Genomic DNA, 66,782 nt, shown 5'->3' on the forward strand with positions numbered 1-66,782 from the left:
TTCATTCTGGCGGGGCTCGATAATTGTATTTTTTCACTGCTGTTTTTTGGCAGCTTGGTTTAAGGTTTGGATCAGGGCCTGGGGATTTTCTTCAAATTTCAAACTCCAAAAAATCTTTGGCATGAGAAGGCTGTCATGTTCAATCAACAGAGGAGCAACTGAGAATGAATGCTCTGTCATTAGCAAATAAATGTACTTTGCTATTTACATTTTGAACTGAAATGAATGGAAAGTGAACCCAGGCCTGCTCTGGCATTATATTCTCCAGGTTTGACTGACTGTTTGACTTTTTTGTACAGTCAGAATTTGAAGTATTAGATGTAATGAAAGTAATGGTAGAAAATTATTATCCTCAAAAGTCACCAGAAATGAGTAATTCAACCTTACTTACTGAGGTCTTTATACAGAGTGGATGTTGGTTTATGGGGAGCTAATCTTAGCTGCATTTGTTGGAGGATGTATTCAGCTAAACTGCATTTCAGTGCCAAAATTTAATGTAACTAAGTCCAAGTTTTTAACCTTCTCCAATTGTATATAATAGCGAGTCTGGTTCATGACTTGACTGAACTCATGTTGTGCTTTGTATTGTACATGGGTATCTTTCTCTTTGAGTGCAGGGCAAGGAGTCTTCCTGCCGGGAAGGTTTATTGTTTTGTTTTCTCTGACACTCTACTGAGTTCTAACCTCATTTATTTATATTTATGGGTTCAGGTTGTGAGTTGTGTAAAATTCTTACCTTTTTTTTCTACTGTTAATTGTAGGTTTGCTTTGTGACTGATGATAAAAGATACAAGAAAGCACGCACATCCAAACTAAAACCAGGTGCTGGACAGAAAGACAGTCAGTTAATACAAGATAGAGTCTTTGTGACTGATGCCATGTAAATTCCTCTAACTCTGTTGTACTGTATTTTGTGGGTAGAGGTATTGGTATTAATGGTCATTTCCATAATAACATTATCTAGCGGCCATCTTAAAGCTGCACTAGGCTGCTGTGCACAGTGGCTCCTCCAAACGGCAGCGAGAAGTAACAGAAATCACATAACATGACATCAGTTTTGTATTTCACCCTTACCTTTTGATGTGTCACTTTCCCCCCCAGTGTCCATACCCAACGCCAAAATAATAATTTGAGCAAACAGGGTGAATCCACGGTTTCTCAGTTCAGGTGGGATGGGACAGTCTTCTCTGCTGCAGCCCCACTTTGTGATTTAGACTAATAAGAAGGTTGTATTCTTACATAAAACTCTTGCCTAGTGCAGCTTTAAAAGTCCAAAAACCTTTTTAGAAATGTCATTTTGAAATGGATTTGGGAATTCCCATTGTATCCTTTAAAGTTTTGTGGTTTGCTTATCATCACTGCAGTGTTGCTGCCGGCGTTAAACACGACCGGCTAAAGGCAACTTGATTTATTTTGCAGGCGGTGATTCCTCAGAACGAGGGACAACATGACCATCCATGTGTTGTTTCAGTTTAACGTCACAGCTGTGTTCTGCTGTCACTTTGCACCATTTTGTTTGCCACCTATTGTGTGTTTTTTTTTTTTATATATATGGAGTTGGATGTCAGATGTGGAATAGAGTGACAAATAAAAAGTAATATTAACATACAAATCATTTTATGTCATTTTTTCCATTTTATTTTGTATGTTGATATGAAAGAGTAAGAACAACAGGAAGGTCAACATTCCTAACTATCTTTAAGGCTCCACTGAATGCCAGTATGGTTGTTGTTGGTTGTTTTATTCATTATGCAGCCAATGCAGGAAAGGAAGAGGGAAGGGGAAAGCACACTGCAAAAAATGACAAGCTCTCCAGTGATTGTATCTTGTTTCCAAACCTATCAAGCTGATTTCATGATATTTTTAGTCAAATTATCTCACTGCACTGGCAGATAACCTTGCTGGTTTCAGTAAATTTCACTTGACTCACGCCAAAATGACTTCTTTCAAGAAATCATCATAAAACAATGAAGAAAATCTGGAAACAAGAAAGTTTCTCCAAGACAATTTTCACTAAATGTCCTGAAACAAGTCACATTATCCTGAAAAAAAATCGAATTTGTTGAAAGCGGTAAAATTATCTGCCAGTGCAAGATGATTTCTCTAAAAAAAATCCTAAAATAAACTTGATAAGTCTGGATACAAGATAAAATAACTTAACAGGTTTGTCAGTTTTTGCAGTGCAGCCGGCCTTTTGCACCCTGGAACAGGATGTGTCTGTACTGGTCTGGACTGCCGGGGGTGTTGTTCCGTTATATTCCCTCATCCTGTGACTCCATTCAACAGCAGATGGAGGATTTATCAATCTAGTTCATCTTGAAAAAATAGAGCACAGATGAAACATTTAAACAAGACCAGCTCCTTTAGAAAACAAAAGTATGCTGCAAGAAAACGCCCATCTTAACTTTTCACAACTTTTCCAAGTCATAGTGTCATATTTAGCCTTCAAATCTTATTTTTCTTAAACCAAGAGAAAAATGCTGCCAGTGAGGTGAGATAACTCCACTTGTTTCCAATGCAGCTTCACTTGTTTCAGGAATTTTCTAGAAAGCGTGTCAATATCTTGAAACAAGTCAGAACAAGGCAGATCACTGCACTACTGTCAAGAAAATGACACTTGACTCTACAAAATTCTTGATTTGCATTGGAAACAAGTGACTTGGGACTTGACTTTGACTTGTACTTTGATGACTTGAAAAGGTTTCTAAAGTCTTGACTTGAGATCTTGTGTTTGTGTAAATGACTTAGATTGAAAGTGATGAGATTTGTTCCAGCAGAGGACTGAAATTAAATTCTGTTTTCTGAATTTGTATGGAATGATTGAATTTATTGAAGTTGAAACTGATTATAGAAATCAAACTCATGATGCTCTTACCAAGTTTTTATCCTATTAAAACCATATTGCATTGAAAAGTCCTAGATATTTAGTTTTCTTTAAGATATTAAATTGATACTGGACTCTTGATTTGTTCTGACTTGACTTGGTGTTCTACATTTAGACTTGAGATTTGACATTAACGACATGGACTTGACTCGGACTTGACTTGGAAATCTACATTCAGACTTGGGACTTGACTTGAGACTTGTGCCTCAAGACTTGAGACTGACTTGGGCCTCGAGCAAAGTTGACTTGGCCACACCTCTGTGATCCAAGTCCATAAATTACTGAACCTTGTAGCCTATGAGAGGTTTGGCGTTACCTTGCAGGATTTGCAGAGAAACTCTTGACATCTAATTATATCATCAAATTACATCTTATTTCTCAGTCCAGCCAAATTACAAAATACTCACTCATGCCTAATTCAAATACATCATAGTGGCGTTGTACTATTTTTCTTTTCCTCCAGGGGGAGTATGACACCTACTATAGTCAAATACCTCCTCTCTATAGGTTTAAAATACTGTTAATGGCCCAATGGTGTCTATACAGCAGAGTGGCGCAGCGGAAGCGTGCTGGGCCCATAACCCAGAGGTCGATGGATCGAAACCATCCTCTGCTATCTGTTTTAAACACCGAGACTAAAGGTATAAAACTGATATTGTCGTGTCTCTGATGTTAAATACATAAAATATGACTGCTGCAATACAGGAGGAATGAAAATACTACGTCTGTCAGCAACAACTCTATTCTTAAATGCGAAGTCATCGCTAATTTGCCACCATAAAGCAACAAGTCATGTTGATAATTCATACAGGATTGATTCGCTGTAAAGGACTAATGAATGGGTCCGTTGCGTCATCTTTTCTGCAGGAAGGTGTATTTCTCGTGGATGTATTATAGGTATTTCTAGGTGGATTTCACAAAGTTCTCCACCACCCTCTCATGGCTGAGGAAAGTACAACCCGCCCCTCTCTCGGACACTAATACTTGTTGATATGGACATGAATCCCATTAAACTATCATGATATTACCCTAAAAACAGGTATAGAGTAGGCTACCCCACAGTAAATGCAGTATAAAATGCAACCATCCGTTTAGATTAAATGGATCGTTTTGTCTTGAAACCATCCTTGTGTTTTCAGTCTATGCTTCTCAGGGTGACTACGTTAAGTTTTTGTTGGACAGCAACATTTGGAGATCGACAGTGAGCTATAAATGAAATTATTGTATAACGAGGGAGAAGAAAATCAAGTTAGCCGTCAAACCAATGTGGATAGCACAGTGAGGAACAAAGGAATCATACAAAGGAACAAAGATATCGTGGAAAAATATTTTTGGTAGGTGTTGCCACAGTCGCCACAGATGCCCATTCAAGTCACTTAAATGTTGTCTGTTTATCAAATCACCCAGCTTTTTTGTTTGAGAGGGTCTTGTGATAAACATTGTCAAAAGTTAAACGACTTCTTGATGTTGAGCCAGTATTGTATTAGAACTGACTCGTTCACACACACACACACACACACACACACACACACACACACACACACACACACACACACACACACACACAGAGAGAGAGAGAGGGGAGTTGTTGTCTGTGTATTATGTTTCCATTTCTGTCACCACTGGCAACGGAGTTCCCACCCTAACTAATATCCAATCACAACTACGCGTGAAGTTTCATTGACCAATGAAATACATGGCTCACATGACTGACATTTAGTTGAACCAATTGTATTTATTGGCCGCCTCGGGTTTGCAGGCTTCTACCGTTTCAGGTTAGTCCGTTGCAGGAGTTTTGGGAAGGGAGTACCGTTGTCTTGTTCACTCGTTCAGAAGTTATTCAGTTCGACCAAAAATGAGGGAAATCGTGCATCTGCAGGCGGGCCAGTGTGGCAACCAGATTGGAGCCAAGGTTAAGATAATTTTGTGGTTTAAACGTTGTACCTAATTCATGATAGACACGTTGAATTGGTTTGGGCGGGTAGGTAAATTAGCTAACTTTAACTTAGTGACAGAGCTAATGTTAGCTTTGGTGCCCATAGCTACCGTTGTGTTTGCGTTGCCAAGGTAAGCCAAGCTAGTTAGCCAGCTAACTTAACACCTGTCTTTCCTTGGTTTCCCTGCTTCTAGTTTTGGGAGGTGATAAGCGATGAACATGGCATCGACCCCACCGGGACATACCACGGTGACAGCGACCTGCAGTTGGAGAGAATCAACGTCTATTACAACGAGGCAACAGGTTACTAACGTTTATTAACATTAGCGTTAGTTGGATTAACGTTATCTAATGTCCTTTGGAACCGAATTAACTGTACTACAGGGAATGGTTGGTAATTACACAATCTTCCAGCAGGAGGCGTGCTTAATTCACTAGAAACTACTAGACTAACGTTACTACTCAGAATTACGTTACTCTCGAAGTCAGTGGCTCCTTGCTAGTTTTGAATATATACCGAGTTACAGTCATCCCGTTTCCCTGATACGACAAATCAACAACCCTTTATATTAATTATATTTTCTGGGACGAACATGACAATTTTGAGTCAGTTTTAATATAATAATTGCAGAATAATATAAGTGACGGACTTCGGCCGATGCATTTTTGATGTAACACCAAAAAAATGAAGTAACGTTATATAATCAGCAACCGAATGATAAGTAGCGCAGGAAAAAAAGAAGCGGGAAAAAGTTGGGAATACAATAGCAGGATGTGTAATAAGACTCCTATTCAAACCACGTATTTTCTGTCGTCCGTTAACCAAATTTACACATTTATTATGTACGTATTAATAGCGTGTCATGATCTCATGTCTGCGCTATCACATTTGGCTGTCTTACTGTCAACATACATTATAATCGTATGAATTTATAACTTTGTAATATCAACAGGTATTAAGGAACCCTGGGAGCGCGCGTTTACCTACAGAGAGCGTCTCCTACGTAATTTGAGCTTGACGCCGTACGTAAACGTTACATGAAACCGTTGCCACCATCTTGCCAAATGAAACGATCGCTGATTGACTTAACTTTTGACATTTTACATTATGTCACCACCGAGGTCCATGCCTTGTGAATAGATTAATGTTATATCATTACACTGGGCCAGGCTGTTGTAATTTTATCACTTCCCAGACAGAAACCATAATGTAAATATCATAGGCAGTGCGGCTGATTCCCCCCCCCCCCCCCCCCCTTCCCTTTATTTCTGTCTTAAGCTGAGCCTGTAAATCCTGATCTTTAATGTCCCCTCTGAGATTGTTATTGTTTGTGTAAATTATTTTGTATATCCTTCCTCAAATAATTCTTAACCCTGTGTTTGCATCACTAGGTGGCAAGCATGTTCCTCGTGCTGTGCTGGTGGACTTGGAGCCGGGCACCATGGACTCTGTGAGGTCTGGTCCCTTTGGCCAGGTCTTCAGACCGGACAACTTTGTCTTTGGTGAGATTTTTAATGTGGTCATTCATTTTTAAATAAGCCTGTCTCAGCTTACCCATACAATCTTCATTGTTGGCAAATATATATTTTAATTCGTAGGAGGCAACATAATAGGCATATTTCAAGAAATATATGAGTTGGGAGGTTTTCACATGATGGCAGTGATATATATTATATTTCTGTGTATATGTGATCCACAGGTCAGAGTGGAGCAGGTAACAACTGGGCTAAGGGCCACTACACCGAGGGAGCCGAGCTGGTGGACTCGGTCCTGGATGTGGTGAGGAAGGAGGCAGAGAGCTGCGACTGCCTGCAGGGCTTCCAGCTCACCCACTCCCTGGGAGGAGGCACCGGCTCCGGCATGGGCACCCTGCTCATCAGCAAGATCCGAGAGGAGTATCCAGACCGGATCATGAACACTTTCAGTGTGGTGCCTTCACCTAAGGTACAGGAACACGTAATGCATGCAAATGTTACAAGCCTGTATGTCTGAGGCTAGTATTTTTCAGTCAGTGTTAGTCCAGAATTGCCCTGTAAAGAATATGGATTGAGGCTAACAGAACACACATCGACATGACCGTCATGCTGGGCGATTGCCTAGAATCTGAAATTCTTGCATAATATGTCATCTGATGCTGCATTTTGAATCATGTTCTGATCTTTGTTGTATACCTTTCATCTGTCTTCTCCCTCTCCACCCTCCTTCCTCTGCTTTTCTCTGCCCCCATTCATTCCCTCTGTCTCCTCTTTCTCTCTCTCTCCCACTCCAGGTGTCGGACACAGTAGTGGAGCCCTACAACGCCACGCTGTCCGTCCACCAGCTGGTTGAGAACACGGACGAGACCTACTGCATTGACAATGAGGCCCTGTATGACATCTGCTTCCGCACGCTGAAACTCACCACGCCCACCTACGGGGACCTCAACCACCTGGTGTCGGCCACCATGAGCGGGGTGACCACCTGCCTGCGCTTCCCCGGCCAGCTCAACGCAGATCTGAGGAAGCTGGCAGTCAACATGGTGCCCTTCCCCAGGCTGCACTTCTTCATGCCAGGCTTCGCCCCCCTGACAAGCCGGGGCAGCCAACAGTACAGGTACGGAGCCCCGGTTTTCAGAGACCGGATCGGGACCTTAATGTGCATTTTAATAGCTTGAAGCCTGTGTGTGCAAAAAAAAAAAAAAAATTTCCATTCCACAGAGTAAATCTTCTCTCCATTCTCTTCCAGAGCGCTGACAGTTCCCGAACTCACGCAGCAGATGTTCGATGCCAAGAACATGATGGCGGCGTGCGACCCGCGCCACGGCCGCTACCTCACCGTCGCCGCCATCTTCCGCGGCCGCATGTCCATGAAGGAGGTGGACGAGCAGATGCTGAACGTGCAGAACAAGAACAGCAGCTACTTTGTGGAGTGGATCCCCAACAACGTCAAGACGGCCGTCTGCGACATCCCGCCCCGCGGCCTCAAGATGGCCGCCACCTTCATCGGCAACAGCACGGCCATCCAGGAGCTGTTCAAGCGCATCTCCGAGCAGTTCACCGCCATGTTCCGCCGCAAGGCCTTCCTCCACTGGTACGTAGGAACGGCTGTCGTTCACGCCAGTTAGTTAGAGCTCCCTGTGCCCAGAACTCACACTGGGAAATACCCACTAATAGTATACTGGTACTTAAAAAGCTTACCTTGCATTTATGTCATTTCATCATGCAAAATTAAATCCCTCGGTCCAGTGCATCGATGACTTTGCTGCATTCAAAAGATACAAAGAGGGTAGTGGTATTTCAACCTGAGGAGTGATATTTTTTACTACTGTTTTTCCCTCCCAAACTATAATTTTGTAACAAAATTACCGTTGTCGTCATTATTAAACCATCATCCTCGACTCGACTGTTTCAGGTACACCGGCGAGGGCATGGACGAGATGGAGTTCACCGAGGCCGAGAGCAACATGAACGACCTGGTGTCGGAGTACCAGCAGTACCAAGATGCCACCGCCGAGGAGGAGGGGGAGTTTGAGGAGGAAGGGGAGGAGGACATGGCCTAGAAACCAGGTCCTGAGTGTGTCTATGCAGGCGTCCAAAGGGTTTCTCCAGCCTTAGTTTTCACTGTTCACTGTTTTCACGGTTTCACTGTTTTCACTGTTTCTGTTTCTGTCACTGCTTCTCCTATTCTGTTTTGGGTGTGAATGTTTGTAACTCCTCCTCTTTTTCACGGTTTGTAATAGTTCTCAGGCTCTGAGGCTGCAAGTTTGAAACAAATTTCTACTAAAAGTCGATCTGCTATAATCTGTTAATGTACCAGCGGTTAATTCTGGACACCCTTTGCCAAATTCTACAACTTGCACTCTGATATGGCCTTACATTTTTTGCTTCCCAAAATGTATGACATTTAGGCACAAAACTCTTCAAGAAATTGCACTAAAAGACTGAAAGATGCAAAGAGTGTGTCCGAAATTGGCCACTGGTACATTATCAGAAATGTGCATTTTCTGCAATGTTTTAAAGTTGAAAAAATGAGATGGTTTTAATAGACTGAATGTTTTTGTTAATGGTCTTTTACTGTGTGGATTAAATCTGGAAAAAAAATTGTATCTGTAAATTTCTCTTGTTTTTTTTATATAGGTCTGGCTTAGTAGATCATCATGTGTTGCTGTTGTAACAGGTGCAGTCATTACAATTTGATGTTAAAATTTGTCTGTCTCAGATGGAGAAGTCATGTATCCAGTCAAACTTTACAGGAACTGACAAAACTAGCTGGTGGACAGCCATCAATTTACATCCTAAAAGTATATTATCACTGGTTTGGTTTGATCTTAGTGGCATACATAATATATATATATATATAGTATATATATATATATTTCTTAAATGGAGGATCCAGTCTGCAAAAGTATTTCTAATTTGATCAGCAATGGACTTGGTTATGCACTGTTCTTTAAAATTTACTGTCATTTGTTTTATTTTTCTGTCACTCATTTCAAATGGTGGATGTCTCATTTTAGAATGAAACTATATCCGAGTCCACTAGAATCCCATTGTGTGAAAAGATTGGACATTTCCTATAACATCATTGCTGCCAAGATGAAGATGATCATAATCATGTGGTAATGGAAAATATCTTGGAGTAGGGTTCAGTTCATGGGCTGAGAACATGGCAGTAGCTGCTGAACTCAAGGCTTTCTGAGTGTCATGAAATGTCCACACATGGAACAAAGCTTATTTTAATGTTAACGTCAAAATCCAGAGGCAGTAGATGAACACACTCCATGAGGAAGAGGCTTGTCTTGTGTACGGACTGTTGTGAGTTGTGGAGGCAGGTTGTGTGAGGTTACTGAAGAAGCCATCTGGCAGAACAAGCTACAACTCTGATATGTCCAACATGCTGATCCACCCACTCCACCCTCTACTGACTGGACAGATAGGCTTTCCCTTAACCCATATCTAACCAGGCAAGTTGACTAGGATGCTACACAGGAACATTCAGGCTGCAGAAATCACCTAAATTATTGGTATATACCATAGCAAGTAGTGTCAGACTACAGGCTAAGTAACACCAGAATAGGAAGAGAAAGTGAAATCTGACTTTTTTTTGTTTGTTTTTATTGGGGTTGGTATGTTCAACAGTAGCTCATATAGTTTACCCACCTTTTTATTTACCACTACATTACTCGTAGTAACATATACAACAATAAGCAAGTGGAGGGAGGGTTACATAGGCCTACTACTATAAATATAATACTATACAATTAACACAAAAATGTTCCTGTAATTACTTATAGGAGTGTTATAAGGGTCTTAGAATGATACCACAGGAGGTTAAAAAAGCATTAAGCATGATATGATCACAATAAAATCATTGTTGAGTATCACAGACACTAAAGGAATATCATAAGAGATAAGAAATGCCATAAAATAAGATAAGATCACTATAAACTCACTACTGAGGGCCATAGACACATTGTAAGTCCCTATAGGAATATTATAGGGACATTAGGGATTTTTCACCGGTATTTTACACTCCGTATTCCTGTGTGTGTGTGTGTGTGTGTTCTCCCGTTATTCTGTGCCACCCTTTTAAAAAGAACCAATATATCTTTGCTACACAAATATCACAACAAAACTATAAGTCATCAAATGAATATTACAGGGATATTCTAGTAATACCATATGAGAAAAACAATACCATAAAGTGGTCATATATAAAATATAAACTCGCTACTGAAGTCTCTACAGGAATATAATAGAAATATTACAGTTATTTTTCTTTAGGGAGATCATTGTTGTTCCCCAGACCAGACTAAGACCTTTTTTTTTTCTCTTGTTCCACATCTGGAAACATTGCATCACTGCTAAAGCCCCGGATAAGAGATCCAGCAGGCGCAGCTGCATTAGTCCAGGCCAGAGCCGCACAGACACACAGTTGGGCCATAACTGTAGTCAGTGAGTCAGGCGATCAGATAGCATGTTGATGTGAGAAGACCTGATTATTTGCAGCTAACACCGTGCCGCATCTTCAATTATGAATGTTTTAAAATAAACCATGACATGTGCATTTATACACAAATACAGCCCACACCAAAATATCCATAGTTAAGCAGTAAGAACAGGTAAGAGGCGCTTAGGCTCGCAAAGTGCAATTTATTTTATAAAACATAACATACCATAGTAAAATTACATAATATATTAGAAAGAACTCAAATGTTCAATACAAGTTTTACTTGATGATAGTAATTAAATATTCTTCCGCGAAGCAATATAGTTCTTGAGCAGCTAAACATAATGGTTGCTGAGCAACCAACCTTAATGAGTGGTGATTTTCGGTTAGCGCATTAATATTTAAATTATGCGGTCACAGGTGCGTTTTCTTTGGGTATTTTACAACACTTCAAACAACTGAGGACCGGAGCTATCTGTTGTTGTGGGTTTTTTTTTTTCGAAAATGTGCCTATAAGCCATTTTAGTAGGTTATTTTAACATAATGATCATTTTAGTAAACATATTGGTTTGATAAATATGAATATATAAATGCAATGTTTACAAAAGTTTCACCAAGGCCTATTGTTACTCATGATAGGGAAACACAAGCTATAACTAAATATATTCTTTAACTAGATAAAAAATATTCACATATGCTGAATATATTGAAAAATATCCATAACCAATACTTTTTTCTAGACAAAAATCACCATAATATTTCTAATAGCTACTCCTGCAGTGTGTCAGTGGTAGACAACTAAAGTTATAAATAAACTTCGTAGCCTACTTCATGGTATTTTTAAAATCTCTTGTAGTGTCACTATGGTTTTTACACGGGACATACTGTATTTCCGTATGAGGTCTTTGCCCAACCCTCTGTGTGTGCGGCTCTAACCGGGGCCAGCTCAGTTTGTCCGCCTGCCTGCCTGCCAGTCCTGCAGACCTGAGGACTGCCTGCACACAAGTCCTGCTCAACACCGACGACACTGACGGTCGATGGATGGAAGATTATTAACCGTGCAAAGTATTTCACACTCTCACAGGTAGGTTCGGCAAACATTTATTTAAGTTTGACTCGGTTTTTTGCGGGGAAAATAGCTTTGGTGGAGCGGAAACCGTGAGACCGGAGTTCGGTTTACAACCACAGAAGAAGTTGTCATCTTCTTGAAAGGAGTTGGGAGTGATTTCAGCAGTGATAACCGTATGATTTAAGGTGAATTATTTCCCTAACCATCTGGATCGACATTTACTCGGCTGCAAACGTGTTGCAAAGCCGTATCAGGCTCTGGCAGGGGGTTTGGCAACAGGCCAAAGCTTGTCTTTTCTTCCACCCACAAGTGATGGTCATATGGGTCTGGTTTTAGGTCGCTTTAAAAAAAAAAAATCTACTGTTTTTATTTACTTCTCTGCCTGTGATGATATGACACGTCTCATATAGTCTACAGGAAAGAATGCATGTGTGTTTTTTTTCTGGGAGAGCTGCAGAGAGAGAGAGAGGAATGAACTACCAAAGTTTTCACATATCTGGGTTTTAATTTCAAAGAGCTTTGTGGACACACACACACACACACACACACACACACACACACACACACACACACGTGTATGTCAAGGAAAACAGTCCTGACTGCAGATAGACATACCATCCACATCATTAAATATAAAGTCTGAAGGTTGAGTAAGACAAGGAATTTGTGTGTGTCTGTATAAGTGCATGCACTGCTTACAGCCAAAAGGCATTCTGTCAAACTGGTTACACACACACACACACACACACACACACACAAACACGTATACACCGGCTCTGAGGCTGAGCGATGCTGTAAACATTTAGCTTATGGAGAACTGCTTGTTTTGAATACAGGAATTCAGAGTAAACAGCAGTCAGTGTGACACTAATCTGATGGGCAGCAGAGCAATGAAGCTGGGAACACTCAGAGGGCCGCGAGTCCCATTCACACAGCACCGGTTCGTCTGTTATGCTTCATTTTAATAGTTTAACATGAATACTCTTGGCTTTATTTGGATTGACTTGAAAGAACAAGACTTCTTCAGAACTTGCTACCTGTTTGTGTCGTTAGAGCGGTTTGGCCTGAGACCCTGTAAGCAAAAATCTCTTCCTTGTGTGGGAGAGCAGTTCTCCTTTGGCTGACTGGGTGGTGTTTGGACGCAGGTTTGAATCCCACCTGTTGTACAAGTACTGTATATTACTGGATATTAAGTGGTGCCAAAGTTCATCCTGCATGTTTACACTCTCAACAGGGGGTCCCGACTAAGCCCCACTTTGTTTTGGATGGTCGAGAGCCAACAGTATCCGATCCAGGGACCAGTTTTCCTTAAGCAGCATAAGGTCATCTCTGTATCACGCTGCCTTATGCTCATAGTGATAGAATGCTACAGGTATAGATGTAGACATGTAGAGTGAAATGTGTACTATCTATTGTACGTCTAACACCATCCGCAAGTGTTTTTTAGCCAAACAATTCAACTTTGAGTCCAGAAGTCCAATATTTACCTCATTATCTCTTATATTTTCCTCAGTAGCAAGTACAGTCTTCTGCTAGAGCACTGTAGGCCAGAGCATTGTCAATGAGGAAAATATAGGCGATAATGAGATAAATATTGGACTTTTTGACTCAAAGTAGAATTGTTAGGCTACAAAATAAGTGGATTATGCTGCATGAGCTGTTTGGAGAAATTTGATGGACATTTGATGCTGTTTTTGGAGCTGTAAAAAGATGGCCCCATTCGTTTCTATAACTTTCTGGTCCTACCAGCTTCAATCGAGTTTCGACTTGACATGTGGGTGAGTAGATAATGACCGAATATTCATTTTGGGGTGAACTATTCCTTTAAGTCACTACATGAGTTGTCAGTATGTTTCCGCACTAGTGTCACCCAGACAAATCCCTGTACATTTATCATACTTACACACGAATAAAGAGACTCTGATTCTGATTTATCCATTAAAATGGAACAAAAATTGTTTTCAAAACTGACCCAGAGCCATAGATACATTGAGGGACTCACTGAACTTTGATGAGGAACCCTAATATACCCTCAGTGAGTGGACCTGATGAATTGCAATGTGAAACTTCCCTGTATTAAAAGGCAATATTTCTTTGATATAATAAAAGAGTCTACAGACTTCTAATGTGCGCCGGGTTATTCATATTTTGGACTACATTGGTTCCTGTGCTGGCCGGCAGCCAGGAGAAGTAGCACTGCTCTGCACAGGGCGTTCACTAATTCTCGGATACCCTCATTGTATGTTGAGGTCTACATTTAAACATTTAAACATTTACACTGAGGGTATTTTAGGGTCTCGTCAAAGCTTAAAATGTGTTCAATTTGCGGTCGATTGAGAGCAAGTGGAGAGCCATGTGCTGCACTGCAGAGAAGCCAGGGCCTCGCTCATGTGCTCATGTGCTGTCTCTCATTATGTTTGTCAGAGTGTCTCCTATAGGTGCTTTGTCACAGAACTAGTTTTCGTTCATTCTAGTTGTGAGTTCTTGGCATTCCTCAGCGGCTCGCAGCGGCACAGCGGGACAAACCCAGCGCTGGTTAGGAAGTAGCAGGGGGGCTGGGCGAGTCTCCACGGTGTCTCCCCGCTCTTCCATTTATTCAAATTTATCTAGCCTCCTTCCTTGAAATGCATTCAGCAAGGATCTACAGAACCTCTTATCCGTTCCTACAGTGTGGTCAGAGATGAAGATGAGAAAGGACGTGAAGAGAATTGAGGCTCTGTTTTAGAGTTGACTCATGTTTGTGATGTGAGGATTGCTCTCAATACCCGTGTGTATGAATTAGAACAACATATTCTGTCTCTCTCTCTCTCTCTCTCTCTCTCTCTCTCTCTGCCCCCATCTCTGTTTCCTGTATGACGCATGTGATCCAGGCAGCTCTCTATCCATGTAACATCTAACACACAACTCATGACCGTGTCCCTCATGTGTTGTTAGTGGGGGTAGGCCGAAACTATCTAAAGTCAGATTCAAACTATCTAAATTCAGATTCAAATGTAAACAAAAGGGATTCATATGGGCAACAGATCCCAGCATTAGATCTTCTAGAGTGGTAGAAGTGCTGCACTACACTAAAACAGTGCAAGATAAAGGCTCAAAGCAGAGGAGAGTGTGGCGGTGGTATTTATATTTCCACAGTTGTTTCCTGGTAAAGAGAGAGAGAGAGAGAGAGAGAGACACGCACATACACAGAAACACAGAAATTAGAAATCCACATATAGGTTCATATTGTATGGCTTACGTATTTGACAAAACCACAATCGGCGGTGAAAAGGGCTTGCTGCTAAAAAGGCTGTATGATGAACATTTAGGCCTATCAGTCTTGTCTTATCTTTTGAATGATGACAGCTGCCTGTTTTGCTTGGCTGATAAATTTGAAGCAAAGAAAACCATGTTTGATGGGCTTGATTGTTGCTGGGATGCTTGTTGCGGGAAGGCTAATTTGCAGCCTGAGATGCGCAGGCCAAAGGCTGTTCTCTTGGGTGACTGAGGTGGTCGCATAACAAAAGCGCATTTGAATGATATTTTGTGCGTCGTAGATGTCAGAATTCGCACAGCGTCTGCGTCTGAATGGGATTTTGCGGCGTCTCTGCCCGTCCTACAGTATGTGAGTCATGTATGGTGTGATGTGTGAACACAAAGCTTCTAAAGTGACTGACTTGCCTGCAGGCGAGCTGCGCTAACGCTCATGTGACTGTGAGATACAGGACAGAGGGTGAGGGGGGCATGTCAGTACACTCTGTCACTTCTCTTCTCTTCTTCTCTTCTCTTCTTCTCTTGTCTTATCTACTCTTTTCTACTCTTCTATTCTCTTCTCTACGCTACTCTTCCCTACTCCTCTTCTCTACTCTTCTCTTCTTCTCTTCTCTACTCTTCTCTACACTACTCTTCTCTACTCCTCTCCCCTCTACTCTTCTCTTCTTCTCTACACTACTCTACTCTTCTCTTCTTCTCTTCTCTTCTCTTCTCTTCTTCTCTCTACTCTTCTTCTCTCCTCTACTCTTCTTCTCTCTTATCTTTTCTCTACTCTTCTGTTCTCGTTTTCTCTTCTCTTCTTCCTTCTCTTATTTCTTCTTTCTTCCCTACCACTCCATTGTTTTCTGTTCTCCTTTCCCCTCCTCTTTTCCTCCTCTCTCCCTCTCCTCCTCTCCTCCATTTCTTCCTTAGGCTGATTGTAATGCTTGTGTTTGCCTACTTTGGGTCTGTGTAAGTCAGTGGTGCTGACTGGTCTTAAACACGAGGAGGAGACACGGAGACAGTGTTGAGACTCGTCCCAGGCTCTGTGGTTGGCTGATTTCACACAGAGAAAACATCAAGGGACTGTTGAAACTGTTGACACTCCCTCAAGGGAAACTATTAGAGACTATTGAGACGTATATGCTGACGGCAAGAGGCAGCAACCGAGGAAATATTGAGAGAATTGAGACGCAGCCCAACTCCTGTTGCACCACCAGCCTGTGGAGTTGATTGGGTTGAAACGGAGGAAACAGTCAGAGAGGATTGAGATGCAGCGACGATTAAAATTAGCCTAAATATTGGCAGTATTTTGGTCCTGAGGAATATGGCTGACTGGGCTGAGAAGGGGAGACTAAATTAAAAACTATTAAGGGACATTCCAGCATTGGGGAGGCAGAGGTAAGTTTGGTTTTGGGACTAGAGTTTTGTTTTCGATCCTATTACCAGTATCAGTTCCAGTTCCTTCTGTGATTATTTCTATACTTACAGCATTATATACAGACCCAGTGTAAAGTTCCTGCTACATATTTGTTTTGGATAAATAAGGCTAGGTGCTGAATTTTCCTTTGTCATGACATTTTTTAACAGTGGAAGCATTGTTTTCCAGCAGCAGTTGCCCATTGCAGTGGCTTCTGTGGGGAATTCTGGACTTTCTCATGGTAAACTGAAGTGCCAGCTCAGACACTTTTTCCCCCCACATTGGTGACTAGTGCCTGATAAAGAAAACCGACTGACTAAATGCCAAGGCTTCTCTTAAAGATGCAGCTCCGGGGCGGCAGTGGGCTGGGAAGAGGAGGCCAGATGAGAGTATTGAAGTGCAGCCGGCTGCTGACTGTGTTGCGAGGCAGGAAGTGTGACACGGAGAGCACAGGAAGTGGCTGCTGTGGAGTTAACCCTTTCTCTTCCGACAGGAGACCCATAGCAGCAGGGCTGGGAATAATAAACGCTCTCAGTTCAGTCGGTTAAATAGAGGCTGTGATTAGGATAAAGCCTTCATTTTCAGTTATTTCTCAATAGCTTGGATGTACGACAAGCTTCTCGTATCAGATGTTTTTAAGTGTGCATTTTGAAGAAAATCCACTTTCTGAATTAAATGAATTCAAAAAAGAACCCAGCTATTTTCAACATAGGAAAAATAATGCAGCACAACAATTTTTTTTAGCCTCATCCCTAATTTCTTCAGGATTTGCAGGGTGCATGTGACAAAAATACATAAGAACAAACACACATATAGAGAAACATATATAGAAAATTATATGGTATAGTAAAATTGTAACAGCAGCATTCACCCATTTTGCTCCTTTTATTTTGCCTAATCTTCCTCTAATCTCTCTCCTATATTTTCTCCTCTTTTGTTTCCTTAATTTTTCCTCCCCTCTCCTGCAGTATATTTGCTGCTTCTTCTTCCTATTTTTCTATTCTTCTTCTACTTCTCCTTTGTGGTCATCAGTGTCAAAACCATGCATCGTATATGCAGTTACGCAGTGAGAAAATGATAACTGAGTTGATCAGTGTTTCTCATAGTGTAACATGCCACTGAACATTCATTCCACTAGTCCAGTGTCTCATCCTTTTGACATCATTGGCTCATCCTTCTCTTCTCCCAGGCGACAGAAGGGAAGTCCAGTTTGCTGTTTATAGTGACTTGTTTCTTGACCTTATCCCATGTATAGACTTTTGATAACACCCCATCACCTTTCCCCCTGTTACTATAAAGTTAGTTTATATTTCCACTATGCTAGTTTAGAACATTATTGTCTCCCATGCAATTAAATTGTATGGGGCTATGGATTGGGCTGTCTGTCAAACATGATATCTCAGACACCACTGGTCTGATTTTGCCGAAACTTGGCAGGTTGATGCATCTTTGCGCCGTGTCCCAGTTTTTTTTTTTTAAATGACACCGATTGGCCTAATGGAGGCGCTATAATTAAAGGTCAAAATTTTGAACTCAAATGTGATATCTCAAACACCACTGGTCTGATTTTGGAAGATGCATTTCGGCCCTGTGTTCTGGCTTTCAACATTTTACACTGATTTTATTATTAAAGGTCCAAATTTCAAAGTTTGAAACACCACTGGTCCAATTTTGACCGAACTTGGAGGGATGTAGGATCTTGTTACTGATTGGCCCAAGGGGTGCGACATGTTTACTTGTCTGTCATTAATTTGACAGAAAAAAATATCAACGGTGGAACCTGTATAATGTATAGCAGATAGTATGGAGTATGAGCTTTACGATGCTCCAAATCTCTCCTCCTCTTACCCCAGTGGTTCTTCATGTTTTTGGTTTGCAATCCCCAAAAAATGAGGTGATACCTACTCATGACGATGTGAACTCACAGAACGGTGAACTCTGAAACCAACTGATGCTTTTAATTTTCTCCATTCGTCACCAATATGACCATATAAAAAAATGGATTGGATGTCAGAAATTTGCATTCAGAATGTATAACCTGGTTACCTCCAAGTTTCATTTTAAAATCCCCTGTGGGATCCCACCCTGCCCCCCAGGAGAACCGCTGTTCACTGACAAAGAGGAAGTGGCGTGTGCCGTATATGAGGTGTGTGTGTGTGTGTGTGTGTGGATGTAGAAGTGTGACTTCTCTGAATGTGTATTGAGTTTAGAGGAAGAGGAATCAAGAAGTTCGACTTGCTGCTGAACGTTTTTAAAGATTCTAAGCTGCTAATCTTCCTCTTTTTCTTTGGTCTGTTTTTAGCTGTATGTGGCTGCCGCCGTTCGCCTGTTGTGTTTTTGTGAAGAATGAACTGAGGTGCTTCTTCTACTTTCTTCTCAACACACTGCTGATTCTTCTATGGGCTCGGCCTGAGTGAGTAGATGCCGTTGATTTTCCGCTGTCAAGGCTTTACACAATTCCGTGGTTTGAAGAAATAAGTTGCTGTTGTTTCCTATGGTGACACTCGGTCGGGGTGTGACTTGCGTTTTGGCACATAATCACGAAGGCTGGTCTGTAGTCTATGGATGATATTTATTGTGGTCATTTTATTCTCATTATAAATCGAAACAAATCACCCGTCAATTAGACTGCTGATAGCTGTTGCTTCAGTTTTTCTGACCAGAGAACTCCAGCCTCGTTTACAGCTACGTCTCTGTTGGAATGAACTTTTCCTGTATATTAGAAATAAAATAACAGGGTGCAAAAAATGGTAAAAAAAAATTATTTAAATATAGAATGATTGAAGAAAAAATAAATATTTGCACACCTAAAGGTCTTTGAGTGACAGGTGCATAGGACAAAAACCAAAAAGGTAGATGCTGAGAGAGGAATACAGTCCTTTGTGCAGAACTATATTCCTTTCTCAAATATAGAATTATTGAAAATATGTAAAGAGGAATATGTTTCTGGTGTAGCACGAGTATGTTTCAGTGAGTGTGAGACTAAATTTAAGCTGAAAAAGTTAAATAACGTGCGAGTTAGTCTCTCCTGTAAGGTGACTGCTGGAGGCTTTCCAGGAAGTGAACCCTTTATTATTAAAGCCCAGGGGTTTCCCTGTCTGTTAACATCTTATGTGGCCCGACAAGTTAAATGAGTACTGTGATAAATAATAATAACGTGATACTTTATTGATCCCTGAAGGGAAAGGCTCTCTTCCCTTGCCCCGCTCCTCAGGGAGGTCAGAGGTCACGGTCAGCTAAAGAACAGCAGCTGAACATGTAAGCTGGGTGGATTCTGTCATGGAGGCTTGAACCCGGTTCGTCCAGTCTCTCCACCCATTTATAACCTCCAAAATATACTAAATATATTCTATTTGTTCCTTTTTTATAGAGTTTCTGAGTTACTTTTAACTCTTGTGTGTGAACTAAAAACCTTACGTGATTCTCACCCATGTGCCATCGAGGCCCAACACTAGACAGATTTTCATTCCGGCCAAACGCTACAGCAGCTGATTTCACTGATTTCACTGTTCCTCCTCTCTGGTTGAAGGTTAATGAGTGAAATCAGCAGCTGGAGTGTTTGGTTGGAATGAAAACCTGCAGACTTTCGGGTCTTGACGGCACAAGGATGTGAACAAATGTTGTAAAAGTTATTCTGTGGTCTTAAGAGACATCAAACCCTCTTCTCCGTACAGAAATTGCACAATTAATCATGTAGAATAGTGTATCATGATTTTACTTCCTACAATTAGTAATTGTATAATTTGTTATAAAAAATTAAAAACCATCAGGGTACAACATTAAGATTTTTTTTTCAATTGCCCCTTCAGGCCAGTAGGTCAAAGTTAATCTTGTCCCTTTTTATATTCTCACTGGGCTAGCAGGAAAAAAAATCAAAATATCCACTTTTTCATAAATCTAAGTAATTTGTTCGTATAAAATGTATGATATTGACAGTTCAGAATATACAGCAGCTAAATGACATAAAAACAAATAAATTGGAGATTAAAAAAAAGGAGAAAATAATGTATCCTGCTGATTTAGTTTTGCTTCGATTCGGTCATAAGCACAATATTTGTCCAGTAGTGTGCTGGTAGTTAAAAGGCACTATAGGAGGTGATATTTCTTACACTGTATGTAATGCAATGCATACTGTATAAGAGAGGATGGATATACTGTGGAGGAGATGGGTATATTATGACCGATTATATCAATATAGATCAATTAGAATTAGTCTGATAGGTGGTTACATTGTGTATTGTAGTGTGCTTTATCATATAGTGTTTTAGAGAGACCTGGGATGAATAGTAGGGTTTTATTTGAGCATTTCTGGCATATTAACTTTGTTAGAGAGTGTACAGTAGAGAGAAAAATGCAATCCGCAACTTCATTGTTGTGTGTGCGGTTGATTCTGTATCAGGATACGCAAAATAAAACATGCAGAGTTAAAGGGGAGAGAACGTCAAAACCGTTCAGCCGTGAGATTTGTCCGAAAGGTTTTTGCAGTGACATCTCTGTGAAAATCTTCCAGGAAAAGTCAGTAAGAAAGTAAGAAATTCAGCTGCAGTACAGGGCAGGCAGAAAATCTTTCCACTGCAGATACATGGCAGCACCAACACCTTGCCGAGTCACACAGAGGAGAAACACCGTGGTTGTGACTTCTGTGGGAAGCGGTTTATGCTACCGAGCTTTCTAAAGAAGAGTATAAGAGGAAAAAACAAAACGACAAGAGGTGGATACGTGTCAGTCAGTGGGTAGAGTAAAACACTGACTCTGCTGGGGTTTGGGGTTTGATTCCTTCTCGAGCCATTCATACTATAGAGCTGAACCATTTTAATCGGAAGAAAATCGAAATCGCGATATGAACTAATGCAATTTCCAAATCACAGAGGCTGCAATTAATTGCTGCAGGTAATCTTTGGTCCATGATTCAAGTATAATATTGGTAAAAACCTTTCATCATACTCAAACTCAGTAAATCCTGCACACTGACATCTATTTTTTTTTTTACAAAATCACTTTTCTTTAAACAATTTTAAAGTTCTAAATACTTTATCATAAGAAAAACGTGATGTTATGAATAATCGCAATTCGATTTTTTGTTAATATCTTTCAGCCCTAATTCATACTAAAATGTATGCACTTATGGTACTGTAATGCTCTTTAAATAAAGGCATACATATATGTTAAGAGTGACTAAAGTGATCTGGTTGTTCAACCCCATATTTAAATATATTTTGGTCACATCTGGTTCCACGTATATCGAGAGAGGAAAGACACACGCACAATGCTTGCTTAGTAGAAATCCCTCAATTAATTAGATAAATACAGTAAGGACATTTCTTTGTGGTGCTTACAAAGTACAGCAGGTTCTTCTTTGAACATTTGTCCTGTCATGAAAAGCTTTCAGCAGTTAATTCTTTATTTGAAGCTTTTACTCACTTTTCAAGAGGTAAAATTACACTGCTGAGTCTAACTCTCAAACAAGAGCAATAGAACCACATCAGTAGGCAACTACAGCTGGTGTGTGTGCGTGTGTGTGTGTGTGTGTGTGTGCACACTACAGGATGTTAGCTTAGCCACTCAGCACTGTTCCTGCACTGCCGACACATTTATTACTACCTTGGGCTCCACTCAAAATGTCTAATATTACCTTTTCCCTTCACTCTTTTTCCCTTTTCCCATTAACTCAGATTTTGATCTTTTTTATGGCCAGCAGTCTTGTTATTCTTGCTAGGTGGCTTGTATGGTTTTTAGTGGAGGTGGCATGGACATAATTCAGTGAATGAGTCATTGTGATGGGAGGTGCCCACTTCATGGTATACCTGCTCTTAACCCTCCACCCACAACCTTTCCTGTTAAAACCAAGCCAGGTTTCTACATCGGCTCTCACCCTAATAAAAGCACAAGGGACAGTTGCATCAGATCCAATGTGATGATAAATCCCAAACACTTAAAGGAAAAGTTTTTGGGGAGATTGTCCCAATGTCATCCATGTGTTCCTGTAGATCATTCACTCCGGTGCTCCATGCTAACACTTTAGCATACAGTATGTTGAGTGATAGCAGGTGACTATAGCAGTATCCAAAGTAAGAAGACCGACCTTTTAGTTTTTAGTGGTTTTGATTAAACCTGCAATAAGTGATATCAGACCCTAAAACCAATCCTGAAACTAATGTGTGCTATGTGGAGATTTAACTGTGACATAATGATATAAACCAATATCCACACATTCACCTCTTTTCTAAAGCTTGTTGTCAAATTTCGCTCCGGAATGAAGCTCCCCCGTCCATTCAGTAGCTTTTCATTTTTTCTAAAACTAGCTTGGCTCCTCCCTCGCTGTTTAAAAGCAGCCATGTAGTCATGTTTATTTTTGGAAGTATTTCAAGTGAGCATGTAACATATTCATCTGCTGTGCAGTGATTTGTAATGGTATACAGTCAGGACTCCCTGTTTTTACGTCATTTCGCCCCGGGGGCGGGGCCTTACGTGTGATGTCACGCTGAGTGGCGTGTGCATGATCCGTGTCTGCTGCTCGCTCTCACACTCAGACTCCAGACTACCAGCAGAGTCCAGTTACTATGAGATTATAGTTAGGACTTTTAATAGTTACTGCTCTATTCCTATCACTGCAAATGAACAATTATTTTACTTGAAAATAGATACAAACAAAACTTAGAGCACAAAAGTCTTCGAGTGTGTATGTGTGTTCCTTTCCTTCCCTCGGTCATTCTCTGTGCCTGTAAGATTCAGCTAATGGGGTGAGGAATTACAGCAATGTCCAGATTACAGGTTCGAATCCTGTGTGTGTGTGTGTGTGTGTGTGTGTGTGTGTGTGTGTGTGTGTGAGGTGTGTGTGTGTGTGTGTGCTAACCCTAATGAGGTCGTGGAGCACAGGAGGTTCAGTGGCAAGATGAAGAAGCCATTTTATGGGCGTTTGTAAACTGAAACATATGTGGGCCCTGTTCACTGTGTGTGTGTGTGTGTCTTGTCAGTGTCTCTTCAAAGGATCCACACCCTGAAATCCCAGATACCCACAGGCCAAGATCTCGATCTCTCTCTCTCTCTCTCTCTCTCTCACTCGCTCTCTCTCTCTCTCTCTCTCTCTCTCTCTCTCTCTCTCTCTCTCTCTCTGTGTGTGTGTTTATGTGGCTATGAAAGGAGCCATTGTGGGAAGCAGTGCTTAGCTAATATTAGGCTGTGTGTATGTGTGTGTGTGTGTGAGAGAGAGAGAGAGAGAGAGGGGTAACAGCAGGACAATCAGTTGTGTAGCATGTATGAAATTTAAAAATACAGATTTGTCTTATGATGGAAATGCATGACTTTTTGCATTCACTCCTAGCTACCGTAACCTCCTTTTGAACAGCTTCTCTTATATGTAAAATTTTACAAGGCCGCAGTTACCCCAGCTAAAACACATGTGGTATAGTAAACTGTCAATCACACCATCAGAAGGTGACAGGTAGTTTTCCATCACAGCCCCCTCGGTTGCAGCAACACCCCAGTTCACTGCCCGCCTTCCCTGCTGCTCACATCTCTAAGTTTGCATCTGCAGTCAGGAGATTGTGTCAGTGTCGTTTCATCAGCGCTTCAGGAAGTGAGTCAATCTCCAAATCATGATAGAAACTGTGCAATTGACTCAGACTCAGTCCTATTTTTACCAGTTTCTTCATCGACTCAAATAGACATGACAGTCCACCAGTCCAGGCCCGCTCTTTCAGCTTCATAATCCAGTCTTCCCTCCCAGTCCAGCCCGGTCTCTTCAGATTTTGTTAAAATACAAATACGTGCTTTGTGCACAAAAAGTGAGAGGAATGCATTTCCCCACCGCAAAAGATTTACATGCAGGAGACACAACTGGAAACAAGTTTTAGTTGGCTAACCTGAACCAAAGTTTCAGTTGCCTAAACCTAATAACCTTCACCTTAATCTTACAAATTGTTTGTTGCCTAATGTTAACTGAAGTTGTTTCACCTGCCTAAATCTAACCATTAACTAGCCTCTTCACATGACAAACAGGTGAAAATCGTGTATCCAGTTCATGTTATTGTCACATAATCCCTTTGTGGAGTCTGTCAGTCTCACCGCTCCACCCTGGTCTCTGCAGCCCCGGTGGTTCCTCACCCAGTCTTCCTCCTCAGTCCCATCCCGAGCCTCCACTCCTCTGTTCCAGCTCCACATCCTGAGCCCCATCCTGGAGCCTTAAGTGAGCGGGTTTAAATGCACACTATTAACCCGGTAACTGGGAATAATCAGGTTATGGCAATAAGTCGATTGACGTGTTTACATGTACTCTAGTAATGCGATAATGGGGAAAACTCAAACTTGCTGCTGGTTGTTTTGGATTTTGAACATGGCGCCGCACGTAGCTTATTTTCATATAGTCAGGTTTGTTTTTTATTTCAGCAATCATTAAAAGAGTTTCCTCGTCAGTCCAAAAGTGAGTTTTGCCAGTCGCTGTGCTGTTAGATGTTTACTGCTTCCGGGGTTACATATCTGCGCTCATGCACAGATGTAAAAAAAAAAAGAAAGAAATCAGAGGGGGTAAAGGTGGAGAATAATTAGAAAGATTGGGCAAAAACCTAGCTGTGTTAATGAGGTTTCTCATAATGCGATAACAGCCTTTATCTGATTAAGGGAAATCACACTCTGCTGTTTACACGACCACTTGAATAATCAGGGAATTGCCTTAACGGTTTATTAGTGTGCATGTAAACGTGCTCGACCTGTCCTGTCCTTCAGCCCAAACATGCACTGAGTGACCCAGCTGCCCCGCTGCATCTCCCCTCTTCAGCCCCTGGTCCTGTAGTGCATATAGGAACCACTGATTGAATTCCCATGCACACAACTATCCTGTTATTATTATTATTATTATTTAGACTACTACTAAGTGTTCCATTTTTGGGTTGGCACATGCAAACATCATAGCCATTCACATTAACCAGATTAAAGTGTGATCCCACTTAGGAGAAATCTGGAAGAGCTACCTGGGTTTTTGCAGACATCAGCCGGGATGCTGCAGCATGTGTACATGTTGTCCGTTTACAGTTGGCTCTCACACAATGTTCAAGCTTATATATATACACAGGGATATTGGTGAGGGCTGTATAAAAGATAGGCTAAATGTAAACAGCTTATCTTTAATAAGACCTTAACCAGCCTATGAGATATTATGTGGGACACTGTGTACGAGGGTTAGATTGGATATTGAATATTGGTTTGCAGATATATCAGCCTATAAATAAAAATTAGATATCGGCCTGTCATTGTTGTCCACTGATATGACGTAAGTGAGCATGTGATTTTACTCAGCAGCTTCAGGGTTAGTGTCAGTCTATAAAATATGCGATGAAACCTGCCTCACCCTGCCTTAAAGAGCTGCTAACCATCCTAAGATTATCGTTAGTCTGGGTTTTATTGTCCCAAGGTGTACATGTTGTTTCACAGGAACTGTTGTTTCTGGGGAAAACATTGGATCCTTGTAATTTTTGTGAATTTTTTGGCATAAAAAATGGTAAAATTTAATATGAAATATTGTCTTCCGGCAGCTTGATTGATATCGACCTTCAAAATACCATATTGGTCAAACCGTACTGTGTGCATGTAAATGGAAAAATAAGAGGAGGGGAATATCCTCTATGGTTAAAACAAAAAATACTTTTTCAAGCAAATATTTGTGTACTTAGGTCTTGTAAATATGTTATATGTTATATATATATATATATAATATATATTATATACACACACACACATACTCCAAGCAACACACTGGACCAGTTCAGGTCGGGATATATTTAATCGCTTCGGGTTTGGGACGGGCCAAGCCTCAGACAGCTTCAAGATGACTGTTAGCATTTTCCTCAAAATGTCTGTTACTGAATTTCTGTTGAGTCAGTCACTCAGACATCGGTGGTGTGGCATGCAAGGACAGGTGCCAGTGTGTGGTTTGTGTTGCCAGATATGCAAGGTTTCTTCTGCTGAGATTTTGTTGTGGTTTGAAAACGGCATAACCTGCATGCTGACTACGCCCGGAGAGGTGAATACAACATACTGTCAGTGGTGGAATCTGTTAGTCAGGGTTGTGTTCACTGGTGGAGAGAGATGTGGAAAACAAAGGAGAGAGAGAATCTCAATGTCAGTGGGAGAGATGGAGAGAGAGACAGGCAGAACATGCACAGGGAAGAGAGAGGATTAAACGGTAAGAAAAAGTTAAACAGATGGAGGAAGAGAGAGGCTGAGAGGGGATACAAAGATGAACAAGACAGTTCAGTGAGAGGAGGAGGGAGAGAGAGAGAGCAGGAAGAGAGAGAGAGAAAGAGAGATATTAGAACACAGTAGAGAGAGAGAGAGAGAGAGAGAGAGGCATAGCGGAGATGGAGAGGTATCATCGCCCTAGCAACCGGATGGCTGCGGTGCTGGAGCCGTGTGGTGACTTCCTGTTTGTCAGCAGCATACAGGAAGTAAGAGGCCTCTAGAGAGAGATCTGACTGTGTGTGTGTGTGTGTAAGAGCGAGAGAGAGAGAGAGAGAGAGAGGGAGAAGAAAGAGAGAGAATGAAGTGACAGGGTAATCTGAATGTTTGTGTGGGCATTTTTTGTGAAAGAAAGAAGCTGATTTTACTGTGTGTAAGGGCAAGAGAGTGTGTGAGAATGTGTGTGTGACAGAGAGAGGGCGAGAGAGCGTGTGAGAGTGTGTGTGTGTGACAGAGAGAGAGAGAGAGTCGGTAACTGTCAGACCAAGTACAGCAAACAGTTGCATCAATATAATGGCTGCATTTCAACAGTCTTCCCAACAAACATTATAGTAGTGCTTAAACTACATTAATGGCTCATTATTGGCACTCTGATACAGCTTCAGTGTAAAATCTGATATCTTAACAAATAATAATAAACGTCATTCTATACTCTCACAGTTAAAGCATCAAAAAAAAGTCAAAATTCTGTCTAAAATGTGGCTGATAGAGCGTGGCGTTAAAGCTGCACCAGGCAACTTTGCACGCTGGCCACCCCCAAATGACCGTGAGAGGTAACAGTTTGAATTTTGAAGACTTCAATACCCAGAAATCATGTTATATGGCGTCAAAAACAAACCGCACACTCCTCGAGCCTAAATGCAGGATGAGGTTCAGCCATCACTCTCTGCTGTTCAGGACACGGTGTTTTAATTTTGCTCTTAAGTTTCAATTCCTGTGCCAGTGATCATACCTGACACCAAAATAATAAGATTAACAATTTGTGCAAATAAGGTGAATCTACAGCATCTCTATTAAGGAAGATGGGACTCTGTTCTCTGTTGTAGCCCCTCTGTGATTTAGACTGATAAGACGAGTGTGTTTTTACATTAAAAATCTTGGGCTAGTGCAGCTTTAACAGGTCAGAGGTTCGAGTCCCACTGGAACCAACGCAGAATAGAAACCTAGAGTCATTCCATGCTAATGTTGGATTCACACAGTGCTATGAAGTAGGCTTATTAAGGTGTGCATGTCACTCTGATTGTATCTGTCCTTGTAAATATAAAACATTGAAAGGCTAAAGCATTAGATGTCCTGTTTTAGGGAACTTGTCACTTAAGTTCCTGCTAGCTGAAGTATTTATTGTAGGTCTGTGATGGCCTGCAGGCTCCGTATCAGCTGAGAGGGGTTATCTGTTGTTCCTCATATGGTTGTATAACTTAAGCCTTTTCTGCTCATGTTAAATCTATCTGTAGTGTGTGTGTGTGGTAATAGTACATTTGCACTGCACACTGGCAAATAAACACTCAATTTAACTTCTTTCCCACTGCTGTAAACTGGCAACAGGCCTTACAGAAGAGGATGTTGCTGTTTTCCCCTCTTTCCCTCCAACCAGTCCATCTTCCAACCCTCCATTGTTGATTGTTGTTTTTTTTTTTTTACCATATCGGTTGTTTTATTTTTTTGTTGACACAGTGGTTTGTGTTTTGTCGGCATTTTCTCCTGCTGCTGGCTGCGTGTTGCCAACATTTTCTCCTGCTTCAGGCTGTGTACTTGCTTGTTTTCCGATCAAAAAACATTTCAAGAACACACAGGAAGTAGTCTCCCACTCGTTCGGCTCCCATGAATCCCCTACGGTAGCCCACTGGGGACAGTAGTTGCATTCAGGTGTGGATATTTGACAATGGAAAAATGGTGGCATGCCAAATAATATCGCTGGTGTTTTACGCACTTTCAGGAGCATCTTCCCCCCCCCCGAGTCCCGTTAATATCTGATGCTGATTTGCACGCTCTACCTCTTCCGCTAGTTCATGAAGTAAAATCCCCTTAAAAATCCCGCCTGCAACAGATGCTCGTGAGGAGACGTCACTTCATTTTCGGGAGTCACACACCAAAACGGTTGAGAACCACTTTTCTTAAAACAGGGGTTCTCAAACTTTGGGCACTCTAGACAGTTTAATAAAGGTTTTGATTGGGCAAGCTTGTAGTGAACGAAGTCACAGTGACACTGAACTAATCCTCAGTTTATTGGGGAGACCCTGGAACCCCCCATGAAGGTCCCCCGGGGGTCCCGAGACCCCCAGTTTGGGAACCGCTGCTCTGACGCGGCTCAACATCACCGCTCAGTACCCGTGTGTTTCATTTCGGTGAGCGCTGTTACTATCACTGCTTATTTATTTATTTATTTCATGTGTGGGTGATCTCTTCCACCAGGGTGCAGCGTCCAGTGCAGAGACATTAAAGAGGACAGAAGAAGAAAATGCCGGTCCCGCCTCCACCCCCCCCACCCCCTCCCCCTCCTCCCACCTTTTCTGTGGTGAGTCTCGTCTCTCTATCTATCTATCTGTCTATCTGTCTATCTATCTATCTATCTATCCATCTATTTATCTATCTGTCTAACTGAATATCTGTCTATCTGTGCATCTTCTTTTTTGTCCGTTTGCTGTGATTGACAGTCAAACCCTTGATAATGAATTGTTAAATATCAAAACTACATATTCGTCTATGGGGAAATCTTGACTTTTTGGTAGATGCGGAGTTGTGAATGTGTGTTAGGAGATCTGCCTCCCTGTCCTGCTGTGACCCCGCTCAGCAGAGACGCCTTGTGGTCAGATCGAGTCACTGCAGCTTGTATTCAACAGCACAATATAACAAAACTAAGCTGTATGAAAAGAAGCTGGATGAATCCCTCATTCCTGATTTAAGATTTAAATGAAAATAATACGGAAAGATGTGTTTCCATCACATAGGACTGCACCAATAGTCATTATTTATCATTAATCAATTCATCATCATTAGTCAAGTACAAACAATGGATTCATGTTCATAGAATATTAGTTTAATGGCAATAATGAAACATTCAATTTGGTTTAAAGCGCCTGCTATATATGAAAATAATATTTATATGATGTTAAGAAGCAATAAGTGCAACAAAAATAGTTCCCCAAATCATTCAAACAATCCCACTTAAGTCTGTATGATCCTGCTTTTTCTCCACTTTCTGCCTGTTTCTACTTTCATGAACTGTTTATCTGAAGTTGATTTATCATGTGAAATCAATATGGCATCATCTGAATTCACCTGGTTAGTTGATTTCATGGAATAAGCAGGTGGTCAAAATATTATACATTTCTCTTTACAGCTAATATCTGTCTCTCCTCCTTATGACTCGCTGTTTTAATTCATATGCCTGTATTATTTCTGCTCTTGTTAACTTTTTCATTTGTTATTCCTCCTACTGCTTGTTTTCTGCAGTTGCTGTCTGTTGTTTCTTATCTTGGTGACTCTTTTACCTATCTGTGTGACTGTGTGTGTGTGTGTGTGTGTGTGTGTGTGTGTGTGACTGTGTGTGTGTGTGTGTGCTTCAGGCCAACACAGAGAAGCCGTCTCTGAACCGTTCACAGCAGCAGGGGAGGAACGCTCTCTTGTCGGACATTTCGAAAGGCGCCAGGCTAAAGAAGGCCGTTACTAATGACCGCAGTGGACCCGCACTGGACAGTAAGTCAGGAACACTTCACTAATACTCAAGGGGTTAAAGGAATAGTTCACCCAAAAAATGGAAATTTATTTTTATCAGCAAACGTACGTAATCTTGCAAAACTGACTTTTCTGAATCGTTGGGGTCCGCTGGTAATCTGGGCTCAATTCGTTTCAGCATTTACAACAAGAATCATCCATCAAAATACACCATTTAAGGGTGGTATCAATTATTAAAGTTGGCATTTAATTGAAATAATTGCTGCTTGCTGGATCATATGTAATTACCAGTGGACCGTAACGGTTCATCAAAGGTCTCAAGTCATATGATGTGAGGAATGGATGTTTGCCAATACACAAAGAAACATTACCTGCCAAATTTTGCCGTTTGTCATGAAATTCTCTCCTGTACAAAGAGAGAACAGCAAATATATTTAAAGGTTTTAATCTGCTCTGATATATCTAAGCACCAGATTAAAGAAAATTGGTATGACCGTAGAGAGTTCATCCTAGGAGTCACGGCCACCACATCATGATAGTTAGGATTAAGATAGGATAATACTGATCCTCCACATTGGCCTGACCACCGACAACACACCATTATATAAATATGTAGCAAAATGGTTTACAGCGTACAGTGTGACAAGTAACACAGGAGCAATGTAAGATATTATTGAACCGTGAATGAGCGGAAACATGTATAAATGAACGAAGCAATAAAATGAATAAAGAAGAAAGACAGAGAGTTCTACAAAAATGGTGAAAAGTGTCAAAAAAAAAAAACGAAGAAGAAAGAAAAGGAGGTGCTCTTTGGTTTGGAGAGTATGTAACTGAATGAAATAAAAGCCCAAGGCACTCTTCTTTGAAAAACATTAAAAAGCCTTTATTTTATGGGCTCATCTAGGGACATTTTAAAAACACTTACAACACACGCCTTCATCAGGGAGCTTCAAAAAATTAATGTTCAAAAATGTTATTTCTCTTCTCAGAACCTAAAGGAGGCGGCGGAGGCGGTGGAGGAGGAGGAGGAGGAGGAGGAGGTGGTGGTGGTGGTGGAGGTGGAGGTGGTGGTTTTGGTGGAGGAGGTGGAGGTGGTGGTTTAGGAGGCCTGTTCCAGGGAGGGATGCCCAAACTGAGGTCTGCAGGGAGCAGAGACACCACCGGTAAAAAAAACTCCTAACATCCTTACCCCCAGGCTTGGTACATTTACTATGAAAGACAGGAAAACTCTCAGATCCAAAGCTTCTTAATACAGAATGAAGAATCCCACATGTTTCCCTTGCATTACAACATTTGCAACATTTATTTATTTCAACAAATGTGTTGGTCCAGTCGGGCCTTTGTTGGAGTATGATGTTAGTACAAAACATAGCATAAAAATGGACCAATCACTTTGGCGTGTTAACAACATTGGATTGAGGTTGTTTTCACCTCTAATATTTAATTTTCTTTGGTAAAAGAGTTAATAATGAATGTTGGTATCCACAATTCTGCTATCAGCAACTCGTTATTGGTCCATAATCCCCAATAGCCCAGAATATATTGATTTCATATATTGAAACAAAAAAATTCTGAGCAAAAAGCTGCAGAGTTAGTTTAATTTGTATTATTTCTCCAATTATGTTATTTGTTAGAATATGAGCGCTGATATGACGCCATTTTCTGTCTAATATCATGATAAAGTATGTTGACCTGTATCTCTGACCCGTGATTTTGTCATGTGGAGTCTGTGTCATTATTACCTTGATAAGAATTATTATTCCTATAAAACTCTGGAAGAGAGAGAAACGCTACTGAAATCTCAGTTGGGGGGAAAAATGTTTGAGGATAGTTTAGACTTTTCTGTCTTTGTTAAATGTAATATTCGTATGTAATATTAATATTTGTGATACAGCAACACAGGAAGAAAGCTCAGGCAGTGCCTCTATAGTTCAGTTATAACTTTGCTGTTGTTGTCCTGTCTCTCCTCCAGACTCGGGACCCAGCCGCGGCCCCATGCTCCCCCCAGGCGCCCGCTCCGCCGGCCCCAGGCCCTTCAGCGGAGGTGGAGCCTCCACCGGCCCTCCTAAACTCCCAGGAGCCCCGGCTGTTCCCCGCAGCAACGCCCCCGATCTCCCCAGGGGCCGCTCGAATTTCTCCTCCAGGCAGGACACTCCGGGAGGCCCTCCTCCTCCCGTACCCAGCACCCCTCGACCCAACCAGGGCTTCCAGTCCCGCGGCGGCCCTCCTCCTCCTGTCCCTGGAGGGCCCAGACCCGGCTCTTCTCCCGGACCTCCCCATCCCAGCCTTCCACCAGGGAGGCACGGCCCGCTCCCTCCCCCGCCAGGAGGCTCCTCAGCCACGCCACGGCTGGGCTTCTCCGCCCCGCCTCCTCCGTCCTCCAACAGCTCCCGGCCTCCCTTGCCGCCGGCTCCTGGAGGAAGGCCCCCGCCCTCCGACGACCGCCCCCCGCCGCCGCCAGCTCCTATGGGAGGCCATCGACCAGCCATGCCCCGCGACGGGCCGCCTCCTCCCCCCTCTCTCAACTCCAAACCTTCCTCCTCTCCCACCTCCTCCTCCTCTCGTTCCTCAGTTGGCGGGGGCGCGCCTCCCCTCCCGCCGGGCCGACCGGGCCCTCCTCCCCTCGTCCCCACTCCGGCTGGAGGGGACGACCACAGCACCCCCCGCCTGCCCCAGAGGAACCTCTCGCTCAACAGGTAATGTCTCAATTTTATTGATTTTCATTTTTATTTAGCCTTTTTTCCCAGGTAACTTTTTAACAAATGCTTACAAGATGCATGAATCCATATTTCTAAAGTTTTAACAGCCAAGCACTGAAGCCATTGTGCATCCGGCATTACCATCGGGCCAATTGCATAAAGACAGACATATTTATTTTATTTTAAACATAAGGATGGTTTCTCTAGGAAATCACAGTCGCTCCACTACTCCTTGTTGTAGATCTCTAATGGGTTGTTTCTGTCTCTAAAGACTTGTTCTCTTCTTAAGGCTCTTTCCAAAAACCAAAGATTTGGCATCTTGTATGAAACGGCTTCAGTATTTAAACTTCCCACTCTTTAGTTTAGTTACAGAACAGCTTGCTTGTTGCCATAGCAACAAAGTTCTTAACCCAAGCTTAGCCAGGGGGGAGGGGCTAACTTTCCTTGTCTTGATTAGACTAGTCTAACCTGAGAGTCTAAGACCAGTCTAAGGCTTAGACTAGTCTTAAACTAAGTTTATGCAAATGGCCCCAGGTATCGGCCGCTGAAAGAATGCTCCTGACAGCCGAACCTCCTTTGGTGGCTGTTTCAAAGTTTGCATAGATTCAAATCTTGATGGCTGACGCTGCCTCACCCTATCTTTTGGACTGCAGAAGAACTCCGACATTGTTGCTGTGCCTTCCCAACGGCTGTTTTGTGATGCAGCAGTTCAGACATCATGCAAAGTTCTCCATGTAGCTTCCCTCTAAGAAGAGCAGTGCCTTTTTTAAACCTGAACATGCATGCTCTTTCTCAGCACCGTCCTGCTTTACATGTCCAGTACAACCACAGTGTATCACTGTGGCCACTGAGCATCTTTACTGCAGTAGTTGCCTTGCTCAAGGGCCCCTTGACAGCAGTTGTTGAGGGAGGGGAGACGTGCCTCAGTCATTTTTCTTGCCTCAGTTTTCCCACCCCGAATTCAAACCAATGGTCACAGTTTGCCTAAATCTTTTGTGTTAGATAGAGCTGCAACGATTAATCGATTAATCGATTAGTTGTCAACTATTAAATTAATCGCCAACTATTTTGATAATCGATTAATCGGTTTGAGTAATTTTTTAAGAAAAATAAGTCAAAATTCTCTGATTCCAGCTTCTTAAATGTGAATATTTTCTGGTTTCTTTACTCCTCTATGACAGTAAACTGAATATCTTTGGGTTGTGGACAAAACAAGACATTTGAGGACGTCATCTTGGGGATGACGTTTCTTTGGGAAACACTGATCGACATTTTTCACCATTTTCTGACATTTTATAGACCAAACAACTAATCGATTAATCGAGAAAATAATCAACAGATTAATCGACAATGAAAATAATCGTTAGTTGCAGCCCTAGTGTTAGATCAACAGAGGTCCTGATGTACTGAAATACTGTATATTAATGTTCATATACACTTGCTACAAAAGCATCATGTATGCCAATTTCAAAATGTTGCATACTATTTGGTGAAAAAAAAATTACTTGAAAATTTCAGTGTTTCAAAAATCCAGATAATTTGATCTGCAAAGTATGTTAATATTACTTAATACTGCAGGCCGATCTGTACTTTTCACAGTGAGTGTTCTCTGTTAAACAGCCTTCTGCTTCACTAAAAGTACTGTAAAAGATAAATCAAATAAAATAGGTATGTGTAAGGTTTTGATTCTCCTCACCAGCCATGCTCCGGCCCCCCCGCCCGGGCGAACAGGACCCCTCCCTCCCCCGCCAAACGAGAGACCGCCCGCTCTGGCAAGGAACCAATCAGCAGGACGCACAGGTGAAGCCTTGATTGATTGATTAATTGAGCGATGGATTACTGCTGCATACACGTAATATGGGAAAGACAATAGATATGAGTTAATACTACTTGGGAACTTGGTGATGGACACTGATTTCTCCGACTTAAATCAGTTTTGACGTCACCAGCAAGGAAAGTGTGCGGATTGATAAATTCATTTCAAATAGAACAAACAAAAACCATAACCATAACCAAGTTCAGTATAAGTTCTGCCCATTCTCTGGGGGTTGTTGAAAGGCATTCTGGGAAATGTTGAGGGAAAGTGGGTACACCAACAAAGTAAATTACAACACTTCATTACAAAATAATACCTGGAATGCATTGAACATCATAAATTAACAGTATAAGAGTATCCAAGTGTGGATTTTCCGTAAAACATGCTTGCTTCATGCTAACGTACTACTAATTATGCATATCAGTCGATTTTTATTGATGATATTGATGATGTCATTTTCTTTTCTACCTCCCTAGGCCCACTTCCTCCCCCTCCCCCCTCAGGTCGCAGCGGGGGCAGTGTGAGGTCATCGGCGGCTCCTTCTCCTATTGGCCGGCCGGGCCCGGAGCCTCCTCGCGGGGGGCCCGGCAATCGACCCCCCCTCCCTCCGGACCGGCCGGGGACAGCCGGGGCCCCTCCCCCTCCACCACCCATGGGTAACGGGTTCCAAAACTCTCACCACCACCAGGCATCAGGTGAGTCGAGCACTGAAGATATTAGTTTAGTTTAGTATGCTCGAGTAGCACAACTGATGAAAGCATTGGGGGGCGGGAAGAGAGAAGAAGACAGATGAGAGCAGATGAGATCAAAAAAAAATTTAGTGGCTTATTTTTTTATGAGCAATTATTTATTGGTTGATAATCATGCAAGGTATGGTTTGTAGTGGGAAAATGAAAAAAAGAAATAATACATAAAAAAGTAAAAAAGAGCTAATAGAGGATAAGAAGTTGAGTGGCTTTTAAAAATATCTCACCAACGGAGAGAAATAAGGAAGAGAATTGAGACAACAGTGACAGAAATGATAGCAAAACTCAACAAGGAGGAAAATGGTACAAAAACAACAAAATGCACAAATAATAATTAAGGGAAATAAAAATAAGTGTGTTCACTGAGAGAAAAAGAGACACTATGATCTCTATCTTGATGCTTTGGCAATATTGTTCCTAACTTTCATGCCAATAAAGCATGCTGAATTGAATTTAAAGTCACACAATCATCTAATATATCAATATATCTATATGCTCTATCCTTATGTCCAAGTCCAACCTTATAGATGATTGTGAATTGTGACTGTCTTCCTCAAAGACAAGGCATTATTGTGTCCTGTTAGTCTCTGCATGAGAAACCCATTCACCTCTATTCATATTGTGTTTATAGCAGATGAGTTCCTCTGTATTATATGGCAGAGAGACCCATTCACCTGCATTCGTGTTGTGTGTTTTTTACCAGATGAGTGGGAGTGCCGGTTCACGTTCCACCCGGTGTCGGACCTGCCTCCTCCTGAGCCCTACGTCCCCAGCCAGAAGACCTACCCCAGCAAGATGGGCAAGAGCGACGGCAGAGGTCCCACACACACACACACACACACACACACTTGTGCACATAAAACGTTCACAAATATGCAGGCACAAATTGGATTTACTTAAATGAATTTAACTTAAATGATCACCGTGGGGAAATTAGATCATCAAAAAGCGTTTTGGTATAAATCACAAACACATACTCTTTTGAGAAATGTCTTAAAGTAGATTGCAAGAGACCAGTGGCAGGAATAATCTATTTAAACGGGTCAGAAACACTAAAACATGTTTGCTGAGATGTTAACTGATACTGTATCTAGCCCACTGAGCAATTTTATGTTGATTAGCTGTTAAAAAGACATCTAAATGTTTATTGACATCTAGGCTACATAAGGTTTAAAAGTGAAAGTCTATGTCGAAGACTACGTCTTCTGGGTTAAATGCCAAAAATAAATCTTGTACTTCTCCGGTGCGTATTTTTTATATTTACAGCTGTTTATGCATTGTTTAAATATGTAATAATGTATTTACTGCTTGGTCTAAAACTGGGCTATACATTGCAAAAAAAGATGCTATATGACATCTAGTGCTCAGTGTAAAGTGTTCATTGAAATAGGAGACAATAATACCAGTCATTATATTACATGTACACTACCAGTCAAAAGTTTGGACACACCTGATTGAATGTACTATGTTTTTCATTCTCTTAAAGCCATTTTGATTTAAAGGCTTATGCTTAAATGCTTGAAATTTGTTTCTTAGACAAATATAAATAGTGAAGTTGATGCCTATGTATGAATTTCTTTCCAAAGCCTTTGCCTTTCCATCAAGGCAAAGGGCGGCTGCTTTAAAGAATCTAAAATATAAGAGAGTTTTGTTTTATTTAACACTTTTTTGGTCACTGCATAATTCCATTTGTGTTATTTCATAGTTTTGATGTCTTTACTGTTATTCTAAAATGTGAAAAATAGTAAAAGTAAAGAAAAATGTGGTGTGTCCAAACTTTTGTCTGGTAGTGTATATATTATTGAACTGCTGATTAGGTGCTAAATCCTCAGTTCTCCATTTTCCAGGGGGGTTAAAAATCAAAAGTAGGTGAACGTAACTGGTTGTTTCGTAGTTTCTTACTTTAGTTCAACTCTACGTAATCAGATTGATTTGATAGACTGCTCCATCCCTTCCCCTCCCTCTCCATTCCCATTTCATTGCATTGTTCAAACTAGCGGGGTAGGCGGAGAGGGGGACTGAAATCCGTGGTACAAGAGTCCAGCTGCACTTTGCCTTGGTCGGCTTCTGGAGACACAGTGCCACCTGGTGGAAGAAAATTAAACCTCCTCAGGAAAGTTGGGGGAAATATTCATCATTTGTCTGTGTTTGCTTCTTCCCAGGTTCTGGTAAAAAGGAGAGAGGAGCTCCTCCGCTTCCTCCTATACCCAGGTGAAGAGGAGGTCGCACCGGTCGCAAAAACACCTGGAACTATTTTCTCTCTTTCTCCACCTGTCTCTCTCTCTCTCTGTGTTGCTCTCACTCTGCTTTGACCTTACAGCATGTGGTTCATGTATGGACTGTAATATACAAAACGCATTGAAGTACTATTGACCAAGTAAAAGGACCGACTCACTATGTGGAGTTTACACCCTGTTCCTCTGTAGCACCAGCATCACCAAAGCCGCAACACGGGCCCAGTTTATACTCTGGTGCACTGTGCTTGGATAAAAAAAACAAAAAACTTGTACCTCTAAACTGTCAGTTTTTTAAGGCAGGAGAGAGAGCGCCTGGTTTTCAGATTAACAACGCATGACCGCAGTTAGATGATGCATTATGGGTGGGTTTCGTTGACCTGGTGGCTGTGAAACACGCAGCATTTTGAGGTGAAGTATATGAGCAATTTACATGTCACTTATGAACAACAGTATTCTCATGAACCGACTACGTTATCTACATTGACTTCATTCTCTCTCCCAGGTGAAGACAATATTGTCCGACTCCATTACCGCCCCAATTTTGGCTTTCTGGGTCATGAGACTTACTCACAGGGCAGGAAACTAACTTTTTAATTCACTTTTTCGTCCAGCTGATGGATTCCATAATTCACCCGCCAGATGCAATATTTTAGTAGACAAACTTACCAAAATTTGGCAGGTAGCTTGTGTGAATTTCTCACCCTGTTTACTCGGCACAGAAAGGATTATGTAAAGCAAAGTCAAATAAAAAAAAAATATATATAACATCTCTTGGCAATATTGTTGCCAGCATTGTAGTCCCAGGATTATCATGCAACAGCAGTCAGCGTTTATCTTGCACCAATCAGCTTCCCCAGTTGTATTGAGAAGCTGTTGCTATCTGTTTGTGTCGTCAGTGTTTCCCCGGTGCCTTTTTCTATTCAGGATTGTAATTTCAGGCTGCGTACGAGAGTTAAGGGAAGTAGCCAGGGATGCCTGTTGTGCCTTAAACTATGTGTGTGTGTGTTTTGAGTGTTTCCCCTGTGTTCATTCAGCTGGATCGGGGCCACCTAGGACAGTAGTTCTCAACGTGGGGTCTGGGGACCATCAAGTGTCCTTGAGGGGGCTCCAGGGGGTCCCCGGCAAATTGATGCATTGTTAAACTTCACCATTATTTCATTTACAAGAAGTTAACACAATTAGAGAATGTGGAAGAATGACTGTTTCGGTCATCGTTTCACTGTTATCTCTCTACCTACAATACAGATAGTCATGGAGTTCTGGACAAAATCATATCTAACAATAAAAATATTCTCAGATTTGGGTCAGAGAGAGAAAATCTCATCAAGTGGAGGTCCGTGGTCCCAATGTGGACTAAATTAGGGGTCCTTGGTATGAAAAAGGTTGAGAATCGCTGACCTAGGAAGCTACCACCTCTGCTGATGTAAATGTGAAAACAGAGACGATAAAAAACCTGATTTCCACAACGTGTAGAATATTCAACACAGCAAAGAATCTTAAAGAGAAACTAAACCCAAACCCAAAACTGTGTAATCTCTGGTGCCAGGTGATGTCACCTTCTACAGAGTACAACAGGTGGTGACATCACCTGGCACCAAAGATCAGCCAATAGGAGATGGCAATTTCAGTTGCATGCTTTTTACCAGTAGATCTCAGGCTTTACACAGATTTGGGTTTGGGGTTTAATTACTCTTTAATAACTACAGCATTGGAACCAAAACGGTGACTAAAACACGGTCAGACATGGAACCAGTCGAACCAAAACAAAAATGACCCCGCCCTCCTGCCACTGCTGCGAAAAACATCGGGGAAACACCGGTGTTTGATTTGCCAAAGCCATATGTGCCTTAACAGTATGTGTATCTCGCTGTCTAAGTATGTATGGAGTTCCTGTTGGAACAGCTGAACGGTACTTTTCATTTGATTGTCTCGATGTGATGCGAGCACGCATTTAATGTGTGTGATCCAGATCAACTCTGCTTTAAAAGGACCATTGTATGGGGTTTTGTTATGGCGGCATTGGTTTACCATTGAACTGATTGGGGTTCTTAATTTGCTGTTTCCTTAAAAGCTGCCTTGACTTAAGAAGGACCTATGTATGTAACTGTATGATCTGATCAAGTGGTATTGAAGGACTGTTTTAAGTTATGTTTCACAACTGTGCAGTATTATGTTTTTGTTTTGTTGTTTTTTTGCTTTACCCAGCACTGCTTTGAATGGTCTTTTGTATACTTGACGTTGTTGTATTATGATCATGTGTTGGTCACCGAAAAATTTTCTAAATGACAATCATACAGAAATATACCTATTTACATCAATGAATAAATAAATATGCTTTTAAGATGCCTTATATGCTCTGTCTAGAGTGATATTTGAGTGTTTTGGTCTATGCATAGCCTACTTAAAAGATATTTTGATGCTATTGCTCAAGAGAAGATCATTTGATCACAGATGAGGATGCTGAAGGCTTTGTTGATCCAGGTTTAGCGTCAGTGTCTGTATGCAGTGATTTATGTTGTGCAATCATTATTCTCACATAGCTCAATGCATTGAATGTGGAAGTGGCACTGCTGTCTCAACAGGGAATAATTAAATGACGAAGTTTTTCAGTGAAAAGATTAAATCTGTGTGGATTGGATGAAAGCGACTTAAAAACAACTGTATTTACATGCAATAGCATTTTCCTCCTAGTAGTGTGATGTTGGACTTGATGATCCCTGTTCTTTAATTCAACCATGGATTCAAGCAAAAACTGCAATGGTCCCACATGCACCACCCGAGCCTCTCCAGCCCCTCCGTCCGTCCCAGCCACACCTTCCCATGGGGAAGCTGCTTGACTCACAGCGGCAGTTCATATGTGTTTGGCTGAAGTGTGGACTCCAATGAAATGTGGTTGAAAATGTTGTCTTCCGTTATGTTTTCGTCAGTGGCATTCTTCTCCGCAGCCATTGTTCCCTCAGCTTTGGGAAATAAGCAGAAGTCACTGGCTAACTGGCTAATATGCTAACGTTAGCATTGTGCTATACTCTCCCAAAACAAAAGGTACCCCCGCCCCTGAGAGGGGGGAGGTGTGGAACCAATGGAGAGCTGTTGACTGGACATTGATTGGTAGGATTTGTGACGTAATTTTGACATGACAAATCCTGAAACCCAGACTTCAGAAAATAAAAATATCTGAGCTGAGGTGGTATTTATACTCAGAAGCACAGACACTCCTATGTTCGCCTATGGAATTAGACACATGTTGTAGATACCGGCCTTCCTTTAACATAGTGTATGCTAAAGTGTGCCGGAGCAAATGATCTACCAGGGACACATGGATGATTTTGGTGTTCATGTTCTCATCACTTTTGACCAACAAGCCAATCTAAAAACTTGTTGTGTTCCTTTACAGTGACTGATCATTGTTTTTATAAGCCTGTCCTGTCGATCATAAGTCAAGCTTCCTTTTATAACATACAAAGGGTTTTTTGCACCAGAGTATTGTATTTTCAGAAAAAAAAACATCTGACTACTTCAACAAATTAAAGTTAACATTGATTAGAAATGGTCGTTTAAGACAATGTGGTATGAAATAATAATAAAAAGACACATAAAGCCTCTAGTGTGTTTAACCGTCAGGACATTCGAGTGTGTCTTTGAACACATCACTCATTCCTTTCTGTGTTCAGGCTGTGATGGCTGAGTGGTTAAAATGTTGGGATTTAAATCCAGTGGGATTTCTTTACGCAGGTTCGAACCCTGCTCACAGTGTTCTTCAATTAAACATTAGCTCCTGTCAATGTTATGATGGGCATGTTCCAAGTCTTCAGCTAATTCCCTGTAGTCCTACAACTGCAGATGCACATTGTACAGCTCACTGAAAGCAGTATGACACTAATGCTCCTGAAGAGAACTGAGCACTAATCAAGCCTTTTGCTCCTAACATTGGTTAGAAATGATTGTTCCAGTCCATGCAGAATGAAACGACAATAAAAAGACACAAACACATTTGGTGCTGCAGGACATTCAGGTTCAGTCTTTAATAACGCTGTTGTCCAAGGAGCTGTGATGGCCGAGTGGTTAAGGCGTTGGAGTCGAAATCCAATGGGGTTTCCCTGCGCAGGTTCAAACCCTGCTCACAGCGCACTTCTGCTTAACATTGGCTAATGTTATGATCATTGCACTAATACTTAAGTGCTGTTTCTGTTCTGTTAGTCTTTCATCAAGCCCATTGCGTTTGGTATTCAGAAATTGGCACCATACCACTGTCTTGTTAGCAGTATCTATGCTAATGTAACTCTAATGGGAAGGAAACCATTACTATCAAAATGCAGTAGGTCTTTAAACAGTTGTTGCTTTTCCATACATCTACTATGCATGGAACTGTATGAAATGGCTGGTATCCAATTTTTTTTTTTAGAGTAATAATTACACAAAACAAAGCCAATTCATAGTATTCCCATGATGTCACATGCATTTCCTACCAATATGGCACTTTACAATACACACAGCTCATTGGCTGTGTTTGTCATTTGATTGTAATCACCTGTTAATTTATTACAATCACCTGTTATTTTCCTACCAAGAGAGCTGTGTGGTGATGTAACACAATACTAATACCCCATTGACTTGCCCTATCATTGCTGGTGCCACTTCCTCTGGAACAAAATCTCTGGCCTGTGAACTTAAAATGTCCCAAGAGTGGCTTTCATTAGTGATCAAGAAGAAAGACTTATAAAAACCACCATCCTTCCATTTAATGGGGAAAAATTGTATTATGTACATCTTTTTCCAGGAAGAGGTCAGATTTGTTTGGCCTATCTGGTGAAAATATCAGAGCTCTGCATTTACTGTAAATTGCAGGATATTAAAGGGAAGTCTTGGAGCGTCTCAGCAGCAGCAAACATAAAGTGAACTGTGATAGCCAACTGGTTTAGGTATTGTACTTGCTATTCAATGGTGTGTTTCCATGCAGTCACAAACTTTACTCCCAGTGCTGTTCGGGCCAATGTGAATCTCACAAGGTCCATTCAGTTAGTATTTTTAGAAGCCTGTCTTATTGATCACCGGCCTCTTTGTAGAACAAACAAAACGTTTTCCCATCAGAGTTGTTTTTGAGAAATTGGCACCAGTGTCCTGTTGGCAATGCCAGTCTAATTGGGTAGAAAACCATTTCTCTTAATGTATACAACATCTTTTCAAACAGATCTCTCACCATTTCTTGCTTTCACTACAGCTATGGACGTGTGTGGAATGGCTTACATGAGATTTTGAGTAGTAAATAATAGTCTCTGATACAATATAACATACTCTAAGATGGGCTGCAGGCCTCTTTCTCATGGGACAAGGGGATGTTTTCATTAAAATGGATCCCAGCTAGAGACTAAATCCTCACATTTGGGTCCTGTAGCTGAAATAGGGGTTTACGTTCCCTCACAGAATTTATATGGATAGAAAGGCCAATCCCGTTTAAATCAGCATTCCTGACTGGTCATCTGGCTGCTAAGCTGGGAAACAGTAGACTCTTGGCCGGGCTGCGGGCTCGTCTCATAGTTGGACATCCTCCGAGAAACACTAGGCTACTAAATGAATGGCGAATCATTAGTCATTAGGATTGTAAAGGTCAGGCTTGAAGTCTGTTCCCATCTGAACAGAATAACAGTGGAGGGGAATGAGGAAAAGGCTTTTAAAATCTCCAGAGACACTAAACTGGATTACTGCAGTAGTTTTCAATGTTTTTTTTCAACATATTTTTCTTTGTGTGGACATAATTACCAATTTTAGGAAATTAGGCTACTTTTTAAAATTTGTTGGATCAGCCTCCACAAAAACCCACTAAATCTGGGTTCCAAGGATATTTTTTGGGGGAAATTGTGTGTCCACAGAGAAAACGTTTGAATGACCGCTGTTGTAGTCTGATCTTGGCTTCAGCCGACTGACTTGGCACCTTGACACAACCAGCTGACGCACAGAGGTACTTCAAAATGTCCTTTCTGGCACTGCACTTTGGGAAAGGAAGCCATTTCTCTTAGTTGTTCTTATTCTTCTTTTGCCTTATCTAACTGTTTGTTTTAATTGAACCTTTTTAAAAAATCAGTGATAATCAAGAGTTTTTAGTGGGTATCCTATCAGTGAAGTATTTATATATCACCTACATAAGAAATGAGGAAGCCGCAAATCAATTAACTCATATTAAATCTAGTTATTGTTTCAACTGTATCACTCACTAAGTGGATGTGTGTTGAGTGTGACTGAATATTCCCATATGACATGAACGCAGCACACTGTCAGACCTAACGCTTTTCTTGCCCAATCACAGCCGAATACTGAAGCGAATCTCAGCGGCGATTGGCTCTCCAGCCTGTCGGTCATACTTCAGGGCGTTGCCATTTTCGGCAGCTGTCAGATTCAGAAGCGGAGCTTTCCCCCCAAACGTTAAAAACACAGGCTTGCCTTAACCAGCAAGAGAGATGAACCTCGTACATGTCTGGGCGAAGGTGGTCTTCTAAGTGAAAGAAGTAAGCAAGCGATTTTTCCAAACAAACACACATAAATAATATATTCGTGCCAGATGTGGAAGGTATAGCTTATGTCGACGCACCTAGACCATTTTATTCCCTGATGTTTTTAGCATGCACCTAGCTACAGCTAACGTCAGCTGACTGTCAGTTTAATGCTGTCAAGGAAACAAGCTAGCTACTTTAGCTATTTTGCGTGACAACATCAGGTTAGTTTTAGTGTGCTTTAGTACCAGTGGATTGCAGTTGCCTTTTTGGCTTTGAAACAGTCTTGAGTGTGCTAGCTAACGTTATGTATGCATCGTTAAGTGTGGCAAAAGCCCAAGTAATGCTAGTCATGTGATTTATTTTGTGATTCCTATCCTATTTTCCCTGTAACGTTACTGATGAATTTGCAACGGTCCAGCTCAGGACACAAGAGCTGCATATCTACATTTATTGACAGATTACAGATTCACTGGAAAAACATGTTGTACTTTGTGCACAAACACATTTTTGCCTGCAAATACAGATTTCTCTCTATGTGTCTCTGTCTTTTTCTCTTCTGTGTCTCTCTCTCTCATTCTGTCTCTGTCCCACCTTTCTCTCTCTGCCTTTCTGTCTCTTTTTCTCCCCCTGTGTTTGTCTCTCTTCCTCTCCCCCTCTCTGTTTACTCTCCCCTGCCCTTTCTATGTCTCTGATTTTCTCTCTCCATCCCGCTGTCTCACCCTCCCTCCCTCCCTCCAGAGAGCCTCACCTCACCTCACCAGCCATCACCTGACCTCTCTAATACTCCGGTCCCGTCATCGCCATGGAGACAGCCAACAACTACGTCCTGATCCATGGGAAGAACATATCCCATAATGCCTCGTCCACTGGGCCCCACATGTCCATCGACAAGCTGTTCCCGGCTCTCCTCGAGTGCTTCGGCATCATATTGTGCGGCTACATAGCCGGCAGGTAGGGGTGTAACTTAAAGTTCATTTTCAAGACTCATTGGACCCTAATAGAAATTTGGTTTGCTTATTACTTAATCATATTAGAGAAAATGTACTTACAAGATACTTTTTAAAACATACAGAACAATCAAAAAGTGTACAAGGGACACCAAGACATTTTTAATTGCTCTTTTTCACCTGACACTTGCCCCAATGTGGGGAAAAATCTGCATCACTACTTTAATTTGCATCCCAAAAGTGGCATTGTTAGCGGGCTGGGAAATTAACTCCAGCCACTAGCCAAATGCCAAAGGTAAATTTCGACTTTGGCTGGTCAGTTTGTCGGCTCAACCAGTTTCCCAGTCATTTAAAGGTCCTGTTCTAATCTAAAAATCTAGATAGCAGGTAAAACTATGAAAGTGACTCGTTAACAACAACCACAATGGCTGTTATTGGTGTTATGGCTATTCCTCATGTAATGATACATATGTTTCAACTCCATGGTGTGTATTTTATGAGTTTTCCACATCACAACACACATATCCTTCCTCCATGCCTGCCTGCAGAGCGGACATCATCACAGAAAGCCAGGCGAAGGGTCTGGGGAACTTTGTGTCCAAGTTCGCCCTGCCGGCTCTGCTCTTTAAGAACATGGTGCTGCTGGACTTTGGAGACGTCATCTGGGCTTTTCTGTGGAGTGTATTGATCGCTAAGGTAGGTGTGTGCTTGTGCATCTGTATGTGTGTGTGCTTACATGTTTAAGTTTATGTGTATGTATTCTATAGCGTTCCTGCTGGCCATGGAAATTCTGGAATATCATGGAATTTTGCGAGGTGTATTCCAGACAGGGAAAGTCAGGGCAATTGATCAATTCTCTCAGGAAATATTAGGGAATTTTTCAATTGGATCACTTTACAGGAATATGCCAGAATGTATTTTACAACTTGTTTCACACATTCTTCACATTACATGGTGGTTTTCAGCTGGTTTACTCCACAGCAAGCCTAGTCAACTGTTCACCCCTTTAGCACTTTTCTGAGCCGCTAACATTATTACACGGCTTTGAATACTCAACTCTGATTGGCCAATGAACACATTCTGAGGACTGTTATTTTGCTGTTTCACGTCTAATGATAACACTCCAGGGTCAGGAAGTCTGGTTTATTTTGCTGATTTCTAATCAAATGAACTAGCACTTCTGGCACAAAAATACGTTACTGCAGATAACCACTCTTCTAACCAAGGTTAGAAACAAGAAATATTACTACCAATATTACTTTTAATTTATTCGGAGAACATGAACATTTTGATTGGTGGTTAGAGGCTGAACGGCAATCTTACTGGATTTGTTTACGTTGCTACAGGCTACAGACGTTTGGTTGCAGAAGTCCTGCTGAACAATTTTTTTGGGGGTGGAAGCTTTTAAATTACTTTACCTTGTAATAAAATTCTTTAAATCAGCATTTTGTGTCAAATGATCAGTGTCTTTGGTAAGTAGCTGTGTAAAAAGCGGGATAATGTACAGGGAGCCAGCCTGCAAAATAATCCTCTTTAGGGCGATCAAGATTTGATTCACCCTGTCTGGACTTGGCTTGCTGTACATTATCCCTTTCTTAAGAAACTAACAAGGAATATCTTTTAGGTTGTGGAAGCGCTGAGGTTTAGTTATGGAAGGCCATGGAAAAGTCTTGCTCCCCTCCTGTGTGTAGGTGACGGTGTTTGTGCTGGTGTGTGTGCTGACGCTGATGGTGGCCAGTCCAGACAGCAGGTACAGCAAGGCCGGACTGTACGCCATCTTCGCTACGCAGAGCAACGACTTTGCCTTAGGATACCCCATAGGTAACACAATACACACACACACACACACACACACATACACACGAGGTACTGATGAGCAGCAATGCATACAGAGAGAGAGAGAGTACACTTACAGGGCAAGTACAAACAGTAACTCATGGATATACACACACTCCTGCATACAAGTAATCGATGGTGAAGAATATATGTAGACACAAGACTTGTAGGGATGGTTTCTCTCTCTCTCTCTCTCTCTCTCTCTCTCTCTCTCTCTCTCTGTCACTCACACACACACACACACACACACACACACACACCTGCACACAAATCATAGATGCAGAACCATACATATAGACAGGTACAGTAGGCACAATACACACACACTTCTCCTCTCCTCCCCCCTCCTCTCTTACTCTCTCTCCCTCCCCCCCCTCCCTCTCTCTCTCTCCCCCTCCCTCTCGCTCTCTCTCCCTTTTCCTCTCTCTCTCCCCATCTCTCTCTCTCCCTCTCTCACTCTGTCTTGCTCTCTCTCTCTCTCTCCCTCCCTCCCTCCCTCTTTCCCCCTCCATCTCTCTCTCTCCCTCTCTCTCGCTCTCTCTCCCTCTTCCTCTCTCTGTCTCCCTCTCTCTTCCTCCCTCACGCTCTCCCTCTCTCTCCCTCTCTCTCTCTCTCTCTCTCTCTCTCTCTCTCTCTCTCTCTCTCTCTCTAGTTGATGCTCTGTACAGGACCACATATCCAGAGTATCTCCAGTACATCTATCTAGTTGCCCCGGTCTCTCTCATGTTCCTCAATCCCATTGGCTTCGCTCTTTGTGAGGTGCAGAGGTGGAGGCAGTCCAGCCAACCACAGCGCAGCACCCTTAGCATCCTGGGAATCGTAGTTCTACAGGTATATACAGGTTTTGTAGTCATTTGATACAAATAACATTGTTAACAACAGCCAATCACAGGCAGGAATCACAAACTCATACTGTAGGAGCCAAATAATCTTTAAGTTGATAATTGAGAATATGATTTTCCTTAGTTTTAAGACTTCCCCTTATTTTAAGTTATAGTTAAGTGGCTTGATTTTGTGATCGCCCTACTCAGGATAGGTACTGTATGTATTGAATGGATAAGAATAGGAGGGGGAAGAGTGTGAGCACACAGTTTCTCTTTTTTTATGTAATTCAGAAGTCACGACACACACTTTGAGCGTGCTGTACACCATTTCACGAAGATTTTGTCTTTATGTGTACATTCCCTCTAAGAAAAGAGTGAATGTCTCTCTCCCCCTCTCTCTCTCTCTCTGTCTCTCTCTCCCCCTCTCTCTCCAGGTATTGAAGAACCCTATAGTGTTCATGGTGATGGTGGGAATCATCTCCCACTTCGCCCTGGGCCAGCGGATCCCTGCTGTGCTGTCAGAGTTCATAGACGGCCTGGCTAACTCCTTCGGAGGGGCAGCCTTGTTCTACCTCGGCCTCTCTATGGTGGGTTTGGTTTGGGTTAATTTGGTTTAGGTTATATTAGGTTAGATTAGTTTGATTTAAAGATATTCTGGCTAACTCAGTAGCAACTGTTTTCTGCCTTGAATTCCTTTGTTTGTTTCAGTGGAGTGTAGTTTAGATTTACATTTAGCTTAGTCTAATTTAGTTTTGATTGGCTAGGTAATTTTTTTAAAATTTGATTTCATTTAGTTTGCTTCAGTTTAGTTTTCGACAATTCTGAAACATGAAAGATATTGTTACAGTAAAGTCATGTGGGTTTTTTCTGTGTCAGGTTGGCCAACTTAGAAAACTAACCAGGGACACTGGAGTTGCCCTGATACTGCTTATCACAGCCAAACTGTAAGTAGGACTGGCGAGGGCAAGTGTGTGTGTGTGTGTGTGAGGGGGGGGGAGGGGTGGGGGGGGTTCTGTCCTTGACAGTTGGAAGTCTTCTTCTGATAGCAGGAGAGAGTATTGTCTCTGTCTGTGCATGTGTGTTTTGTTTGCATGATGCCAATACTACCAAACTATTTTGATGCCAAACTCGAGCAACTTAAGGAGTTCCTGAGCTCTAATAATATCCTCTCACCATTTCAGTCTGGCTTTAGGAAGCAACACAGTACCATCACAGCATCTCTAAAGGTTGTTAATGATATCATTGAGTCACTAGATCACAAAAAACCTGTGCTGCTCGTCTTATCGATCTTACAAAGGCCTTCAATACGGTTGATCACCATATCCTGAAGAAACGGCTGCTCAATATTGGTTTGTCTGTGCAGGCTGTTGGTTGGTTTGAAAATGACCTCTCTGAAAGGACACAATGTGTCACATTTGATGGCCCATCCTCCAGTGTACTGCATGTTGTGTCAGGCGTCCCTCAAGGTTCTGTCCTCGGTCCACTTTTATTTACCATTTATGTAAACAACCTGGGCCATAATGTACCAAATGCACAGTACTTGCAGTCTGCTTTTTCTATTGTAGAGTCAAGGTTGTTTGATCTGAAGCTTGTGTTGAATGCTGCAAAGACTAAACTGATGTTGTTTTCTAATGCCAGGAAGACCCTAGCATCTCCTCCTAACATTGTAACCTTGCAGGGCAGTCACATTGACTTAGTGACGCAGTACAAGTACCTAGGTATTTTAATTGATGGTAATTTTACTTTTAAACTTCACATTGAAAACTTAGCTAAGAAGCTGAGGCTTAAACTAGGTTTTTATTTTAGGAACAAATCTTGCTTTTCTGTGGCTGCCAGGAAAAAATGAGTTGAGGCTACGTTCCTTCCTTTGCTTGACTATGGAGATCTGTTGTATATGTACGCCTCTGCCCAATGCTTGCATCAGTTGGATACTGTGTACCACAGCGCCCTGAGGTTCATCACAGGCTGCAAAGCTCTAACTCACCATTGCACTCTATATGCCAGAGTTGGGTGGCCTTCATTGGCCATGCGCAGACTCACTCACTGGCGCATATTTATTTATAAGTCCATCCTTGGCCTGCTTCCCTCTTACCTTTGTGAGCACATCTCACGCAAAATTGGTAAGTACTGCTTGTGCTCAAACAACATCCTCTTACTGTCTGTCCCTAAGGTTCGCACTGAACTCGGCAAACAGGCCTTCATGTTCTCTGCCCCTACAGCCTGGAACCTCTTACAGACAGATTTGCAGCTGAATGAGCTGATCCCGTTTAGCACTTTTAAAAATGCAGTGAAGGGTTTGGAGGCCAATTCAATTGGAGTTTGTAAATGCTTCCCTAGCTAGACTCATCTACTCTTTTTAGGTGCAGGATTCTGTGTTTTTTATTATTTGTTTTACTGCCTTGTTTTTATTGTATGTCTCTTAATGTTTGTTTTTGTATGTTGTTGCAACACTGTATTGCTGCTGTCTTGGCCAGGGCTCCCTCGAAAAAGAGATCTTGTAATCTCAATGGGACTCACCTGGTTAAATAAAGGTTAAATAAATAAAAATAAATAAAATTTAACCTCACCAGTGACCCCAATGACTCAGAAATATAGAATAAATAGCAGCATGTATGGTCCAGGACAGCAGCTTGTGAGGATAGCAGTAAAGATTGTCAAGAAGATAATGGGACAAGTTACCAAATGAGCTTGATCATTTGCCAGTTTGTTGGTACCAAGAGTCTAACCTTGTTGTCCACCAGTGACTGGTGCATCCAAATGACCTTGGTCACTTTCATTATTTTTCCAGCCAACTTGATTTTTAGAGAACCAAAGTGGCTGGTAGAGTAGACAAACTAACCAGCCACAGCCAAGTTTTTGTCAGCATTTTGGTGGTGGCTGGTATTAATTTCCTATTACCTAGGATTGATCCAGTCATCAGTTAGTAATGAAGTAGTTTTCTGTACTTTCCGTTGTTTTGTAGCCACAGAACAGGAAGTGCTTTTAAGAGTGACTGAAGAAAGATGATACTGTTAAATTGAGAGTTATTCCCCCTTTTCCCTGTGTTGAGATGTGTAGCAGGTTGCCACTCTATAATCAGTTTCTCTCTCTCTGCCTCTGTCTCTGTCTTGTTGTCTCTCTCTCTCTCTCTCTCTCTCTCTCTCATTCTCTCTCTCTGTCTCTCTCCCTCTCCCCCCCCCCCCCCCTCTCTCTCTCTCTCTCTCTCCAGCCTGGTGATGCCGTTGGTCTGTAAGGATATGGTGGATATCCTGGACGTAGGAGAGAACAGCACTAGTGCCAACCACACCAGTTTGTCTAACTTTGCTTTCCTATATGGAGTCTTCCCAACTGCACCTAGTGTGGCCATCTATGCTGCACAGTACAATATGGAGCTAGAGGTGGTAAGCAGTATTAATGGTAAACTTACTTTACTTACTTTAATCCCACACTGTATTCATGGTGATGACATAAACCCTAATTATTTATCAGTTTATTTGAATATGATCTTATCTCACTTCTATGGGGAATACAGCAACTTTAGCAAACCTAGATTATAGCACATTACACACAAAATGAGAATATGTTGTTTTACAATCATCAGACACCCAGAGGTATGTTCTCAAAATCCAAATTAGACCATACTTACTTACTTGGTTTACATGGTTAACATTAAAAAGGTTTTAAAAAAAAAAGCACAAACTGAATAGACATGGAAAACCAAAATATCCCTCAACGTAATTCTGGTAAGCAAATTCATTCTGGATGATTGCCGCAAAAAATGCAAATCAAAAAAAACCTACAGTTGTGTGTCAGCCTGCCTCTGTAGAACTGTGCCTTGCATTTTCAAATCTCTCTCTCTCTTTCTGTCTCTCTCTCTCTCTAGGTAACATCGGGGATGGTAATCAGTACGTTCCTGTCTGCACCGATCATGTATGTGTCAGCATGGTTGTTAACGATCCCTCTGATGGACCCCACCCCCCTGGTGTCAGAGCTGCAAAACGTTAGCTTCAATATCAGCATCGTCAGCCTGGTAGCGCTGGTAAGTGTGTTTGCGTACGTGTCTTGGAGCGCGGCCAATGTTTTTTATGTCCTCCAGGGGTTCAGTCTGGCTGACGGGAAGGTTCATGAAGGAATACTGATTTCTACTCATGCCGGGTCTGCCTTGTGGTGCTGGTACAGCTCTGACACACAGTGAAGGAAAGTGCAGAGAGAGGTACTGATGTGTGAAGCCAGTGAGGTCCAAATGTCCCCATAAGAATAGAAAACTCAGGAAAGCGGTCAGACTGTTTGTCAGACCTGATTAGGAAAAAGGTTAGGTTAAGTTAAACGTAGAGGTTAGGGTTAGATATTTAATTGTTAACGATACTTGTTTGGGAAAGATTGTAATTTAATAGAATGTGAATGCGTGTTTGTGTGTGTGTGTGTGTGTTTGTGTGTGTGTGTGTGTGTGTGTTTCAGGTGTGGACCATAGCGGTGATGTTGCTCAGTAAGAAGTTTAACAGACTTCCTCACCTCTTTGCCTTGAATCTCTTCCTGGCTCAGGTCAGTCTGCGGTCAAAATCAAGTGATTCAAAATTTACATACAATTAAGGTATTTAAAGTGACATACAGCTCACACTTCCCCTATACTGTTTTGTTACAGTGACCGTTGAGGGACATTTTGGTTTTCCATGTCTGTTCAGTTTGTGGTGTTTTTATGTTTTTTTATTTAAACCTTTTTAACCTTTTCATTTAGCCAGGGAAAGTCAACGCTTGCTCTTTTTTCAGCAATACCTGCTTCACATTCATACAGATCCACATATTCAAACCTGCCCAGTACAAACACAGTCTTCTACTGTTGTGCCAGTGAGACGCTCCACTGGACGAACTGGGGGTTTAGTGCCTTGCTTGAGGGAACCTCAGCAGTAGATGTTGAGGGAGGGAACAGCATTTCTCATTCACTTAACTCTGCCCAGATCTTTCCATGTGTAAAAATGAAAGAACGACAAATGTAAAATGTAGTGATTGTGCTTTTTTGCTCTGCTTTTCTCTACTACTCTACTGTACTCTACTCTGCTGTACTCTGATCTGCTCTACTCTGCTCTGCTCTGCTCTCTCCAGTTCCTGGTGTGTGTCAGTATGATCCTGTGGAACTTTTTGGTGAAACAGGAGGACCATCTGCTTGGCCAAGTTCTCACCTTCACCTTGCTCTATGGATCTCTATACAGCACTTATATATGGACAGGTAAGTGTGTGTGTGTCTGTCTGTTTAAATGAATGAGGTTTAGTTTGCATGTGCATGCGTACATGTCTGTTTTTCCATGTGTATTCTTTTGTTTTTCAGGTTTAATCCCTCTCTGTCTGGCCCTGACGAACAGAGACGACCTGTTGAGGCTCCGCCCAGGAGTCTTCATGATCCTGGGATGGGGGTAGATCAGCACACTCAAACACATCAGGGCATTACTGTATATCCACACAGCCCATCCTGGTCCTTGCAGGATACAGCTAACTGGCTAGCCGTTGCTGCCGGTCGCTCTATATACCTGTTAGCATTACAGAATTATCAATTTGTACCATGTTACAGTCTGCTGACAGCAGGGAGAACCATATATGCTAGAGTCGACATCGCTTGCATCATGAAAAGCCAACAAAAATACAACTTAGACTTGTAGGTTTGGTTCACCAATGATCTAAATATACTTGGTTTACATAGTTTACATTATATGGGAAACACTGTTATGGAATAGACATTCTTGACATATTTTTTGGCAGATGCTGTACTCTTCAACAGTATAACTGTAATGGCCAGGGGCTTTTATTGTGAAAAAATAGAGAACATAAATTTGTCAAGAAAGAAACAACAAACACTCCATACAGCACACATAAATCAACTTAAAATGAATTACTGAGACAGTAGAAAATGAATTGGAATTTGCTCGGTTGGAATGGAATCAGATTTAGATTAGATGAGCAACCTCGGTGTATTTATAGTGTACTGTGTGTGTGTGTGTGTGTGTGTGTGTGTGTGTGTGTGTGTGTGTGTGTGTGTGTGTGTGTGTGTGTGTGTGTGTGTGTGTGTGTGTGTGTGTGTAGGGTTCCGTTCCTGATGGTAGGCGGTCTTCTGATGGCAGGAGAGAGGACGACTGACACCATAGACTCCGCCTTCTTCTACGGCAGAGCTCAGGTTAGAAACCACCTGTTGCAACTCGACACCACAACCTCATATTCTATTCCACTCTGTACTTTTCTCTTCTTTTCTGCCCTCATCTCTTTCCTTTTCATCTCTTCCCCTTTTCGTCTGCTCTGCTTGACTCTATTTGTCAAGCAGACTATTTCTATTTTGAGTTATGAAAGTCTTACAAACCTTATTTTCCATCTGCAAGTCACACTCTTGAAGACTAAATGCAAATATACCCCTTAGGTTAGATGGGGGAATACATTCTGGATTGTGTAGTCCAGGAACTTGAGCTGGAGAAGGAGCCAGAGCAGATCCCAACTGTATTTTCTACTTTACTGGTTTCTATTGTTACCCCTGTGTATGACAAGAATAGCTAGTTATCCCTCTTTTGGATGCTCCCTCCCTCTCTTGTGGGTCTGAGCCTGGATGACTAGATCCTAACGCTTTATTCACATCAGTTCTATTTTGTTTGTTTTTATTCTATTCCATTCTAGATAATAAGCACAGCGGTGGTGCTTGCAGTCAGCCTGGTGCTTGGTGCTGTGTGTCTGATGGGTCTCAGTCAGGGAGGCAGGGAGCAGAGAGACTACCAGGCCCTGGACAGAGCCTCTGTAACGGGCATCAACGAGGAGCTGCGGACCCCTGGTGGCCTGGAGGATCAACTGCAGCATCAGCAGACGGAAAGTTCACCTGATGGCAGCATCAACTCAGGTAGCTGTCTTCTGTGTCTCTACTTTGGGTTTATTTTGAGTTGAATCAAAGCTGTCAGGGAAGGGATTTGTCAGGTTTTGTGGTTAACATCATCCATTTAGCCTATGATTGTTGGTATATTAAGGTTTCTGAAGTGCTGAGTGGGCTGTTTCAGTTTCAGGGACTGGAATCAGGTTTGTTCTGACTCCCCCCGCTGCCAAAATCTCTAACCTTGCAGGATGACAGGTTACAAAAACTCTGCCGAGCTACTTGTGAACCTAAACAAATACAAAAATGCAACAAAGTAAACTTTTCCACTGTGGTTCATCCCAAAGAAAACAAAGTGTCCACTTGATAACCCAAGACCCCACCTTTCCTCTAACAACCAAGCTAGATTTCTACATACAGTAGGCGCTCTAAATAGCACAAGGGGTAGTTATATCAGATCTGGAGTATTGTTAAATGTTGATGTATTTCAGGTTTTTATAGACACAATAAAGCAATAATACCCAATAGCCATAGTCCAGTGTCCAAAAGGCAAAAGATAGCACACATGCAGGTCTTTCATACAAAATAGACAGTCACCAGTATAGTTACAGTACTAAAAGTACCTGTAACCACGGTAAAGAATGTCTGTTTTATACAACAGATACCAATACATGTGTACTACTGACTGGAAAGTTTTGTTAACAGGAGAATACATACACAAGAATAAAAAACAGGAGAAAAGCAGCAACAGTCGTGTATTATTAATTATCAGCATGGCTGGAAGGCGTCTTTGACCAATCAGGTTGCTTGGCTCAATCTTGTAATAATATCTGTTGGAGATTTCCTGAATATTTTTTTTTTATTAGATGTTTCTGTTGTTTGTGTTTTGTTGCCAGACTTCCACAGCTGCTCTCCCCTCCAGGCCATACCTGACATGATCGCCAGTACACAGAGGGAACACACACACAGTACAGGTAACACACACACACACACACACGCATATACAGTATGCAAACACAAAATAAAGGTAACATACTGTACACACACATTGGCATACACAGACAATACAGGTAACATACAAACATACACATACTCACACACACACATACACAGTCTTGACTTGACTTGAATGTGTTTGTGTTCCCCTCCAGGCCACAGTGGGGCGCTGTGTGACGGCCAGCAGCAGAGCGCCGCCTCCCCAGAGCAGCCGCTGAACCTGCCGCCGCCCGGGCCTCAAATCCACGACGACAAACAGACAGTCCGACACGTGCTGCTGTGTCTGCTGCTCATAGTCAGCCTGCTAGCGGTGCGGATAAAATACTGTGTTAATGTGTGTGTGTGTGTGTGAGAGAGAGAGGAGCGAGTACTGCTTATGTAAGACAGAGTTCAATTACCAAATTAGCAGCGGGTAAAAATGTAATCCGGCTAAATCAGATGTAGACACAATCCAGATATCAGACGCATGTTAATGCTACTGGCAGGTGTAAAGAAGGCCAGTGTGTCGCATCCAAATACTTGTGCTGCTCACTGTACAGTGTTTCAGCTCCCACAGGTGGTCAAGTTACTTAGGCAGTGGGGGGGGATTTCATAGAGTCCAGTTTCATTTTTTTCAGGCACTACTGCAGGGTCTGAAATTAGCTCCTGCTAATCAGTGTTCATCAATAAGCTTCACACTGGCCGGTAACTATTTGAGATGATGACATTTGAATCATGGTTGTTGTAGTTCATTTAACACTTTCATTAAATCTTCGTTTTTAAAACTACATCAATAAGAAATGCCAGCTTTGGATGCCAGCTTTATGCATCACAGTTTTGTTCATCTCAAAATAAATCTTGAGATTTAATTAAAATTTACTATCTAAAACAAAAACTGACTAAAGGTAAATTTACAACAACTTAATTTACCTGGGCGAGTCACTCAAGTATGAACTTTATATGGGAAACACTGCTGTATATAGACACATGTATGGATTTCTGAATGTTGAATCTCTCTCTCTCTCTCTCTCTCTCTCTCTCTCTCTCTCTCTCTCTCTCTCTCTCTCTCTCTCTCTGTGTAGAACCTGTCCAGTTGTTTGTGGTGGTTGTTCAACAGAGATCCAGGAAGACTTTATCTAGAACTACAGTTCTTCTGTGCTGTGGCGAACTATGGACAGGTACCTGTGTGTGTGTGTGTGTGTGTGTGTGTGTGCGTGTGTGCATGTGGATGCATGTGTGTAAATGCGTATTTATGCGTTGTTTTTGTGTGCACTGATCATTTATTGATGTGTGTGTGCCTGTGCATCATACGTGTGGATGACATGTTTACTTCTGCCTTATTTATTTACTTTGATACTTTCTCTCTCTCTCTATCTCTATCTCTTTCTCTCTCTCTATCTCTATCTCTTTCTCTCTCTCTCTCTCTCTCTCTCTCTCTCTCTCCCTCTCTCAGGGTTTCCTCTCCTTTGGGATCTTCGGTCTGGACAGACATCTCATCATCCTGCCCTTCAAGAAGAGGTGAGCTCAGACTTCTAGGTGACCAGCAGATGACAGGACTCATCCATCACAATTATTCTTATTATTGTTATTCTTATTTGTGTTATTGTTGTCATTATTATTATTATTGTGTCTCTCTGTCAGGTTGCTGAGCCTGTGGCAGGGCAGAGACAGTGAAGAGTTGAGTCCCTCAGTCGTCCCAGAGGAGGTCCGGCTCACCTGTACCCAGTTTGTCCGCTACCACAAAGACCAGTGTGTCCAAGATATAGTACACACACGCAGGTACAAAGACTAGTGTGTATGTATGTGTGTGTGTGAGTATGCATGTGTGTTTGTGCATTTCCATGTGTCTACATACATTTTATCTTCTATTTAGAATGACTGTTTTTGCATTTGAAAATGTGAGAGTTGAAAAATGTGCACATGAACATGGAAATTACTTTTACTTCAGATCACTTGACTAGATTTTAGCGGCCAATTTTCTTGATTGTTGATGAGCTCCTCACTTCTTATGTTTTTTTCTTTTATAAGTGGAATGTATTGTACTTCAGTTAGGCTTTGAAAGTAAACATCTTGGGTCCATCACTGTAGAACTTTTAGTCCAACTCCCATATAGCTTTCTGTCTGTTCTGTTGTTTTGATGTTTGGATTGAAACCGTTCAGCTAGTTCCAGGGATATTAGCTTTACTTGTTGTCAAAGAAACTTGATCTTGTTTTGTTGTCACTACCGTATTCGATGTATGGACTTTGCTCTGCACCTCATCGATATCTTTGCACCTTACCTATCTGCTGGTCTGTTGGACTCTGGTTCCTTAGCCCCTCTGTCCACCAAGCACTTCTTTTTCCCATGACAAATTCAGCTCAGTCTGTCCTGCGCCAGACACTTCTATACCTGTGTGCTATCAAACTTCACCACAGTTTGCAGCACTTCAAAAAATAATATTCTACAAATCATCTGTTTAAGCTACAATTGAAAACCCCTGTTAAGCACTATGCTGTTTAGCTGAAAGTTTAATTATTTGAACTTTCAGAATTAATGAAAGTTATAGTCAAATTTTTCATGTCTAGTGCTCTGTGCGCTAAAAACATCCTGAGCTATCAAGTGCTGTGGGAACAACAAAAAGAAGGCGGTGCAGTAAAGAGAGGAACCTGGTGGATGTCCGGTCTCTTTCTACACATAACAAGATGATGTTTATTTCTAAAAACATGTAATGTAACAGTAGTAATGTGAAATCATACATATTTCATATACTGTATATGAAATTGCACATGGTGTCTGGATTTAGCCGCTGTTACATTACAAGTAAACATTGTACTAAACCTGAACTCTCCTACTAAAGCGTTAGGCTGCCTTTCTGGAAGTTTCAGATTCTGTTGGTGCTTTTCTTTGCTTCCCTCCTCTTCTAACACATGTTGAACTCTTTCCACTCTTCCTCTCCCCTTTCTGTCCTTCCTTCCTCCCCTATTTTTTTTTCATCTAACCTCTCCCTCCTCCTCTTTTTTCTCTTTTCCTCCCTGTTTTCTTCTCTTGGCCCCTCCTTCCATTTCTCTTCTTTCTCTCCATCCTTCCATTTCCTCTCCTCTCTCCCTCTCTCTCTGTCACCCCCTAGTGGCTCTGGGGAGAGTGTGAGCGCTCCGACAGGTGAATCCTTCCTCTGATAATGACAGGTATGGAGGAGGAGGAGGAGGAGGAGGAGGAGGAGGAGGAGGAGGAGAAGGAGGAGCAAGAGGAGAAGGAGAGGTGAACGGGGTTTTGAAATTGGGTGAGAACCAATATTCCCACCCTGACCAGCCTTGGTACCCACCCCAGCACCAGGATCTCCCTCTGGGACAAGAACAGAGACAGAATGGGGTCCAAATCAACCACGAGTCGCAGGACCAACATCAAATTCAGCAATCTCACAATCCGGTTCGACCCCAGGGCCAAAGTTACCTTTCTTCCTGGCCTGGAAATGAGCACCAAGCCCAGTTTACCTCCCCTGATGTTCCAGAGGAGCAGATTTCCCCAAGTTGCCAAGCCCAAGACTGTGCTCCGACCTCACCCCATCTCCACCCCCATCCCCGGTCCCATGTCGGAGGTGCGTTTTGGGGCAGCGACCTGGTAGACTGGCTGGTCGGGTCGGGCCCGTGCGCGGACCGAGCCGCGGCCCGGCTCTACGGCGGCCGGCTGCAGCAGGGAGGAGTGTTACACCACCTGACGCATCAGCATGGCTTCAAGGACGACCCCACCCTGCTGTACTGCTTCACCCAGGGGAGAGGGGCCGGTGACGGGGCGGAGGACGGGAGGGGAGAGGGTGGGGCAGGTCCCAGAATATGTGATTGAGGAGGAGATGGGGGGGAGATGACTGGAGAGAGCGGAGGAGAGGAGGAGAGATGGCTGGGGGAGAAGGAAAGGAGAGGAAGGTGGGAAAGATGGAGAGAGAGGAGAGGAGGGGGGTGGAAAGGGGTTAGAGGAGAGAAGGGGGGGGGTTAGGATAGAGGAAGAGCAAGACAGTAGTAGGAGGAGGAGGAGATGAGGGGAGGGGCTTGAAGTAATGGCGAAAAGAAAGAAAGAAAGAAGAAGAGGAGAGAAAGCAAGACCTAGATGTAGCTGCCTGCCAGTACTTGACGCCTCCTGGCTCCTGACCGGGTCTTCTGGATTACTTTATTTTTTCATTTTTTCCCCCCCACTGCTCTGAACATATTTCAGAGCATATTTCATATTTTTTTTTATCTTTCAAAAGTATTTTTACAGCGATGCTGCAGTCCACCAACGCACCAGAGCAGCTGAGAGACGCGAACAAGATATAAAACACTCTCCAAGATGTGATTGTGTGACAGATTCGCGTTTTCAAATGTATGAAGGACAAATAAGCTTTGTTTTTAAGGAAAGGGTGCCGTCCATCCGCCTCTCATCCTCAAATATTCTATTAGTTTATGTGACTGTATACATTAAAGACAGACGGCAAAGTGAGGAGAGAAGAAGAAGAAGAGAGAGAAGAAGACAGTATAGCAGTCACAAAGCCTCTACTCTTGACTGGGAGGTTGCAGACTTGTTCAACAGACCAATCAGCTGCTGGTATTCTTACAGCCAATAAGCTGCAGGTTTGCTCACTAAAAGCCAAGGTTCTTGTCTGCTCATTCTGTTTTTTTTTTTCCGTTTTTTTTTCCTTTTCTTTTTTGACATGAAGTGAAATTAAATGTTTCTTCAATATCAGATATGCATGCTGCCTTTCAACCACGACAGCGGTCTGTCGACTACTTGCATGATGGAGAGAAGTTCAGACTTCTGATCCTTTTGCACTGACTGAACGATGACGTTTTTCACATGTTTTTATTATGCAACCCAGTGGATCTCTGTCTTGTGATAAGGCTGCTGAAGGTGTGTGTTATTATCGCGTTGTGTAATTCCCTCGCTGCTGTCGATTTGAAGCATTTCTATTTGGTACAAGTTATAATAACATCACTGAATGGACTCAGGGTGGGAAATTAGCACAAGTTGCTAGTGGTGGGACGATATGCTGATCTCGCGATACGATTCGATACGCGATATGGGCTTCACGATTCGTTACAACCGTGATACGATGTAATAAATAAAAGTTCAATGACAACAAAGTCTGACTGTGCAGAATTGTGCAGTTTATTTCTGAGCCACAGATCTTTCTAGCGATGCCATTGGCTCGCTAGAATGTAAACAACAATTTTTACAATTTTAAAATGTCATTACAAAGTGACAATAATTTAATTTGGATGGAGAGTTTTTGAGATTATGATGGGAAAGCCGTCTCATTACTACAGCAGAATAAAATGTACCGAATATCGCAATTTTTTTCTGCCCCACGATACGTATTGTCAAATTTTTGTATTGCAATATACTGAATTTCGATATATCGTCCCATCCCTACAAGCCGCCCTTCCATTTAGATTCTGGCAATTTTAGCACCAGCTTGACTCGCCTGAGAATTAAATCCAGACCCAACCTGAACTCGAATAATTACTTTCCCACTGTGAACCGAGCCTGAGAGCGTTTTGTGAGGCCCGAACCTGACCAAAGCCTGAAATTTCACCTGACTATGACACAAAAGTGGGCATTTAAGTGAGAAATTCAGCCTGACCCGGCTCAAACATATCGGATCTTGTCGGGTTTAGGTTTAGGCCTGGTGCTTGGACAAATGGATAAAAAGTTAGTTTCCCACCCTGAACTGGACCAAGTTATTCCACTAAATGGACTTGATACAATCATACCATTAAAAAGGACACAGTTTATCCTGGAGCCCTATAGCTAAAAGACCTGAATTTTGGGCATTAGGTTTATACACCTACATGGGATCAGTACAATCGACTTTGTTGGCATAGCGATCTAGCTTATAACACTACATGAGCTTGTTTTAATCATACCACTAAAATGGACTCGGATACAGTTTGTGCTGGAGTCCTCTGGCTAAAGTAGTTCTTATTTTGGACATGGGGCTGGAAGTCGTATCTGAGTAATCGGAGTAACGTCATAACACTACTGAACTGTTAAAAATCGTTCAACTATCAGTGAGAAACGGGTCTCACAAACTTAACGCTCCACCTGTCGTTTGCTTAAGTCGCTGCTGACGTGATGTTTGTTACTGTGGAGTTTACGATGTGTGGGTGGAGCTGTGGGAGATGGATAGTGATATATGCACACCTTAATGACATGAGCTGTTCCCTTTCCCTTGTCACAAACCTCCCAGACGTTTATATTTACATATATTTCTATCTTTGTGTCTTCTGCCAACTGACGCCGCATTTGAGTTCATGCAATCCACATCAGGACTTTGTTTTGACCCCAATCGCCAAATGACACTTGAGTGATTTGTCAAGATGAGTTTTATAAGAAGATGCCTGTGTCAGCCAATGAAAACGTCAATTAGTCCGTGTGTGTTTGTGTGTGTGTGCGTGAACAAAATTATCAGTCTGTGTGTGTGGGGGGTGGATGGGGTGGGTTATTGAAAAATTAAAAGGGCAAGAGAGATTTTAATAGAAAGGGTGTGTGACAGTGTGTATTTGTGGTAAATACGATCAGTGTGACTGTATATATGGTTGACTGTTTTGTTTGAAGTGTGTTGCTGTAAATCAATCAGGGTCAATGACTGTGTGACCACAAAAAGCCACAAATAAACTATTTGCATCCAAAATCCCATGTGTTCCACTGTCAATATATGGTCAGTTATTGTAATTAAAGATATTTTAATTTAAAGCCTCATATAGTTAGATGTGAAAATCCATATAATGCAGCAGAAAAGTGAACAGACAAATCTTAGCTTGCTGTCCCAGTATTTTTTGCATTTAATTGTGTATCATAATATTTCATAGATGTATTTTGTATATTTTTGATGATATATCTTGTCATGTATTTTACTTGTCACAACATTATCAGTTTGGATCTCTCTTCTCACCAGACACAGGATGGTCAGTGAAACAAAGCAGAGTCAGGTGAGAAGTTCAATGTTTTATTTACAAAAGTCGTCTTTGGTACGGCAGCTTGATAAGACTTGTCAGCAGACAGACACCACAGCTTTTCTTTATAAAACATTTTTCTACACACATTCAGTAGTTGTGATGATAAACCCTGCACTTGATTTGGGATTTATGAAAAAAAAAAAATACAAATGTCTCCCTGGTTCAGATTGCAGCCATTTTTCTTCTTAAACTTTTGCTTTTGGTCAAAGAATGAGAAGACAAATGCCGTCTCTCATCCTGGGACCCGGGCCCCTTGACAACTGTTGAAGAAACATTCTCAGTGACAAAAACACATTTCTTAAAGACATTTCTTACCTTCCAAAGCGCATCGATGCTTTTGTAAACCATGTTGCTGGTGTTTTATCCTCTGAAACACTCACAGTGAAATTTAAACTACAGATAAGGTACTTTCTGGTATCAATAAGGCCTCTGGGTTCACAAGACTGCCTCTGCGTCATGCTGACGAAAACTAGTACTACTACTAATACTTTGTTATGCTAGTAGTACTACATTTCAGACAGTCTTATAAAGCCGTAACTTCAGACTACAGTCAACTTTGAGTCTAGGGGGTCAATTCCCTTTCAGTTCAATCCATTCATAACGGCAACTGACACACTGATGTGTGTTTACTAATAAAGGAGCGTTTGTTCTCAAACGGACTTAGATGTGATGTTATTTTATGATAACAATTTCCCTCCTATTCTAATTTTAACAAAAAACTCAGTGATCTGATTGTCGGAGAGAAAACAGCAGTAAGATACAGACAGGATGTGTGGTGTTCATTCAGTGAGGATCGCTCTATCCATACAGAGGCAAAAGACTGAGCATTGTGACAGTGATCTACAGTTACTTTTACTGTTGTCTCAGCTAATGCGTAATATGCATTTCACATCAAAAGATGAAACAAAAGAACATTCTGTCAGTTTTGTGGGTTTTTTGCCCTCTGTGTTAAATCATGTTAAAACAAGTGACACCAATGAAAGAGACTAACTTTACCTCACACTCCCAACATGCTTTTGACTGTTTGTGTCAATGGCAGTTAGCCTGACAGGTGGGGAAACTACAGACCAGAGGAAGAGGTGGGTGAACAGCATGCCTGTAAATACTCTCAGCTACACCACTGACTGTCAGACACTCCAGGGTGGAGTTCATTTCCAAAATGCAACATAACTATTTTAGAAAATCATCCTGACTTTCATTTTGTCAACCAAGGACTTCAGTTCAGATAATTTTAGTTTTTTTTTTCAAATGGTTGTATGTCTTTTTTGAACAAAACTCACTGATTTAATACATTTATGTAAAAATTAAACTTTACAAAACTAAACATTCCAATTCAAAGTTACAGTATTGTTTTTTTTTTCTTGATAAAAAGCTCCACTTTCAAATTGTCCCCAAAAGACCACTCCTCAAAACACTGAAAGAAAAATAAATAGATAAATAGTGCAATTTCAAAATAATACATCATTGAACTTTGAGAATAATTCCGCTACACTGATAGCCAAGGACATAAAGTGCAAAAACTCACACTCCAGTGAACAGATTAAGTAGCTGAAGGTTGCATCATATCAGCATGTAGACTGAGGAGGTTTGAATCAGCTGGTGTCACCTGAAGAGGTTTGAATGACTGGTTAAGCTTTATCGAGATAGACCCTGGATGCCGAAGAAACAGGTTAATTCCAGGGACCAAGAAGAGTTCAAAATGGGATTCCATGTGGTTTCTCTTTGTTTAAACCGCCATGAGAAGATCACATCTAGGCTGCAGAGAGTTACTGTAAACGTCAAATCTCTGGCACCTGAACGCAGCCACAAGTAAAACAGGTGAAAGTGCTTGAGAACAGCTGTAGGTAAAGGCAGAAACGCACTGGAAGCGTCTTCAAATGCATCTCAACGGCCAAACCGCAGACTAAGGGCCAAACGTGCACTAAAAGCAGCAAGTGGCATGTTAAACCATCTTGATGCATCTGTTCTGAACTTTGTTTGATTTTGGACACTGTATAGCTGGTTAACTGGCTGATCTCCATAATTAGAAGCAGACTGTAGATCAGACAGCCTGATGTTCCCTTATAGAAACAGGCTGGAGCAGACAGAAGGTCACATGTCTGCCAGCGGAGAGAGTCTCTTCAACTCCATTCCTCTGACATGAAGTTGCACTTGGGAAACCAAAACCCCCAAAATCTCCTCCTCCCCTCCAGAATCATCGTCTCTTCCGGTCCTGCTGGACTTCTTCGGCCCGGCTGGTTCCGTTGCTGTCCATGCCGTCCAGCTTGAGGTGCGCTTGGCTGTAGCGTCGGATCAGCGCTCCGGGGAGGAGCGCCATGCAGGCGATGGCCAGCAGCTGAGCCAGCGTCCCCCAGGAGAAGATGTCGTCCAGAGAGGAGATCTCCGACAGGATGGAGCCCGTACGAACACAGATGAAGTTATAGGGGATCAAACCTGCGAGAGGAGAGGAGAGAGCAAGAGGTGAGTGTGTGTGTGTGTGGGTGTGTGTGTGTGTGTGTGTGTGCAGGCCTTCAGAGAAAGCAGAGAGTAGAGGTGCGCATCTTTGTCTGCATGCTTGCAGGTTTACACACTTCTGTATGTGTGCATGCCTTCGTCTTCATCTGAGTGTGTGTGTGTGTGTGTGTGTGTGTGTGTGTGTGTGTGTGTGTGCGGTCTCACCTATGAGCACCGAGAAGAAGAAAATGGGCAGAGGGATGTTGAGGATGGGACAGGTGATGTTAAGGAACCAGTTAGGAGTCATGGGGAAGAAACGAAGGAAAAGGAGGAAGAAGAACAAACTGCTACGATTCTCCTCCGCCTGACAGAGAGAGGGAGGGAGAGGAAGAGAGGGAGAGAGAGAGAGAGGGAGAAAGAGAGGGTGGGAGAGAAATATGAAGAAGGAAAAGAGGATGAAACAATACCCAACACCATCACACACACCATGAACACACACACACACACACACACACACATGGACACCTACCTTCCTCTGCAGCAGGGCCACCTTGTCAGGGAAGAGCTGAACCACGTACTTCTTTCCGAAGGCGGAGGAGAGCAGGAAGCAGAAGGTGGAGCCTGAGGTGGTGAGCAGGCAGGCCAACACCAGGCCCTCCCACGGCCCGAATATCGCCCCGGCTAGCATGTTCTGCAGGAGGGAGAGAGAGACGGAGAGAGAGACGGAGAGAGAGACGGAGAGACAGTCATCACCAACAAATGATGCAGGCACCCCTTGGGCCAGTCAGTAACAAGTTGCGTCATCCCTCCGAGTTTATGGAGATATGAGTTTATATCATCATAGATATCACATATGAGTTTAAAATTGTAATCTTAAGTTATAGCACCCCCATCAGGCCAATTAGTGTAACGCCAGAACACGGTGCCAAAATGCATCGTCCCTCCAAGTTTGGTCAAAATTGTGGGCAGTTGTGGCCTTTCAAAATTTGAAATTTTGACCTTTAACTATAGAGCCTCCATCATGCCTATCAATGTAATGTTATGTAATGTAATGTTTTAAATAGTCATCTTTCCAAATCTGAGATATCACATTTGAGTTTAAATTTTGACCTTTAATTATAGCGACCCCACCAGGCCAGTTAGGGTAAGTCTGTGCGACAGTGCATTCCTTCATGTCTGCCTACACTGTCATCCATGATTGTGTGTGCATCCCATCCTGTATGTGTGTGTGTGTGTGTGCACGCGCGTGTGAGTCTACACGCTCACCAGAAAGGAGGAGCCAGGTATGGCGAAGGACTGTTTGTAGAGGTAGGCGCTGCAGAACAGCAGCAGGACGTAGCCATGATGTTCTCTCTTGTAAAACTTGAGCGTCTCTGCCAGGTCCCGCAGCTCGTCCAGGTCCGACGGGAACTTCAGCCTGGACGGAAACACACACCAGCACACAATTAGGTTCCTACCAATTTTTGGGACTGATTTTAAAGGAAAAATTGTTTAGTAAGAACAAGAGAGCGATGGGAGGGGGGATAATCAAGACAGACAGATAGATGGAAAAAACGATGTGTTTGCTCCCAACGGTGTGAAACGTTTTGCAACTATTTTTGTGGTTTTTGTGGATCTGTTTCTTTCT

At 42.0% G+C, this 66,782-nt stretch overlaps 4 protein-coding genes and 1 non-coding gene across 7 annotated transcripts in view; 4 read left to right on the forward strand and 1 right to left on the reverse strand.

The window, feature by feature from the left end:
* The first annotated feature begins 4,677 nt into the window (after nt 1-4,677).
* Nucleotides 4,678-8,903, forward strand: LOC139921466 (tubulin beta-4B chain). Its single transcript, XM_071911702.2, has 7 exons — nt 4,678-4,796; nt 5,015-5,123; nt 6,213-6,323; nt 6,521-6,765; nt 7,091-7,413; nt 7,546-7,890; nt 8,212-8,903. Exons 1-7 carry the CDS (start codon nt 4,740-4,742, stop codon nt 8,357-8,359), a joined length of 1,338 nt encoding a protein of 445 aa, XP_071767803.1. The 5' UTR covers nt 4,678-4,739; the 3' UTR covers nt 8,360-8,903.
* Nucleotides 8,904-11,730: 2,827 nt separating this feature from the next.
* Nucleotides 11,731-40,222, forward strand: wipf1b (WAS/WASL interacting protein family, member 1b). 3 transcript variants are annotated; one of them, XM_071911726.2, is made up of 9 exons: nt 11,731-11,833; nt 29,112-29,214; nt 30,266-30,395; nt 31,364-31,537; nt 32,347-33,070; nt 34,773-34,873; nt 35,366-35,584; nt 36,339-36,452; nt 37,798-40,222. In XM_071911726.2, exons 2-9 carry the CDS (start codon nt 29,158-29,160, stop codon nt 37,848-37,850), a joined length of 1,572 nt encoding a protein of 523 aa, XP_071767827.2. In that variant the 5' UTR covers nt 11,731-11,833; nt 29,112-29,157; the 3' UTR covers nt 37,851-40,222. The 3 variants fall into 3 exon arrangements, with proteins under 3 accessions (XP_071767827.2, XP_071767828.2, XP_071767826.2); XM_071911727.2 differs by having other exon boundaries at nt 11,751-11,833; nt 29,119-29,214; XM_071911725.2 differs by lacking the exon at nt 11,731-11,833 and adding an exon at nt 18,570-18,882.
* A 1,694-nt stretch (nt 40,223-41,916) lies between these two features.
* trnas-cga (transfer RNA serine (anticodon CGA)) lies at nt 41,917-41,998 on the forward strand. Its single transcript has one exon. It is a non-coding gene; the product is annotated as a tRNA-Ser (tRNA).
* Nucleotides 41,999-44,296: 2,298 nt separating this feature from the next.
* Nucleotides 44,297-58,912, forward strand: gpr155b (G protein-coupled receptor 155b). Its single transcript, XM_078288798.1, has 20 exons — nt 44,297-44,372; nt 45,099-45,311; nt 45,856-46,003; nt 46,999-47,128; nt 47,796-47,974; nt 48,402-48,554; nt 48,844-48,911; nt 51,176-51,347; nt 51,830-51,985; nt 52,405-52,488; nt 53,047-53,170; nt 53,270-53,354; nt 54,019-54,109; nt 54,598-54,814; nt 55,678-55,755; nt 55,933-56,087; nt 56,839-56,934; nt 57,210-57,274; nt 57,398-57,535; nt 58,864-58,912. Exons 2-20 carry the CDS (start codon nt 45,163-45,165, stop codon nt 58,910-58,912), a joined length of 2,337 nt encoding a protein of 778 aa, XP_078144924.1. The 5' UTR covers nt 44,297-44,372; nt 45,099-45,162.
* Nucleotides 58,913-64,916: 6,004 nt separating this feature from the next.
* tmem41ab (transmembrane protein 41ab) overlaps nt 64,917-66,782 on the reverse strand; it is a 6,786-nt gene continuing 4,920 nt past the window's right edge. Inside the window, exons 2-5 of the mRNA XM_071911734.2 lie at nt 66,422-66,572; nt 65,685-65,846; nt 65,381-65,519; nt 64,917-65,155 (exon numbers count right to left, since the gene is read on the reverse strand). Of these exons, the coding sequence (XP_071767835.1) occupies nt 64,917-65,155; nt 65,381-65,519; nt 65,685-65,846; nt 66,422-66,572 (691 nt within the window). The remainder of the gene's footprint in view (nt 65,156-65,380; nt 65,520-65,684; nt 65,847-66,421; nt 66,573-66,782) is intronic.

This window comes from Centroberyx gerrardi, chromosome 15, assembly GCF_048128805.1.
Source record: "Centroberyx gerrardi isolate f3 chromosome 15, fCenGer3.hap1.cur.20231027, whole genome shotgun sequence".
In the NCBI taxonomy this organism is placed as follows: Eukaryota; Metazoa; Chordata; class Actinopteri; order Beryciformes; family Berycidae; genus Centroberyx; species Centroberyx gerrardi.

Excerpts from the sequence above, each read along its gene's own strand:
- LOC139921466 (XM_071911702.2), top strand. The coding sequence starts at position 4,740 with ATGAGGGAAATCGTGCATCTGCAGGCGGGCCAGTGTGGCAACCAGATT. Across the intron at positions 4,797-5,014 it reads GCAACCAGATTGGAGCCAAG|TTTTGGGAGGTGATAAGCGA; the intron begins GTTAAGATAATT and ends CCCTGCTTCTAG. Across the intron at positions 5,124-6,212 it reads CTATTACAACGAGGCAACAG|GTGGCAAGCATGTTCCTCGT; the intron begins GTTACTAACGTT and ends TTGCATCACTAG.
- wipf1b (XM_071911726.2), top strand. The coding sequence starts at position 29,158 with ATGCCGGTCCCGCCTCCACCCCCCCCACCCCCTCCCCCTCCTCCCACC. Across the intron at positions 34,874-35,365 it reads CCAATCAGCAGGACGCACAG|GCCCACTTCCTCCCCCTCCC; the intron begins GTGAAGCCTTGA and ends CTACCTCCCTAG. Across the intron at positions 35,585-36,338 it reads TCACCACCACCAGGCATCAG|ATGAGTGGGAGTGCCGGTTC; the intron begins GTGAGTCGAGCA and ends GTTTTTTACCAG.
- gpr155b (XM_078288798.1), top strand. The coding sequence starts at position 45,163 with ATGGAGACAGCCAACAACTACGTCCTGATCCATGGGAAGAACATATCC. Across the intron at positions 53,355-54,018 it reads TTCATGATCCTGGGATGGGG|GGTTCCGTTCCTGATGGTAG; the intron begins GTAGATCAGCAC and ends GTGTGTGTGTAG. Across the intron at positions 56,935-57,209 it reads CTGTGGCGAACTATGGACAG|GGTTTCCTCTCCTTTGGGAT; the intron begins GTACCTGTGTGT and ends TCCCTCTCTCAG.